Consider the following 53826-nt stretch of genomic DNA (forward strand, 5'->3'; position numbering starts at 1 on the left):
TTCGGTATTCAAGATAGGTAATGTGGCTAGCACTACGTTTCAGCCGTCTATTATTACCAAAGGATTGTAAATCCCAAGTAGGTACTCATTTTAAGGCTGAGTCGACCTAGGTACCCAAACTATTTTTATTTTATTAAAAATAGTCGACTGATGAAATGCCGGCTGTGGGATGTTGTTTATACTTTCCTGTTTATACTTTTTTCAAATTTCCATACTGTTTTAGAGAAAATTAAGAAAAACATGAAAATATTGAATTTTTTCTTCCTAAAAATCAAAACGCGTTTTTATGGTAATATAATTTCATTTTCATAGAATTTTATACAAATACAAATACAAATAGTTTATTGGTGCTAAATATTAAATACAATACAATACAATACAATACAAATACAATTTTAATTAATGTCATGTTTTTTGTTGTTTTAAAATGTTAAAGAAGCACAAAATTTATTTAGTCAATGCTACGGAAAGGGTGACGATAGCTATCGGAAAATGTAATACCTTAACAACAGCAAAGAATATGACGTTAATCAATGAAATCAAATTGATATTACTAGACAGTATGTCCTCGGATTGTCTTTACAAGAGGAAAAACTTCTATTGACATTTTGAGAAAAATGCATTCTTCATAAAAATGTTTGTTCTAAAATGCTTAATCCCGTTTATACTTTCCCTAATTTCTGTATCGTTTTAGAGATAATTAAAAAAAAAACATGAAAATATAGTTGAATTTTTTCCTAAGTCCTAAAAATCAAAACGGGTTTCTATGATAATATAATTTCGTTTTTATTCATTGATAGATTTTTATTGATATACATTACATACGTCATATTTTTTGCTGTTTTAAAATTTTAAAGAAGCACAACATTTTTTTACTTATGCTATGGAAAGGGTAATAGAGTTCGGAAAATGTGAAACTTTAACAACAGCAAAAGATATGAAAATTAATAATAACCATCTATCAAAGAATGAAATCGAAATTATATTACCATAGAAACGCTTTTTGATTTTTAAGACTTTGAGAAAAAATTCAACTATTATTTCATTAACTATATACATATCAATCTCTTTTGACACATGTACCATACCATTGAGAAAAAAAGACATTAAAGATGGCTAGGAAATGACAATCGATGATAATTTTGGTGAGATCAAGTTCTAGACTTCATTAAGCTACACACACACTGGTGCGATCACGGCCGCGATCACGATCTCCACGCGGCCGCGGCCAAAAGTTACTGAAGAATACATATGCGCCGTTTCACATTGGCGCGATTGAGTTTTGGAGACCAAGCGGCCTGGCGGCGTTCTATTCTGCGGTGGCGATCAGATTCAAATGCTTGAGCGTGTTCAGCGGAGGGTCACTATGATTCCTTTGGAGATGAGGAATTTGCCATACGAGGATCGACTGCAAAGGCTTGGTCTAACAACTCTTCGTGAACGGAGAATTCGTGGCGATCCCATCGAGACATTCAAGATTACAAGTGGCTACTATGGATGCGTCATGAACATCTTCCATATCAGTGAAACGCACAACCTTAGGAGACATAACAAAAAATTGGATAAAGAACGCTGTAAAAAGCTCTTAAGGCGGAACTTTATTACAAATAGAGTAGTGTATATCTGGAACAGGCTCCAGTATGATACAGTGAATTCTACAAGTGTCAATACATTTAAGAATAGACTTGATGTGGAAATGAAGAGCTGGAACAACCTTTTTATTCACTACATGTGATCGTAAACTGTGATGTTAATTTTGATTTGTGATTTGTGTTTTTTAATTGAATGTACGCAGTGCATTATTTATTTATTTTTACAACTGTGATAGATAAATGTGATTATGTGATTCAATAGTCTCATCGGGTTTTACCCGCCTACTGTTGATTTTTGTAATAATAATAATAATAATAATAGTGTCATCAACAGGATTGATCCCAAAATCATTACATGATAGTCTGAAAGGCCTTGAACTTGCACCAAAACTTTATATACCCATTCAAAAAACAGTTATCCTCCACACATGTAATATTACACGACAAGTCTTAAATACACAACACACAAGCGTTGACGCATGACTTAAGTCCGCGACTACGTTAAATACCGGAAAGCCCGAGATTCAAGAACATAATAATAACTTGTCGAGTTTGATCGCGTGATCGACCCAACTGATAGGAATTTTCCGTTATTTTATGTGTTTTTTCTTGTTGCAATTTAGAAATGGAGTTAACAGAGCAGCCAATTAAGGCTGTAAAAATACACAAAATTCTATATGATTTATCCGATCCAAGTTACAAAAATAATAGAATTAAAAATAAAAATTTTGAGACAAAATTGGAGTTGCAGTTGGATTGGATAGTACATATGTATACATTTTTATTGTTTAAGTTTAAATATTGTAGGTAAATATTAAAGAATGTTTTTTTTTCGGTATACATAATTCACATTTTTAATTTGTACCCATGTATACCTACAGGATGGCGCACTACATATAGATACGGCGGTGAACGTGAACGCGTTGGTGTGTGCTAGAACGATCGCTCATGTTATCGCTGCCCTGATCGTGATCGTGATCGCAGCCGTGATCGCACCAGTGTGCGTGTAGCTTTATTTGGCCCATACTCTTCTTTATGTTTTAATGGCACTTACTGCAAGTTGGTCTTAAGAGGGTTGTAATTGTAATTTATTCTTATACAGGGTGGCGCACCTCATTCGCCTCGGTTGATTATACGAAAACGGAAAGACGTAGAAACAAAATATTTTATGGGTATATGTGGGAAGGCAATGTGCATAATTTAAAATTATTTTGAGATGTACAGGGTGTGTCAGAACAAAGATCAATACCAAAGTTATATTTTTTCTTATAGAACACCCGGTATTTTATTTCATTTTTGGATTTTTGGACATAAAATAAGGAATTTATTGTAAGAGTTTAATATGTTTAAAAGCTTTGGTTTTTGAAATATTTAAAGATATTTAAATATGCATGCTATAATAAAAAGTTTATTAACACCTTGTTCATTACTTTTCAGAATTAATTCTTGTGCTGCCTTTCAAGCTAGAGAAATAAACTTTACTAAAAAAATTGATTGCTTCCTTAAATGTATACAGGGGTATCAAAAATTGCTGGTCTATTTTAAATATTTATTTTACTTAAAAACTTCGTTATTTCAAATGCAGCACTATGTATTTTTTTAAATAAGTCGAAGCAGATTTAAATGCTCTTTCAAACTAAAATTAAAATTTAGTTCGTAAAAGTGCAATTTAAAAAAAAAGACTATGAAAATAGCCAAAAAAAAACGAGAATTAGTCACAAAGATTCAACAACAACACGATATTTAACGATATTATACAAAATAATGACTGACACTAGGATAATTGTCAAATAATAAAGGACAACATTGCTGAACACGGCGCAATGTGACCAACATCATAGCCATAATAAAATTCGGTTTAAACTAATTTTTGCAGCTTTAATCTAAATAAAAAATCTTACAATCATTTGCTCTATAAAGTAAAATGAAGAGCTGCTCGATATCTTAAATTATACAACAAATTTAAACATTTTTGCCAAAATTTAATTTAGTCAGATTTATGGACTTTAATGTCAATGTCGATATGATTGATGACGTGCTTCGGAAAATGTTTTGCGATTACAATATGTACTATACTATAGGGAAATTAAAATAACCTTTGGTTGCACATTATAATACGACCACCAGCAAACTCCATAAGACGACGCATGGTATCATTGATGACGTGCAACGAAAGTTGTTCCAATTTCCCTATAGGTGTGTGAAAAAGAAATGCTGCTGTTAAAAAATTATCATAAAAATATCAAAAAATCTGACTTAAGACTTAAATCTTTTTGACGGCTTAAGTCTTCTATAAAAAGACTTAAATTTTTTAATAACTTAAGTCTTTTCTAAAAAGACTTAATCTTTTTCTATTTCGGAATAAAGATTTAAGTCACAAATCATTTGGAAAAAGACTTAAATCTTAAGTCTTAAGTCAGATCTCGAAACATGACTTAAAATCAAATGACAAGTCATTATAATGATTTAAATCAAAGAGGACTTAATTTTTCTGTGATCTTGCAGCTCTGAGTATAATCAAGTCTTTTTGACAAGTTTTATGTCAATTTTTAGGATTCCGTACCCAATGTGTAAAAACGGGAACCCTATTATTATTATATCTGTCACAAAGATCTATCTTATGAACCGTTATAGCTAGACAGTTGAAATTTTCACAGATAATGTATCTATATTGCCGCTGTAAGAACAAATACTAAAAACAGAATTAAATAAATGTTTATAAATAAAAAAGTACCTTCACTAAACATTATCTTTTTAGTATAATGAGTAAATATTTTGACATATGTATGTATGTATCATAGATTTAGGAAGAACAGATATCACATTTTGCATTTTAACCCGATCAAACAATCGGAGGTTGACTACGTACTGTAAAAACCAACTGAGATAGAGAAGGCGACATTGCCACATCTCAAATTTGCGCCTATCTACTTAGTTTGATTTGCAGTGCGGATATCAATAAATCTCAATTTCTTAATTAAATTAATAGTTTACTTTTAAAGAAGCATGCGTAATAATATGTTATTAATCAGAGGATATTGGCGTTACTATTGAAGGACATGTTTACTGTTTAATGTGCTGAAACGTCTAGAACTATTGGCAACATCGCTGCTAGTCTTGCAGAATGAAATGAGCCGTCCGTCCCACCACCCCTCGCGACGGCCCATAGTCCGTTATAGCGTACTACGTTTAGCTTACGGTGTGTTTGAAGTCGGAATCAAGTCCGAAGTGAACTTTTCAGTGTTTTTCAGTAGTTTTTGCCTTTTTTAACGTACTATTGAATCTGCGAATTTTCAATATGGTACGACAGTGTCAAATGTGTGGAAAAATAAGCTCAAATTACCCGAATTTGTCTTTTCACAGGTAGGTATTGTTTCCGCCGCGCCGTAATCGCCATACATAGGCGTCCCACAAGGCAGCCTCTCACAATTAAAATAATTTCTAATTATATTTGTTGAATTTTGAGATATTAAAACAAGAACGTAGTAGCCGGTAATTGAATTATAATTCGTCTCAATTACTACTTAACTGTTGTAGATCATAACAAATTTGAATATAAACGTTGCATTTGAAACTTTAATATAAGCCAGAAAGTGACATTTTTTTTCTTAAAATTGCGTCATATTTTGGTCATTATATACGATATTCTAAAGGAATTTTGCTCAACAAATAAACAAAGGTGTTTACCCGCCCTTTTTTACATTTTGTTACATTATTATATCTGCCCCTTCGGCCTGGTTTAAACAATTTTTTACCACCGTACAAATACCTCTTCCTAGAGTTATTTGTACGGTGTGTTTACCTTTTTTTTTAGAATGGGACGAACTGTAAATAATTCTTAGGCTACTAGTTTTATACATACCTATATACAGAGTGACCCAGGCCTCCAAAAAAGCTTTTTACCTATTACGGTTTTGGTTTGTAATTTTTATTTCAATTTTTTACATAAGATGGGGGCCATTGTAACGCACATTTTCAAAATATTTTGTCAACATACAGGGTGATTCTCGGGGTGATTCAAACCGCAATACATATGCTTAATACAGTTCATGAAGATTGGGACATTTAACTAAAATTTGATTGTCTGATGAAGCTACCTTTAAAAGTAATGGATTTGTAAATAAACGTAATATTATTATGCGACAGAAATCCCATACTGTAGCACACAGATTTGATACTTTTAATGATACATGCCTTCTATTGAGAGACTAAAAGGTAATTGCCTCGTATCAGAGCCATCATAATACAAGAAGAAGACCGAAAGCCAAATCTTGTCTTATATTTTCAAAAAAACACAATTTTCTCATTAAATATTGATTTTAGGTATAGGAAGTTATTAATAATACAAGATTAAACAACTATTACACAGTACTTTACAGGAAGCTATCGATTGCGAACTAACTAAATCGTTACTAATTACTAATTTTAAAAAGTTCTTTTTAAGATCAAAAAAGGTAAAACTAAAACCTAAATTATCATTTGAGATTAAACGGGAAGTTCTAAATAATGTTGCCTATTCTAAACAGGAAAAATTTATTTTTAAGTTTTATAACATCTCTAATTAAATTTGGACGAAAATAATATTTCTGTTTGCTGTAGGTAATTTTCTCAGTGAAAATACGTAAATAAAAATGAATTTTTAAGTCAAAAAAAGTCAAAAGGACAAGTTAGTCCAAAAAAGGACAGGTGGCAACCCTAGGTATTTCTGGAATGGAAATTTAATGGCAAATCTACAACTTTAGTTTGAAAATATGTTCCGGCCACCTATGTTTACAAAAATGTCTAAAATGTGCTTTACCATTGCCTCCATATTCTGAAAAAAAAATTGAAAGAAAAGTCACCAAACACAAACCTAATATAGAACTGTTTCGGTAGCCTGAGTCACCCTGTAAATATTCAAAAGTAACTGAAAATTTATATAGAATTAACTGAAAGTTTAAATTGAAAATCGACGTTGGAGCGATTTTCGAAAACTACCTACTAATGTTTCAACATAAGTATATGTGGGATATTAATTATATTATTATATTATACCTTATAACAAAACTCATCTGACGAAAAAGTGTTAATGTAGTATATTAATATGGAGTAAACATTTTACTAATTACTTTACTTTTACTTTACTAATTAAATTCGTTCCAAAAAACGATACGCCACTGGCCATTAGAACAATCCAAATGCGCCTAGTTGCCGGGGTCGGAAATTTTAGACTTCTCTGTCTCTTCTGTCCTTGTTTGACACATTGGAATGTTTGATACACTACCAACGAGTATTTATGAATGAGAGGTTCGGTCTATATTTATGTCTTTGGTATGTATGTATGTATCTTTTAAGTAAGAATTTAATCGTTTTGTTTTTAAATTTTTACATATGTTTACATATTTATTTTTACTTTTTACATATTTATTATTGATTAATACAATTTTTAGTAATGTGTTTCTTCATTTTTTTTAATTACTTATACGCGCATTCAAAATTTCAGCTAAATCGGAAAAAAGTTTATAATAATATAGTGTCTAATGTTGTATAGATAATGAATAGTACGGAACCCTTCGTGTGCGAATCCGACTCGCACTTGACCAATTTTTAGTAAATGATGTCTAGAGATTAATTCTCGTCAAAATTACCATCGATTCTCATTCCCTGGCCATCATTTATAGAGGTTTTTTTCAATCATATGGTACATTCACTAGGCAAACAGTTCAATTACATTTGTCATGTGTAATTAAACATGTTTTACGGGCTTCTATTATTAACTCTTCTATGTAGAAAACATGAAAAAATAAGTTTATTAGGTACCTACTATAGATTTACACGCATCCGTGATGTGTCCGTCGTCATTTTTGCGTAATTTTATTGGTTTATGACAGATCATGGATAAATATAAACTCAACTTTAGAGGTTGAAAAATATATCGTCAGTGAAACGTGATAACCTGCTAACTCCATTTTTTACGTTAATAAGTTTTTTATACCATTAGAAAGAGAAAAAAATACTCTATAAATAGGGAAAGCAAATACATTTTTTCCCATTAAAGAAAATTTGCTATTTTAACTCAATAAAATCTGCTAACTCCCAATGATCGGAAATAGCCACCGAAATGCTGCTATCTCCGTAATTTCCGTTACGATCATGCTAAAGCAAACACACGGTTTCTTATTCGTATGTTTCTTTTATTCAGTACGTCGATCCAGGATCGAACTAGGCCAAAGGGTCCCGGGTGGCAATGTAACGAGATTTTTTTTTGAAAATTTGGATTTTTTTTAATTTTTAGTTCAAAAACATGTTTTGTTTGTAATATGGCAACATAGGTAGTAGATTAAATTTACAAGAAAGAAAATCCAATGATTCTCAAAATTATAGCAAAAAATTGGAAATTTTAAAAGTGAAATAACTCGGTTGTTTTGGATTTATTTGAAAAAACGGTAAAGAGAAAATACCATGTTTCTTTTATCGAGATTTACCAGCCTTGAAAATATTTGCACTTATTTAAGACTCACCCTGTATAGAAATCAGGGAACTACCCTAATGCAAGGTAAACCAATGCAACGCAAATGCCATAATGCAATGCAAAAGCAAATATTGTCAAGAATAAATAATGAACTATAAAGGGGGCCCGCGAAGGCTGGGCCCCCCCTAATAGTTATATACAGGTTGTTTCAAAACAAATGCGAAAAACTTCAGGAGGTGATTCCTTGTTCAAAATAAAGGGTAGTTTGCTTCATAAACGTTGGGTCAAAAGTCAACCATTAGGGAGATATCGCGGTACAAAGATGGCGGAAAAATAATCATCTATCATTCTTGTTAACGAAATTTAAAGAAAAATCTTATCAAACACATGCAAAAAACTTTTTTATCTCTTGTGTTTTTTTGATAAAACTTAACGATTTGAAATTAAAAAATAAAATGTAAAGCATTACATGTCAGGACAAAAAACATTTTTAGATAAAGAATCTAGTGGGCTGCTGTCAAACAGTTTTATTTCGTAATAATATCGTTACATTTTCTTCTGAACGATAACCTCTTAAAAATTGTTTACCAAGACAATTTTTAATTCTGTATTTTAATTCATGAAAGTACAAAATAATATCGTTAAAAAAATAATGTTTAAACATTGCAACTCAAATAAAAACACAACGTCTTTTGCAGGAGCAATTCAATTTTTTACAACAAGTGTTGAAAATGTCCACCTTGTGATGTAATACATGCATTTATCCTACGCAATATTGAGCCCCTAATACGCTGAAATATACCAGGATTATTTCTTATTATATCGCATGATGCAATTATGCGATTTCGTAGGTCTTCGATATCCTGTACTGGTGTAGCGTAAACTAATTCTTTTAAATATCCCCAAATACAAAAATCCAAAGGATTCAAATCTGAAGATCGAGGCGGCCAGAAATGAGGCCCACCTCTTCCTATCCAGCGGTTTTCATAATTAAGATTTAAATACCTTCGTACATCTATGCTGAAATGTGCTGGAGCACCATCATGCATGTAATACATCTCTCGTCTAATCTGCAGGGGTAAATGTTCTAGTAGAGGAGGCAATTCTTCTTGTAGGAAATAAAAATACGACTCACCAGTTAATCTTAAAGGTAGAAAATGGGGCCCAATTAAATGTTCATCAACAATTCCTATCCAAACGTTAACGGAAAACTGATATTGATGTCTAGATTCTATAACTGAATGAGGATGTTCTTCAGCCCATACATGCCTATTATGGAAGTTTTGAATTGCATCTCTTGAGAAACTAGCTTCGTCCGAAATAAGAATTTTTGAACAGGGTTTTCCATATTCATTTGATGAAACCATTGGGAAAATGTCATTCTCGGCTCGAAATCTCTTGGTAGAAGAGCTTGAACTCTCTGTATATGGTAAGGATATAACTGCTGTTCTTTTAATATCCTCCATACAGTTGATGCACAAGTATTTAATTCCGCTGCAATTTTCCTGGTACTTGTCTCAGGTTGCGCTTCAATAATATTTAAGACAGCAACTTCTAATTCGGGTGTTCGAATTTGGCGGTGTCGGCCGGTATCCAAACTTCTTTTTTCGAGAGTTCCAGATTCATGCAGCCTTTGATGAAGCCTAGTGAACGTGCTGTGGTGGGAGGTCTACGATTCGGATACATTTCTGTATAAAGACGACAAGCTTCCAAGGAATTTCCATTTGCACGCCCATACATAAAATGCATATCTGCCATTTCAGCATTAGTGAAATTAACCATTATTGTTTTACTGATTATGTAATACGTAATTAAAACTCCTTTTTTACGCAATTAAATAGATCATAAAAAGGCTTGGGAATAATTAACTGATCGTAAGATAATAACGTATTGCAGTAATGTCAAATAAAATAATATTAGAAACCTAAAAAGTGACAGCGGCCGACTAGATTTTTTCCTAAAAAATTACAGCAGCCCCCTAGGTTCTTCATCTAAAAAGCTTTTTTTCCTGACATGTAATGCTTTACATTTTATTTTTTAATTGCAAATCGGCGAGTTTTATCAAAAAAACACAAGAGATAAAAAAGTTTCTAAACAAACTAAGCTATCCAAATTAATTTTTTTGCATGTGTTTGATAAGATTTTTCTTTAAATTTCGTTAACAAGAATGATAGGGGTAGTTTATTTCAACCCCTTCCACTCATTTTAAAAAAGTGAAAAAATTACCAAAAAGTGTGTTTTCATAATAGTAATGCTTCCATAAAATTTCATTAGTCTATCGCTTTTCGTTTTCAAGATAAAAAATAAAAACATTATTTTTCCGCCATCTTTGTACCGCGATATCTCCCTAAAGGTTGACTTTTGACCCAACGTTTATTAAGCAACTACCCTTTATTTTGAATAAGGAATCACCCCCTGAAGTTTTTCGCATTTGTTTTGAAACACCCTGTATATATATATATATATATAATATATATATATATATATATATATATATATATATATATATATATATATATATATATATATATATATATATATATATATGTATATATAATATGGCCAGTCCGACCCTGCATCGATCCGTTCTGTAAATACCGTATGGTATCCGTAAAGGGTAAAGGGAAAAACGAAATTCTCTATATACGAGCAATTCATCGGCGTGCTATAAATAGTTTAACATTACTTAGTTGTACAAGAATTTCCATAATAACTAATCCGTTTTATTTTTTTTTCAACGTTTTTCCACGTAAATGATCATAATTTTTATAAAAATTAAAAAAATAAGGAGAACAGTAATAAAAATTTAATAAAATCACTCACTGTTTTTCAAGCTCGGTCTACTACCGTTATATAAAAATTAGGATAAGCATGGAAGGATTCTACCATATATTCTAAGAATTATAAGTTTAATTTTTAAATTATTTTCATATTCATTAAGTCCAAAATGCTGCTACTTCAGTCCTTTAAAAATTTATCCGTTTTTGGACTTGTATGTTTTGCTTCTAGACCGACGATGTTCTAAATATATGGTTATGAATATCATATTTTTTAAATTTAATTCATTATTTCTAAATCTGTTTGGGTAATATTCAATTCCATTTTCAAAATTTCAAACAATAAAGGTTGCTATCTCCAGAAGTATAATTTTATTTCTTATTTCTGCAAGACGAATATCTGCTATCTCCCTATTGTGTCTGAAAAAAATTATGTAACACGAAATATTGAGTTTTATTGTTCCCCAGCAAATAAAATTCTCATCTCTTTATCATATTAACGCATGAAAATACTTCCTACATGTGTATATATTTTTTGTACCGTTTTTTTGCTCTCCTGTAAAATTAGAAATAATGGAGTTTAGCAGTTTATCACATTTCAGCGACGATATGAAAAAAATCATATAGTGAATTTGGTTTACACTATACAGTATGTCCCCGGATTGTCTTTACAACTTTTTTATTATTAACATTTTGAGAAAAATGCATTCTTCATAAAAATTTTGCTTGTTCTAAAATGGTTAATCCCGTTTATACTTTTCCAAATTTCCATACCGCTTTAGAGAAAATTACAAAAAACATGAAAATATCCTGAAAATAAAAGTTCTAAAAATCAAAATGCGTTTCTATGGTAATACAATTCGGATTTCATTCATTTATAGATGTTATTATTTATTTTGGTTTACATCATATTTTTTGCTGTACCTAGTTAAAGTATCACATTTTCTGATAACTATTATCACTCTTTTCGTGCATTGAACTAAATAAATTTTGTGCTTGTTTAACGTTTTTAAACAGCAACAAATATGACATTAATTAAAATTCTGCCAATAACAATCTATCAAAGAATGAAATCGAAATTGTGTTACCATAGAAACGCCTTTTGATTTTTATGACTTAGAAAAAATTCAAGCTTATTATGATGTTTTTTATAATTTCCTCTAAAAAGGTATGGAAATTTGGAAAAGTATAAAGAGGATTAACCATTTTACAACAAGCAAAAACTTTTATGAAGAATGCGTTGTTAGGTTAGGTTAGGTTACTGGAGCTTGGGATCATGTTTGATCCCTCACTCGGAGGCCTTTTCTCAAAATGTTAATAATAGAAAAGTTTTTCCTCTTGTAAAGACAATCCGGGAACATAGTGTATAAACAACTTTGTAGAAAAATGTTAATAATCTTTCAGGCATCTTGGAGAAAACAACTGTGTACATGTGATGAATGCTTGAAAATGTACGAAGCTGAAGATGTTGCATTTCTTCTTGATCACGAGGATCCAGTCCACTTATACGAGGAAAAAAGCAAAGCCAAGGCAAAGGCTATGGTCGAAAATGAAGATAAGAAATTTATAAACTCACTTGATCGAGTCCAACTAATTGAAGCAATCGCAGGATATAACGATCTTAAGGAAAATTTGGGCCAGTATTTGAAAAAATTTGCGGAAAATAAGAAAGTCGTACGCGAGGAAGATATTAAGGAATTCTTTGAGGGCATGAAGGCACGTAAGAAAGCTAGAGTTGAAATTCCATATAATTGTCGCTAATAATTTACTGCATTTTATTTTTTTTTCTGTCGAAGCATTTTTTATACGTAGTGTTGTTTTAAGTATATCATAATTTCATAAATCTTGATTTCACTGAAAGTACTTAAATATATAATGTATGTAGCTACAGGAATTAAATATTTTTTTTCAGTCGTCAATTTTAATTGTTTCATTACCTTAACAACTAAGACAGGCTACTTGATGTTTCGATTTGTTTCAATAATAAGGGAAATGGTTATAAACTAAATTTTAGAGTAATTAAAATTAAACAAATGACATAGGGTAAAGAAAATTATTTTATTAGTGGGTCTTTTGTTGCTACAGCCCTTGTTTATATATTCTTAAAGTTGTTCAACCGACTAGACAAAATGTGCTGCCAACTGGAGGACAAATCGTGAACCTTTCGGGGCGGAGTCAAAAATATCGATTATTTTCGGTATTTTCCTCAGAGTAATGTAATAATATAGCCCGGGTTTCTGCGAACTTTAATAATGATCAGCTGATTAAGAAATTTAAACGAAACTTTTATTTTATTGTAAATTGTGGATTATTTTTGCCTGTTATTTTAAGAATTCTAAACCGTATTAACAAAGAAATTATTATTTCGATATGTTGGTACATTATTTATAATTTATGATAATGCTAATTGTGCTGTAATTAATATTTAAAAAAAAAGTTCCATACTTATTTTAATTTGATTTAATGCAAGTTTATAAAAGAATCATTTCATTCTTAGATTATTTTATTCTAAATTGAGTTCTTTACGAATTTTACGATATTTTTTTTTGAAAACATAAAACTTTTTACATTTTTGGTGCCAACTAATTGGCATGGTATTATTGGTATGGGAATTAGCCAAGAAAGAAAAGAATTGGCTTTAACTTGTAATTTTTCGAAAAAAAAACATATTATACCTATATCGCTGAAAAGCTTAAAGAATGGCGCTTTTTATGAAGTCATGGCCAACTAGGATTTCCATTAAAAAAACATAATGTTTGTGTCATATGTCAAAAATGACAGGCTTTAGAAAAAAAACAGAAAACACAAACTCATTAGGTATGTGATTATCTACAACTTTTATCTGAAAATTTCACACCTCTACTTTTCAACCAATAACATGCTTTAATGTTGACTAGTTACCATGGCAACTGAAAAAATTTCCGGAAATTTTTTCGAGGCGCCACGAAACTTTAGTGGAAATTTTTTGACAGTTGAAAAGGTTGAACTTAACAAATTGAAATTATTTTAAAATGTCATGTTGGATTAATATTTTTTTTTTTCAAATTTAGGTGTGAAATTTTCTTACCGAATACCACGCAAGCTTAAATTATTCCTGGAAATTTTCTTTCGGGCACGAATATTTTAGGAAAATTATCCCTCGTCTTCGACCCGGGATAATTTTCAAAATATTCGTGCCCTCAAAAAAATTTCCGAAAATAATTTAAACTCTTGTGATATTATAAGTGAAAATTTTTTGTCTAAAATACCATATGATCGAATAAAAACGGCGTCAGCGATGGCTATGAAATGATGATCGATGATATTTCCCATATAATTTTACATATAAAATGACAACGATCTTCATTTCATAGCCATCGTTGACGCCGTTTTTATTCGATTATACGGTAGATTATAATGGAATTAGAGACAAGTTTTAAAATAGCCAAAATTTGTTTTTTTTTAAACATCTAGTAAGCCTTGAACTTCTCCGAAAAATCCGAAAGGCCCATATTTATGACCCCACAAAACTGCAATTCTTTCCCCATTTAACCGACTCTCTATCTTCAGTAGTTTCCGAGATACCCATAGAAAACATCGTAGGAAACTCACCCTGTATAGTATTTAGAAACTAACTATTATTATTATTTGACTAGATTAATTTGATTAATAAGACTCGATTAATTTAATTTAAAATAAATTTGATCAGATTTTTTTTCGTATATTCTACTACCAGAAAACCAAAATTATATGATAACGCACTTTTCAACGAAGTTGATGGAAAATATAGTGTATCTATCACAATACATAATATACTTACTACAATTAGAAGAAAAAGAAAAAGAAAAAATACCCGAATACCTTCACCTACTACTCATCTACAAAATAAACGAATATAATCTCTTATAAAAACACTACACAACTACTTCTTGTATTCTACACTGAAAAAATTATCAAACTTACTAATTAATCAAACAAAAAGAAAAAATAATCAAAGTATCCCTTCACCTACTACTTAACTACAAAATAATAAACTATAAAAACACTACTAAACTATTTCTGGTATTCTAAACTAAACATTATAATTAAACTTAATAAAATTAATCTAATTTTACATTACAACCACTACAACTACAAAGTAGTAAGAACATTTTTTAAAACTAGAAGAAACAGAACTTAGATACGTGCGACCAGTATAGTAGATCAAGCGGACAAAGAATATAAAATACTTTAAAAATGTGCATTCAGAAAGAAAAAATATCTCGAAAATTATCTAAAGAAACATTTTTTTTTCTTATCAGTGAAAAGCATCGGCCTCGTCGGCCTTGACGAATTTGTCGGGTATTTACAATGGTCGAATTGTATAATTACCAGCTTTTATAGCATATCTAATAGATAAAAAGTATCTGGTCGATTAGTAACCAATTGGTACGGTCCGAAAATTATCGATTTTTATTTTCTCTGTTTTTATTGGTTGCTTCAAAATTCAGAGTAACAAAAAATATTTTTCTGTAGTAAAAGACTGTGAAATACGCCCCGCCATCTGGTGCTTTACATCCATAAACGTCTTAGGTTGAGCTACTTTAAAAATTCATATACAAGGCTACAGCTAATCTGAACATCTTAGCGGTGTTCATACAACACCATTGTTTAATTTATTATACTACATGATTGAAAAAAATTAGTCAAGTGCGAGTCGGACTCGCGCACGAAAGGTTCCATACCATTCATTATCTATACAACATTAGATACTCTATTAATATACCCTTTTTTTGCGGTTTAGCTGAAATTTTGAATGCGCGAATAAATAATTAAAAAAAAATTAAGAAACACATTACTAAAAATTGTATTAATCATATATTATCACGAGACCTATAAATTTAATCGATTAAACTATTCAAATATATTTTGCGCGTGATTTTGCTTGGAAAATAGTTGAATGGCACAATAATTTAACAAAACCCGAGACCGCGAAGCGGTCGAATCACCGTTTTATTCTAAAATTATTGTGCATGAAACTATTTTCTAAAAAAGCAAAATCATGCAAAAAAAATTATTTGGGTAGTTTAATCAATTAAATTTATAGGTTGAGTGATATATGGCTAGATTATTTCCTGAATGAATTCATTGAAACCGTGAATTCATTTTCACAACAGCGGTAAATAAAATTTAAATACGTTTCAAAATGATGTCTCGTAAGTAATGTTTGTAAAGTGTTTGTGCTTCTGCTACCTTGGTTACGCACCAACAATGCATCGAGGACCGTTTCGCATGTCAACATATCAAATTCTAACGTATTTTTCTCCACTTATTTGTTCAAAATAATATCGAATAAGGGTTTTCACCCATTAAAATCGTTATTAAGTCATACATATGAGTTGTAAATCAATGTTTTTAAATGAACTGTTGCCAAAATCTCTCAGAATTAGTGATAAACGACAAAAAGAAAACCCAAAAGGAAGCCGAAAAATAATCGCGGTTAAACTGGTCTTGGGATTTAATCACTTATCTAAACAAAATTTATTCGAAAAATTAGATTAGCTGATTGGTCCATTTCACGATGAGGGAAATAATCAATAATAAATATGTAAAAAGTAAAAATAAATATGTAAAAATTAAAAAAAAACGATTAAAAAAAGAGTCGCCTTGACTAGGATTCGAACCTGCCTTACTACGACTCCAACGTCATAGCAGCGTAAAGTCCTAACGCTTTAACCACGCGGCCACCGAGGACTTGAAAGATTCTATGATTCTATGTAAAATTCTTACTTAAAAGATAATGTTTAGTGAAAGAACTTTTTATTTATAAACATTTATTTAATTCTGTTTTTTAGTATTTGTTCTTACATAGCGGCAATATACTCGTAGATACATTATCTGTAAAAATTTCAACTGTCTAGCTATAACGGTTCATAAGATAGACCTTTGTGGCAGACGGACGGACGGACGGACGGACAGCAAAGTCTTAACATAGGGTTCCCTTTGGGTACGGAACCCTAAAAACGGTCGTAAAAACGGTTGGGGAATGATAATCAATAATTTTTGGGAGGTCAAGGCCTAGAAGTAATTTACTTGGCACGTTCTTTATTTTTTAATGACGTTTACTGCCAGTAGGCCTTAAAAAGGTGTAATTTATTTTTATGTTGAAAAAAAAGTGATTTTTAAATGGTAGGTATATTTTAAAAATTCGCGAAAAAAATATTTTTTTGGAAAGAGGTTCGTGTCCGGAAGTGTTTTATACTTTTTAATCTTTCCATAACTAGTGTTAAATTTTGACAAATTTTATGTCAATTTTTAGTAAATGACATCTAGAGATTCACCTGGCCAAAATTATCATCGATTATCATTCCCCAGTCGTCTTTGACGCCGTTTTTATTTTCGACATTACAGGTGAGACAAAAAGTAATTTTTACGAAGTTGCTGTTTTTTTCAAACGTTCACAAATAATTTTTAAACAATTTTAAACGTTCCAAATAATATAAAAAGATTTAAAAGTATACCTTGTTAGTAATTATATCAAAGATTATTTCCTCATCGTGAAATGGACTAATCAGCTAATCTAATTTTTCGAATAAATTTTGTTTAGATAAGTGATTAAATCCCAAGACCCTTTTAATCGCGATAATTTTTCCGGCTTCCTTTGGGTTTTCTTTTGTCGTTTATCACTAATTCTGAGAGATTTTGGCAACAGTTCATTTGAAAACATTGATTTACAACTCATATGTATGACTTAATAACGATTTTAATCGGTGAAAACTCCTTTTCGATATTATTTTGAACAAATAAGTGGAGAAAAATTCGTCAGAATTTGATATGTTGACATGCGAAACGGTCCTCGATGCATTGTTGGGATGCGTAACCAAGGTAGCAGAAGCACAAACATTACTTACGAGACGTCGTTTTGAAAATGTTGTCCGAAAATATTAAATTTTATAGTTAATACAATTCTTATAGTTATTTGCTTCATCCTAAGTCATTCGCTTCATTCTAAGTCATTCAGGAAATAATCTAGCCGTATATCACTCAACCTATAAATTTAATTGCTTAAACTATCCAAATAATTTTTTGCATGATTTTGCTTTTGAGAAAATAGTTTCATGCACAATAATTTTAGAATAAAAACCCTCGACCGCTTCGCTGTCTCGGGATTAAATTAAATTGTTGTGCATTCAACTATTTTCCAAGCAAAATCACGCGCAAAATATATTTGAATAGTTTAATCGATTAAATGTATAGGTCTCGTGATATAATATATGATTATATTTTATCGTGAAACTTTGGTTACGATCGTTGATTTTGACACTTTATGCCAGTTTAATAATATATTTTCATAGTTTTGTGCTTAAGCTTTATTCAGAACCATAGATAAAGGAAATAAACTTAGACTGGAATGCCCGTCAAAACACTAATTGTTTTGGGCGCTGCTAAAGCGGTTGGCTAAGATCAACCGCCAAACAAGAACAGAAATAATTTTCTCTTGCCAAAGTCAGAATCTTCATAAATTTTACAATATGTCAAAATTTAAACCGCTCTCATTGAAAAAATACCGAAAAGTGTTTAAATCGTCCATTTTCAAAATAATTATCGCTACCTTGTGAGTTTAATTTAAATTTTATTTACTCAACCCCGTGATAATTGTGAAAAAGTGACATTAAAAACTTAAAAACCTGTGTGTACTGTGATCTTCAAAAACCATCGTACCATAACAACGTCGGTTTCCAATGTTCCACACATGTGCTTATATAAAATAAAAGTTCTTATATTCAACACACTGTATTTTATTTTTAAATTAAAAGAAAATAATAATAAATTTGAATAAACAATATTTGGCCACATAATTCCAGAAAAAGCCGAACCGCTCCGAAATTATTGAAAGCTTTGTGTCGCGACCGCTGCAAGAATAGCGCCAAATTTACATTGTCCTTATGGGCACTTTCCAATCTAAACTTATTTTATTTATCTATGATTCAGAACCTCGCAATTAGTGGAATAAATTAGTGATTTCAATTACACTTTATAGTTTTTAGTTTACGATCATTCACAATGTTTAAAAAACATAAGTAATTGAAATTAATAGAATATCCTCGCAACAGCTTGCGTTAGTCAGTTGTATCTATAGAAAAAGCCTAATATTTAGCTTATAAAACAAAGAAAACGATCAACTTTTGATTTCTAACCACAATTTCTCTTGACGGAAGATAATCAAAGGCAGTGGCGGCTCGTCAGAATAGACAAGGTAGGCGGGCGCCTACCCTAAGATTTTGGCAGGATTTAAGCGGTTTATTACATTACATTATTTACTATTAATGTTGCCAGTACATAAAAATACTGTTAATACACGAAAGTGTGTTTTAATAATCAATATTATTTTAATATTTGTGGTCTTGTATATTAAAATATTCACTACCGCTGGCGTACGCTGACTGTGTCGCTGCGTTAGAAAACAAAATAATTTTGACCGTTGGAGTGCGTTTGTTCGGCAATTTCTACATCGCCTACTATCAGAGTCGATGTACGACGTACGGCAGTCTTCTGTCTCTGTCTAACTCATCGTGCGGTAGCGACGCGACGGCGACGTAAGTCGGAGTTGTATCGTATTAAGGCGGGGCTTGGGCGAAATCTCCGGTCGCCTTCGCATGAAGTCGTGGAGGCTCGGTAGGCTTAAGGGGATATTCCCGATATTTCATAAGGGGATATATCACATGTCGTTAAGGGGATATTTCATATGATTCATTATACGTAGCATTTAAAACTTTTATATGAAAATTCAAAAACGTTTAAAGCAAATTGGAAACATTTTTCGGCTTTGTCCGAGATTATTAAAAATGATATAACCGGTTGTATTTCAGAACACGCCACAGAAATAAAAGAATTCGAAATAAAAAAGCGCGTTATTTTATTCGGTGCAAGAAGACGATACAACAGATATTACAGAAAAGTCTCAATGTGCTATTTCAATTCGATATATTAATAAAAGCGGCTAACTCAAATATCTTTGCGAATTTTATTTTATGAAATATTAGATAACATTGTTATACATTTAGAACTAAGGTTTGCAGATAGGTACTCGCATGTCTCAATTATTTTTATTTATCTCTTGCGGATCCGAAATTTAAAGAATCCTATAAAAAATTTCCAACGCATTTAACATCTCGTTTAACAAACTTGTTATATTGATACATTTCCAACGCATTTAATAGTGATTTAAAAGTAGATAGACGCAACTAAAATGTTATCGCCTACCCAGTCACACGGGTCACGAGCCGCCACTGATCAAAGGCCAAAATTACATTTCTCGCTAATTTTGAAGTATAATTAGTGGAAAAGTTTGATAACTTTTTCTACTAATTGAAAATGTCTAATTTTGACATTATGAATGCTTACATTGAAATTAAAGGAACAAACTTCTATGCTAATTGAAACCACTAATTTATTCCACTAATTGCGAGTTTCCGAATGAAGCTTTAGGCGCAAAAGTACTTTATTTTTATGCCTACGCGTTAAAATGACTTTTTACATTGTCAATCAAGTCGCAAAATTTAATACTTTTGTGAAAAAAAATTTCAAAACTTTGATTAAAATTCATAATTATTAATTATAAATTAAACACAATATGACTTTGTCCATTATTTTATTCCACATTTATTTTACTAATACAGTACAATCACAAATAAATACGTTTTATATAATTTTTCTATAATTTATAAATTTAAGTGATACATTTTAAAAATCTTAGGTATACTATTTCCGTATTAAATAAATGGACTTATCATAAAAGGGATGTCAATACATCTTTTACCATGTCCAATATAAACATAACCATATTTGGGCGTTTTCATATAGTGATAAAAGACGAAACCTGGCCAATACAAGGACTGAAGAATGACAATACTATTCCCAGAGGTCAACTGTAAACTCCAGCAACCTTCTGGTATGTCAATGTCCAGTGGGTCTAAAAAAATATACCAGATGAATTAGCTAGTTTGCTAGTTTTTTTTTACAATTTATACTGTCAGGTCTAAATCATGACTATACTAGAGGTGGGAATTCTAGTTCCTTGGGAGGAACTAGTTCCTTAGTTCTAGTTCCTCCAGAGGAATAGTTCCTTAAACTAGGTCTTTAGTTCACAATAGTTCCCGACTAACATGGACATCCCCCTTGCTTGCTAATGCGTTTCGTTGTCAGTCAGAACTATTCACAGTATGATCTGTATAATTTTTATAATGTACGGAGATATAACGAGACGTGTAATTGTGTATGTTAAAAACATATAAGTAAGTTTTATTGCAGATAAAAAATAAAAAAAAACTCAAATCAAAATTTAAAAAACTGTAACAAATATTACAAAAATTTTACGAAAAATTGCATTTTTCCTCACTTCAAGCTTTTTGTTTTTGTCTAAAAATTCAGAATATCTACTTCGTTTTATAAGATATTTCTTAATTTTAGGGACCTAAATTGAAACATTCCCATAAAATATTTAAAAAACAAACTAAAAATCAAAACCGTATCCACGACAATTTTCTGTGGTATTTACGCCGCGCCGGCTGTGGCAATAGACAAGGCCGAATCCATCGTCGTCGCCTTCCTTCGTTCGATTCCCGTGAACTAGTCTTTTAATAGTTCCTCTATGTCCGGATCCGATCAAGAACGGTAAACTAATAGGATTGCTCATCTTCATAAGACGTACGTTCGCCTCTTCCCGCGCTTCAGCTGACAGTTGTGACGTCATTGTAGCCCTTGTCAAAGCCTTCGTGGCCTTGTCATGATAGTGTGTATTATTAGTTGCCTATGGTAAACTTATAAAAATAACAGCTGAGAAATTTTGAGTTAATTATTTAGTCAATTTTAAATGCGAAAAAGATGTTTTAAAGTCTTTAGAGCTATAGAGTGTATAAATACGTTCATTTTGTGTTGTGGATTGTGACAAAGTGCTTACTAAGTGCCTACGATATTGTTTATTAATTATTTTAAAGCAAAATATGGAAGTACTCTAAAAAGAATGCCTGCAAAAGGTGATGCTGGGAAGTATTTAATACGATTTATACAGTTAATTTTCTATACTGCATACATATAAGGTGTTTAAATAAATAAACTAAATAATGAACGTTTTGCATTCGGCAACCAATAATGCACGTGTGTGTATTATTGGTTGCCGGATAAGGACTAATAACCATGACAAGGCCTACAATGACGTCATAAAGCGAGTAGTTTTCGCATGCACCTGGCGGAGACTTTTGGCTGAATGAGCAGTCCTATTAGGTTAACTGTTCTTGGGATCCGATAACATACGGCTGAACGGCTGGCACTCCCCACGCCTGCCTAGCATCAATCGCGCTGGCTGATCCATACGTAAACTAGTCTTTTATTTAGTTCCTCTAGTTCCTTTAGGTCCGGGTCCGATAACATACGGCATACAGCTGACACTCCCCACTACTGCCTACCATTGGGCTAGCTGCCTATTTGGCACGCGCGCTAGCCGATCCGTCGCGGTCGCATATTATTCTATATCGGTCACAGTCTCGATCCCGGAATAGGTCCTGAGGAAGTAGTTCTTTGAGAAACCAGGAACTAGTTCCTTTCATTCCGGGGTCGGAATAGTTCATTGGAACTAGTTCGTTCACGAACTACACACCTCTAGACTATACACGGTGAATCTTAAATAAGTGCAAATATTTAAAAAATTTAAAAAAAATGATTTTTTGCTCGTATTTTGAGAACTACTGGATTTTTCTGGGTTTTCTTTTCTATAAACTTAATCTACTACCTATGTTGCCATAATATCAAGATACATATTATCCTAACTAAAAATTAAAAAAAAATCCAAATTTTTTTTTCGAAAAACACAAAATTTCAAATAAAAGTTTCCCGAAACTTTATAGACTTGTTTCTGGGGTCGAAATATACCACTCCTAAAAATATTTGCACTTATTTATGACTCACCCTGTATTAAAATTTTTGTTAAATTTTCTAAATTTCGCCACCGAAAAATGTGAAAAGTTACAGGGAAGCTAAATGATATCTGGAGTTTCTGTTAGTGTATAAGTCGGAAATTGCCACATTACGCCAGTAAATGTTCAATAGCTAGTTCAATAACTAATTTGAAACATATAGTCTAAGAACTAGCAACGTTTTCGAGAAAGTATTTTAAGACGTCTGGCTCTTTGATATATCTTTTACTATGCTCTCTAGAACAGCATGCGGCCCGTAAGGCTGCCGATACCCTTTGCGTTCACTACTGCGCATCGGAAGAAGATCCTACATATTTTTTTTAATTTAGTCCTATAAATTCGTGTACTGAATATAAATCGAACATGTCTCCATGGCGCAGTGCGTAGAGTTTCCGACTACGAACCGAGGATTCAGAGTTCGAATCCGGGTCATGGTACCTATTCTTGACATCGTTCGCAGCTTTGCGTATACGCATCACGTGTATTGTTTATGGATTTTTCAGAGATGCGAGCGATATTTGAAGATGCGAGTGGTCAAGAATAGGTAGCCAGGGCAAAGACTTTTTTATTTTATTTTCGTTTATATTCTGATAGTAAAGTATTAAATAATTATAAAAAAATATTTAATACTTTGGATTAGGATTCGAACTCCGATTTCGACTCCTCGCTTGATGGGCAGAACCATAAAATAATTAACTAGAAAGAAGTGTCAACTCTGTGTTAAATCGTGGAAACACGATACGCCACCGAAAGCCTTCGTTGTCGTCTGGAGAACCAATTTTCCAATTGACAGGTTGACATGATGGCTTAATTTTCATTTCCGTTTCCGGTTATTCAATGGCGGGCCCTCTTTCAGTTCAAATGTATTTCGTATTTTTTCTTTTCATAAATAAAACTAAAAAATAATTTATTCACATATATTTATTTGAAATATGGAACAATGTGACTAAATAAATATAAAAATATAGAGGATTATGTTGTTTCAATACCAATTAGTTAATTATAGGCACTTTTAACGTAAATTAGTTAAGATATAAGCATGACTTACAGTAATTTGTAAATAAACACACGTATTCGCAGACTCCAAGGACAGAAAACGGACACAGGAACATGAAAACGGGAGCCTTATACAAAAACCTGAAAATAGAAAAACAAATTTTTTTATACTAAAATTAACAATGTAAAAATATCAATAGGTATAAAATATAAATATACTGTTTAAAAAAAGCGTCCATTATTCCCAAAGAGACCGGCTTATAAATCAAAAAGAAGCAAAAAGAGACTTTTAGTCGGATAACATAATCAGATTATCAGTCCGATTTATTGCATTATTGACAATATATCGCACATACTGGAGATAACTAATGTTGGCTATAGTTAAAAATGATCTTACCTTGCTGTAAATTGTTTCCATTTTCAAAAAAATCGCCGATCAAAGAGATTATAACACCATTTTCTTGCATCTAAAAAATGTAAAAACAGTGTTTATTTACTACCTATTTTTCATATACATGGGACATACCTACTACTGCAGAAACGTCATTTTCTCCAGGATTCTTCATGTAATATATATTTTATATACTTTATTACCTTTATATTCATAAATTTCAGCCGAAATATTAAATTGAACTTCCAAAACGAAACTAAAGGGAATGAATTTAAAATGGCGTCGAATATTTTCTAATTTGTTCTAGAACAAATCTGAAGTTGTCTCTGAAACTGAAATCTGTCAATTCTAAACTGTGAAGTTAGACAAAAACAATGCTGTCCTTGTCTAGGCGGCCATACTTGTCGTGGGGAGAATGACAGGAATGAATGACACTAATGACTGTTTCCAATTTTCCTATTTCACTGTCACCCCCCTGGACAGAACCTCTACGCGCTGAGCTATGGAGACTCGGTCGGTTTATATTCAATACTAGAATTTAAAGGACTAATAAAAATATAGGATCTTCTTTCAATGCACAGTGGGGAACGCAACGTTTACCGGCAGCCAGACGGGCTGCATGCTGTTCTAGAGAGCAGAGTAAAAGATACAGGGTGACAATTTGAAAACGAACAGTATTTAATATTACCTCTATCGATGATAGTATGAAAATTTGGCGAAATAGGTTAATTTGAATATCAAGGGGGATAATTTTTGAGGCATTTGTTGTCATGTTACTTTCAACCCTTTGACCCCCAGGGCACCTACCCCTAAAATTTTAAATTGCAACACCTATTTCTTTTACCATTTTTGTGTTCCTTATAAAATTCTCAAAAAAATAATGCAGTTTATGTAGAATTCTATAAGAAACACAAAAATTGTAAAAGAAATAGGGGTTGCTATTTAAAATTTTAGGGGTAGGTGCCCTGGAGGTCAAGGGGTTGAAAGTAACACGACAACAAATGCCTCAAAAATTTCCCCCCTTGATGTGTAAATTGACGTGTTTCGCCAAATTTTCATACTATCATCGGTAGAGGCAATATTAAATACTGTTCGTTTTCAAATTGTCACCCTGTATATCAAAGAGCCAGATATCTTAAAATACTTTTTTTTCCGACGTTGCTAGCTGTCGTACTAAAACTGCTACTATAGACTTTTACTAGTGAACGAAATCATTAAAATTTTCTTTGCTTTTTGACTAGAATCTAGCAACAGCCGGTAACTTAATATCCGGAAATTACGATAAGAACCTATTGATTCAACAGCGGGCTGAAAATCTGACATGGCTGAAAATTATTCCATTTTAATATCAAGACATTGGAAACAATCAAATTGGCATTAAAAAAAATAAAAAATCTCAAAAATGGTTGAAATCAGAATAATCAAAATTTATTTGTGCCACAGACTGTGTTTGTGCATATTCGTATCAATTTATAATCAGTTACCCGGTAGCGGCTTTGTGCTTTTTGAGTTTAAGTATGAAAGCAAATATTTTGATTTTGGTGCTTCTTTTTTATTATCGTTTTATCGTAATTTTTAGATGAGTCAAAATATTGTCAAAAGTGTTATTTGTCCCAACGCTTTCCTTACTGAACAATAGAATGACTTTCAGTGATATGTTTTAGTAAATTTACTGGTCCAATTAGCATTTTCTAGTGATTGTCAACAATGATTGGATTTACAACTTTCACTCTAACATACAGGGTGGTCGGAATTGTTAATCGGGAAACTTCCGCAACATATTCTGCAGGTAAAAATAAGTAAAAAAGTTATATCATAGTATAAAATCATGTCCTAAAATGCTCCGTTTTGGAGATACAGGGTGAACAAGTTTCGTTTTTTTTTCTAATTAATTTCTGAACTAACCTCAGAATTTGAATAAAAATATCGGGGGGTGATTTTTGACGAGAAAAATTCGGTTTTCGAGTATGACTCCTACTTGTAGGGGGCGCCACCTACATATTTTAACTGCTTTGAAGAGTAATAACTATTCGTCCTTCAGTCCTGACCTGTATTACACTACAGTAAAGAAATACACATTCTTGTCGGTTTTTTTTCGTATAAAAGGGTTTGTTGCTAAAAATCGCTACGAGTAATGGTTCTCCAGATATTTGGAATCAAAATAATATACCGGGTGTTTCTCAAAAGTGGCTCACCTCTTTAACTTTTTTATTTTCATTAAATAAAAAAACGAGAATTGGTACGTTAGTATATGACATAAATTAGAATTGATTGACATGTTCAATAATTGTTTTCGGTCAGTCCCTAGCTGTTTCACCGGAAATCACAACAACTTTTGATTTTTAAATGACGCCATCGGTATTTTTTACTTTAATCGACAGAAAACGGCACTCTGAATAGAATGACATATTATATGTCAACTTTTGAAATTATAACATGCGGCTCATAACGACAATTTGACTCGAAATTCCAAGTGTGTGGTACCAAAGTATTCGTAAAAAATGCTTTTTCCAAATATGCTAATGAACCACCCACGTTCTATTTGAAAATATTGAGATATGATTAAAAATACAATTTGGGCATCTTTTAAGCGCCCAGGACAAGGCACAAAAAACATGAAACAATCAAATCTATCCTTCCAAGAGATCTTTTTTTCGTTAAAAAACGGTAGAAATTGATATTTTTTCAGTCAGTAGTTTTATACAGGTAGGAAAGAAAAATTATTACTCTCAAAAACACTTATAAAATATGTAGGTGGCACCCCTACAAGTACAGGAATCATATTGACATCGAAATAACATTTCTCATGTCAAAAAACACCCAGGCATCCATTTTTTCGGATAAAAAGCATCAGAAATGATTTGGAAATTATCGAAATAAAAATGAGACTTCTACATTGTATCTTCGAAACGAAGCATCTTTAAGACATAAGTTTATTCGAACTTTTTTCCTTATTTTTATCTACAGAATATGGGCATTACAATTAATTTAATATTTCAATTCGGACACACCACCCAGTACAGGGTGTCCCATTTTGGTTGAAGTTTCCCATGAAGCTAGAAGGGTGCGGTTTGCACAAACCTGTCCCATTTTTTTGTCAAATGGAAGATGCCGTAAACAAAATTTTCATAGCCCTCTTCGTTTCTGAGCTACAGATGTTTTTTTGAAAATTTTGCAATTTGGGACCCCTCCCCTGTATCTCTGTTATTGTTAAAGATATCGAGAAGGTAAAAACTGATTGTTGTAGAACTTTTTAAGTAGAATACAGTGGCGTAGTCTGTTATTCTACGAAAAAGAGTATTTTTAAAGATATGAACTAAAGTTATGTTTTTTCAAATGTAACACTTTGTATATTCATAAATTATATGATCTGGCTTGCCATAAGATTCTCAGAAATATATATATATATATTTATGTTCACTATTTACTGCATGCAATATTTAAAAGTTTTTATTAAAAGATCATATTTATTAGTAGGCCATGATTGATAATAAAAGAAACTGAAGAATTATTAAATATATACTGATATCTATGTCCTGTTTCATTTTGGAAGCTACTAATAAATTCTTTATATATTAAGGAAACTTAACTCTATACCGCTATTTGTAAATCTTGGAAGCTATCGTACCGGAACTTTTAGATATTCCTTTAGCTAATTTACGTGAAATATACTTTCAGCAAGATGGGATTCGCCCTCACAACTTTGAAAATATTAGAATTTTGTTAAATTATTATTTATCAAATCAATGAATTGGAATTAATGGACCCATATGATGGCTTTTGAAATATGAAATATATCGTGGCAACTACAACAATGCCGAACACCTGGAAAATGCTTTAATAATACAAGCTTTTAGATATTTGCAAACCCGTTATAATAATTTCCGTTATAAAAAAACAAAAATATATTCAGAGATTCAGTCGTAACAGTTCGAAAGTAAAATATATCAATCCCAAATAAATTTTTAATATGTGTATAACTATTTTAGTAAATACCTACTAAATCTATGGTAAATACCATTTTAATTTTTTTGTTATTTATCACGACGCGACGGCCTACTAATAACCCATACAGTCACGGTACGTACCTGGCTCGTAATGTTGGGACGAACGTCAGGTCCCTGGTACGTACAAGTACGTACAGGTATGTACTATGTACGTACTAGAGACGTACATTTTCCAACGCTTTGGACGTCCCCGGTAAGTCCCTAAGATGTGGTAAAGTACGTACATTCCAGGTACGTACATTTTATGTTTTGTTCCGGACCAAAACTGGATATAAAATGATCGTACAATGTACGTACATTTTTCAACGACGTATACGACCTAGGAATTTAATTAGAAATAATTCAATGGAAGTCAGCTTAAAATATTTATTAATATAAAAACTCAGGTACAGGGTCATCCCTTATGTCTTGATACACCCGTGAGTCCGGCGTCGGTCCGGCAACTACATCCTTAGCGCACTCTGTCTTTTATTGGATGTTGATAGATATTTCGTTTTTTTTTATTCTCGAACTGCTTCTAACTAAAAAAATGAAAAGAAAACTAAGTATTCAAATATCTAATTCTTGCCTCTGTTTTGAAAAAATTGAATGAGCCGATTCTCAATCATTCGAGGTTGTAACTGTGCTAGGTGAAATAATCACATTAGATGTGGCAGTGTCATGTAATTCATCTGATGATTCCCCACTTTGAGATACACAACATAAGTTATCTCGAGGGTTATCTGTTTCAGTTTCGCTAATGTTAAGATGTGGCAGAGAATCTTCAGACTGTAAATCAAGAACTGAAACATCTAATGTGCTATGTTGATCATTACAAGATTGAAGGAAAGATGCCTGATTAAATGAAACGAGCTGTCTATCTTGATGAGGGTACGGAGCCTCTTGAAGAGCTCTTTCAAACCGCTTAATTTGATCATTTGCCCTTTTGTAATATTGCTAGAAGTATCTTTGCGCCATATTATATATTAATAAACTTTAACTTACCTTGAAACAACGAGCAACAAAGGCAACGACAAAAGAAAACAAGCCGGAAGCCGAACAACCGCACAACCTACGGCCACCATGACACCCACTCACAACACAATCGAAAACTGCGATCGGAATAGGTGCGCACCATAGATTTAGTAAGAACAGATATCACATTAGACATTTTAACCCGATCAAACAATCGGACGTTGACTACGTACCAAGAACGGTAAACTAATAGGATTGCTCATTCTCATAAGACGTAATACGTTCATAAGACGTTGTACGTTCGCCTCTTCCCGCGCTTCAGCTGACAGTTGTGACGTCATTGTAGCCCTTGTCAAAGCCTTCGTGGCCTTGTCATGATAGTGTGTATTATTAGTTGCCTATGGTAAACTTATAAAAATAACAGCTAAGAAATTTTGAGTTAATTATTTTGTCAATTTTAAATGTGAAAAAGGTGTCTTGAAAGTTTTTAGAGCTATAGAGTGTATAAATACGTTCATTTTGTGTTGTGGATTGTGACAAAGTGCATACTAAGTGTTCACGACTTTGTTTATTAATTATTTTAAAGCAGAATATGGAAGTACTCTAAAAAGAATGCTTGCAAAAGGTGATGCTGGGAACTGCTGTTCATAAAAATGCATTATCCGAGTATTTAATACGATTTATACAGTTAATTTTCTATACTGCATACATATAAGGTGTTTAAATAAATAAACTAAATAATGAACGTTTTGCATTCGGTAACCAATAATGCACGTGTGTGTATTATTGGTTGCCGGATAAGGACTAATAACCATGACAAGGGCTACAATGACGTCACAAAGCGAGTAGTTTTCGCATGCACCTGGCGGACACTTTTGGCTGAATGAGCAGTCCTATTAGGTTAACTGTTCTTGACTACGTACTGTAAAAACCAACTGAGATATAGAAGGCGACATTACCACATCTCAAATTTGCGCCTATCGACTCAGTTTGATTTGAAGAAAAGGTGACTTTAAAACCTTTACCGGATATCAATAAATCTCAATTTCTTAATTAAATGAATAGTTTATTTTTAAAGAAGCATGCGTAATAATTATGTTATTAACCAAAGGATATATCCGTTACTATTAAAGGACATGTTTACTGTTTAATGTGCTGAAACGTCTAGAACTATTGGCAACGTCGCTGCTAGTCTTCCAGAATGAAATGAGCCGTCCGTCCCACCACCCCTCACGACGGCCCTTGGTCCGTTATAGCGTACTACGTTTAGCTTGCGGTGTGTTTGAAGTCGGAATCAAGACGAAAGTAAACTTTTCAGTGTTTTTCGGTGGTTTTTGTTTTCGTTTAACGTACTTTTGAATCTGCGAATTCAGTATGGTACGACAGTGTCAAGTGTGTGGAAAAATAAGCTCAAATTACCCGAATTTGTCTTTTCACAGGTGGGTATTCTTTTGACATTTTATATTTCCGTCGTCATTGTACATAGGCGTCCCACAAGGGAGCCTCTCACAATCAAAATAATTTCTAATTATATTTGTAATTAATCTATTAAAACAAGAACGTAGTAGCCGGTAATTGAATTATAATTCGTCTCAATTACTACCTAACTGTTGTAGATCATAACAAATTTGAATATAAACGTTGCATTTGAAATTTAATTATAAACCAGAAAGTGACATTTTTTTCTTAAAATTGCGTCATTTTTGGTTATTATAATATACGATATTCTAAAGGAATTTTGCTCAACAAATAAACAAAGGTGTTACCCGACCCTTCGGTCTTGTTTAGACAATTTTTTACCACTGTACAAATATCTCTTCCTAGAGTTATTTGTACGGTGTGTTTACTTTTTTTTTAGAATGGGACAAACTGTAAATAATTCTTAGGCTACTAGTTTTATACATACTATGACTCAGGCCTCCAAAAAAGCTTTTTACCTATTACTACTAGCTGCTCTCGCCATCTAGCACTCGCCATAGTAGTACGTTTTGTACTCAAATGCTATTTTCTGCTTTTCGTTTGTCGGATTGAGGGTTACAGCAAAGTCGGCCTGACGATGGAGATAAATCTCCGAAACCGGTCGTCGAATGGCTGTTCCCTTCAGTCTGATGAACTTAATGCAGAGAATAAGCATATATGTAGGGGTTAGGCCTTAATAATTTTTTGCTTCTTGTATTTTGTTTATTTATACAAACCCTACCAAGCCTTGAGCTCCATCTACGGTAACGTAGATGCGAATTAAGCGACAGAAATCCCATACTGTAGCATACAGATTTGATACTTTTAATGATAAATGCCTTCTATTGAGAGACTAAAAGGTAATTGCCTCGTATCAGAGTCATCATAATACAAGAAGAAGACCGAAAATTAAATCTTGTCTTATATTTTCAAAAAAAAAATTCTCATTAAATATTGATTTTAGGTATAGGAAGTTATTAATAATACAAGATTAAACAACTATTACACAGTACTTCACAGGAAGCATCGATTGCGAACTAACTAAATCGTTACTAATTACTAATTTTGAAGTTCTTTTTAAGATCAAAAAAGGTAAAACTAAAACCTAAACTATCATTTCAGATTAAACGGGAAGTTCTAAGTAATGTTGCCTATTCTAAACAAGAAACAATTATTTATAAGTTTTATAACATCTCTAATTAAATTTGGACGAAAAGAATATATCTGTTTGCTGTAGGTAACTTTATCAGGGAAAATACGAAAATAAAAATGACTTTTTAAGTCAAAAAAAATTCAAAAGGACAAGTTATTCCAAAAAAGGACTGTCCTTTTCAAAAAAGGACAGGTGGCAACCCTAGGTCTTTCTGGAATGGAAATTTAATGGCAAATCTACAACTTTAGTTTGAAAATATGTTCCGGCCACCTATGTTTACAAAAATGTCTAAAATGTGTTTTACCATTGCCTCCGTATTCTGAAAAAAAATTGAAAGAAAAGTAACCAACCACAAACCTAATATAGAACTGTTTCAGAAGCCTGAGTCACCCTGTAGATATTCAAAAATAACTGAAAGTTTATATAGAAGTAACTGAAAGGTTAAATTGAAAATCGACGTTGTAGCGATTTTCGAAAACCACCTACTAACGTTTCAACATAGGTATATGTGGGATATTAATTATATTATTATATTAGACCTTATAACAAAACTCATCTGACGAAAAAGTGTTAATGTAGTATATTAATATGGAGTATAAATTTTACTAATTAATTTACTTTTACTTTACTAATTAAATGCGTTCCAAAAAACGATACGCCACTGGCCATTAGAACAATCGAAATGCGCCTAGTTGCCGGGGTTGGAAATTTTAGACTTCTCTGTCTCTTCTGTCCTTGTTTGACACATTGGAATGTTTGATACACTACCAACGAGTATTTATGAATGAGATGTTCGGTCTATCTTTATAATGTCTTTGGTGCGCACTCAGTGTATTGTTGTTTTTAATTTTTAACGTTGATTAATAAAAGATGGAAATACACTGAGTGCGCACGTGTGCACTAACTCTGCCAATCAAAAACGCCATTAGAAAACGCCCGACTTCCGATTCCGACAAGACTCGAATGTGAACGAATAACTTAGCGGGAAATTTAAACATAGGACTGCATAATTTTCCTGTTAGGCTTGATTGCATAATATATTGCATTTTTAACCCATCAGATTTCTTCAAAGGCTGTCATGCATTATGGTCATTGGATAATTTAGGAAATCATTTTTTATAGCGGTCGGGTTAGATTTATTAATAAAAGAAGTAGAGGTAGGTTAGGGTGACTTGAATTAACGTTAGCCTACAAAAGATCTACTGATCCAGTCCATTCATTATTATTAGGTATATCCAGGGTATATCTGACCAAAATAATCCAGTCATGATATTAAAATTAAATAACATTTTGTAATGCGTTGTCAAAAATGTTCAAGATACGTACGTAGTACGTACTCGCATGTACGTCCGTAGTGAAGTCCTACAATGTACGTAAATAGTACATACATGGGGTACGTACTACGTACGTACATAGTACGTCCCTAATTGGTCCCGGGACGTACCGACGTAAAATGGATATAAAATGTACGTCCCTGGGACGAAGTGTGCTGTATGGGAAGAAAATGATATATTTAAATATTGGAGTAAATAGTAAAATAAATATAGAGTATATATTTTTGAGAAGTTCATAGCAATACGGATCATATGATTTATAAATATACAGGGTGTTCCATTTGAAAAAACACAACTTTAGTTCATATTTTCTAAAATATTTTTTTCGTATAAAACAGTAGTGATGAGTGAAATATCGGTAACTGTGACTTTGTCACTGATATTCTATAATCACAGTCACAGCTTGTGACTGATTTGAAAATAAACGGTGACTTGCTAAAGCGTGACGATTACAGTTAATTGTGATTTCTCTGGTAACGAGAAAATACTTCACAGAGCGGGACGTCGCTCTTCGCGAACGCAGCTGCCGATGGCGCCGGTTGCCACAAGGTCGCCACTCAGTCACGAGTCACGACGTACGTCTCATAGGATAGATATCTGACAAAGTGATCTAAAGACAGTGACTGTTAGATGTGATTTAATTTTTTATGTATTTTATATTTTATTACTATTTTTTATCACTACGAATCGGTTTGGTTCCTTTTTAGTCTAGCAGGTTTTTTTAAAGCCAAACATAAAATTTTACCTTTATACTGTTTATTTTTTTTAGAAACTTCATTTTTTTATATATTTCGTTTATTTTAATACAAAGGAAAATATTTGTTGTTTAATGTATTACTTATCTCGTGTTGTTAAGTTTCGTTCGTTATGGTTATGAGCATATTGCATATTTTATTCTTTTTCCGTTGGTTTCTTTAAATAAAAAAATTGTTTTATTTTTATTTTTTAATAAACCTTTTACCCACTGTTTAGTGTTTTCTATTTCAGCGGCCTTGGATAAAGGACAAATAAAAATTAGTATAACAACAACAACAGAATCGTATCATTCGTATCGTATCTTATATTTTAGCCGTGATTGTGCTTTCGGATTCATAATCATAAAGTCGCAGTCACAGTTAAGAGTCACAGATAATATAAAGTCGCTGTCACAGGTAAGCCTATGAACAGAAAATCACGGTTTGGCTCATCACTATAAAACAGACTACGCCACTGTATTTTACGTAAAAAGTTCTGCAAGAATCAGTTTTTACCTTCTCGATATTATCCATAATAACGGAGATACGGGGGCTGTCCCAAATTGCAAAAAGTTCGAAAAGACCCTGTAGCTCAGAAACGAAGAGGGCTATGAAAATTTTGTTTACGGCATCTTCCATTTGACAAAAAAGTGGGACAGGTTTGTGCAAACTGCACCCTTCTATCTTCACTAATAACGGAGATACCGTATGATTTTAACGAAAATGGGACACCCTGTATAAACGAGAGATACTCATGTTTAATCAATAATTTACCTAAAAAATCCATAGCATGGTTATAATCATCTCTGGCCAGTAAATTGGTGTTGTACTTTTGTGTAGGTTGCCTATAATGTAAAAATGAGGCTATTTCTCGAGATTCGATAATACTGAGTCCTTCGAATGACAAATTTTCCACTACCACTCCATCAGGTCGCCTAAACAATGCGCCTCGAGGTATGACGGTGGCTTCGTTGGTTAAAATCGTGACCAAAGAAGACAGTCGATCCTCTTCTTTCAATTTTCGAATTTGGGGAGTCCTAAATTTCTCTCCTAAAGATGTCTCGTCCTTTTCTATTAAAACTTCTGTAAGCAGAGCCGGATCTCCTAAGGAAAAAAAAGATATCATCAATTAGTTGTTTAAAAATGCACAGGGTGGGCCAAATTGGACACTTTTAAAGGGAAACGCCCTTTTCTATAGGAGATAGACGAAAACTAACATCTGCGTCTGGAGCTCATCTTTTTATCAAAAACTTAATGAAAAAAATGTGCAAGTGCTTTTCAAAAATGTGCATTGTGCATTTTTAACAAATCGCTTTAACTTTCTTGCTACGGAAAATTTTGTATTTTCATGAAGACCCGCCCTTTTAAATTCGACGCTTTTAAATGGAAACACCCTTTTCTATAGGAGATAGATGAAAACTAATATCGGTGTCTGGAGCTCAATTTTTGTCAAAAACATTATGGTGAAAACTGCTCATCAATATCTGTTACCGTTTCGGAATTACGGAGTGTTTTTCATAAATGTACGTTTTTAACAAATCGCTGTAACTTTTTTGCTATGGAAAATTCTGTATTTCTATGAAAACATTTCCAAAGCACCTTTTTACGTAGAATTTAATGGTTTAAGTATAATTTTTTTTAAATTAATAATTTAAGAGTTATCAACAGAAAAATTGATTTTTTATTTGGGACACCCTCTATATTTTTAATTAACTGAAAAGAAAAAGTAATTACCTTTCCAAAAATATAGCACACTTGATATTTTGTTATAATCCCCTTCGAAATACAGAATTTTTAAAAGTTTGCCACTTTTAACTAGTAAGCTTTGAACCCCTTATTGATGATATGCCTTTAATGGAACTGGAAAACATGTTTTTCCAGCAAGACGACGCACCGCCTAAGAACGCTGAAGTTATCAGCAAATTTTTGCAGCCGATTTCAAGAATAATTGAATAGCTAACCAAGAATCCAGCCGTTGGCCGTCGAGGCCGCCTGACTTAGTGCCCATGGATCTAATCCTATGGATATATTTGCGGAAGAACAACTTTCACCCCTACTAAGTTAATGAATTCCGCGAGAAATGTTTAAAAACTGCCCCGTCTGTCCATAACAGAAGACGGTCGATATGCCGAACACCTGTAGCAAAATCTCATGTCTTGGTTTGCTAATTTATTTTTGTTATTAGATATAGTTTAAATGTGTTGATGTTGGTTAAATATATTTTAAATTGTTATAAAACTCTGCATCTCTCATAGCAAATATTATTTTCGTTTTAATTGATGCTCACAGCTAGAATTTTTTTGCATTAGAGCCGGTGCCGTTCAAAGCCTACTTATTTAAAGCGGGCAAATTTTTATATACTCTATATCTCGAAGAGGAATCGAGCAAAATATCAAGTGTGTTATATTTTTGGAAAGGTAATTTTAAATTCTTTTCAATAAACTAAAAATATACAGTGTGTCCCATATAAAAAATCAAATTTTCTGTTGATAATTCTTAAATTATTAATTTTAAAAAAATGATACTTAAACCATTTAATTTCTACGTAAAAAGTGTTTTGGAAATGTTTTCATAAAAATACAAAATTTTCCATAGCAAAAAAGATACAGCGATTTGTTAAAAATGCATATTTTTGAAAAACACCCCGTAACTTCGAAACGGTAACAGATATCGATATGCGGTTTTCACCATCATGTTTTTGACAAAAATTGAGCTCCAGACACCGATATTAGTTTTTGTCTATCTCCTATAGAAAAGGGTGTTTCCATTTAAAAGCGTCGAATTTGACCCACCCTGTACATTTGTTTACAACTAAAGCTTACTTATTCGAAGTGGGCGAATTTTCGAAAGCTCTATATTTCGAAAAGGAATCGACCAAAATATCAAGTGTGCAATATTTTTGGAAAGATAATTTTAAGTTCTTTTCAATACATTAAAAATATACAGGGTGGCGCACCTCATTCGCCTCGGTTGATTATACGAAAATGGAAAGATGTAGAAATAAAATATTTTATGAGTATATGCTGGGAGACAATGTGCACAATTTAAAATTATTTTGAAATATACAGGGTGTTTCAGAACTAAGATACATACCAAACTTATATTTTTTCTTATGAAACACACGGTATTTTATTTCATTTTTGGATTCTTGGGCCCAAAAAAAGGCATTTATTATAAGGGTTAAATATGTTTAAAATCTATTGTTTTTGAGATATTTAAAGATATTTAAATTTGCATGCTACAATAGAATAGATTATTAACACCCTGTACATTAATTTTCAGGGCCCGAATTCTGTAACTTAGAAAACGCTAAGCGCTTTTATGGCCGTTTGCACCAATTTGCATTTAAACAGCGTTTAAGTAATCACTGATTATATTTTAATCGATGATTATTTTTGTTACATTTGCACCAAGCACAATGAAAGCTTGTTTAGTTAATCAGCGAATATTCTTGGCAACAACGTCAATCTTTGATAGGTAGCGAACTTCATATTCGTATTTGTACCTTTTCCATGGTTTCAAACATTGTTTATCCGTTTTTATGTTAAATGTCAGGTAGTTTCATAGATAAATGCAACAAGTTTAGATTGGAAAGCCCGTAAAAATTTTAGGTCGCGAAATTATTTTGGGTCGCGACCGTTATACGCGATCTGGCGCTGCTATAGCGGTCGCTAAGAACAACGGCAAACAAAAACAGAAATAATTTTCTCTTGTCAATGTCAGAATCTTCAAAAATCATAATAATCTTTCAAAATCTAAACCGCTCTCATTAAAGAAACTCCGAAAAGTGTTTATAGCGTCCATTTTCAAAGTAATAATTGCTATCTTGTGAGTTTAATTCAAGTTTTATTTACTCCAACCGGTGATAATTGTGGAAAAGTGGCATTAAAAACTTAAAAATCTGTGCTGTGAACTGTGAACTGCAAAAACCATCGTGGATCGTGGCATAACGTCGGTTTCCAATGTTTCATAGGTATTTCATACATGCGTCCTTATATAAAATAAAGTTTCTTGTATGCAACACACTGTCTTTTATTTATAAAATTAAACGAAAATAATAATAAATTTGAATAAACAATATTTGGCGATATAATTCCGGAAAAATCCGAACCGCTCCGAAATTTTCAAAAGTTTTGGGTCGCGACCGTTGCAAAAATAGCGCCAAATAGTGTTTACATTGTCCTTATGGGCACTTTCCAATCTAAACTTGTTTCATTTACCTATGGGTAGTTTTTTCCTAGTTTTCAAATTATAAATTCTGTTTTAAAAGGGAAATGATTTTGTAACAGTCTTTGTATGCTTTTAAATTTACAATAAGTTCGGAACATGGATTGCGATGAAATTAAACAGAAAAGAGACCGTTGTGTTAGTTTTAGCCCAGAGGAAAAAACTCCAATTGCAAATATATGTGACAGATATAAGGATATATTACGAAAATAAGAAAACTGACCATTTGTCCGCATCAGAAAAAAAGTGAAGTACCAAAGAATATTATAGTTTTAAGAAATCTCGTGTGGAAGCTTTAGTGATTTGTCACACGGTGGCGCTTTTGAACATAATCGAAGCCTGAAAATGCTAATATTTTAAATTTTGAGGACTACGCGCGGCGATATTTCGTACGGTGTTGCCAAAACATATTTTATTTCTCGATATTTAAAGAAATATGTATTGATTATATATTTCGTATTCGTTAGTACATGAGGCATCCTAAGGCCTAGATTTTTAATTTTTTTGTACCTTCTAATAAAAAATACTTCTATTCCAATAAAAAATTAAGTAGTATGATTATGTGTTATCTGTGCTAGTATTAGGAAACTGGAGTAAATACGGAGAATATTAATTCGTTCTCTAAGATGAGTGCTACTAAGTAATTTTTTAAAATTCGACCCATAAGGGGGTGTAATTAGATAAAGGGGTGTAATTATACAAAAAAAATCTGTACCTACTAGGAGTATGAACTTTGCACAGATGTGGCGCATTTGAACATTGATAAGCGATTTTTGGAAATGTATAGCCTAAGGGTAGTGGTAGTGAAACTGGGGGGTGAAATTTTGTACAAAAAATGTTAGTTCTAGGAGTATGAAATTTTGTACAGAGTTTCCTTAAGTGACGAAAGTGAGTATCCAGAAGCTAATTTTTTGACATTCATCCCCTAGAAATAAGGGATGAAAATTTGTACAAAAGTTTGTTACAATCGGTTTTAGAAGTATGAAGTTGCACAGACGTTCCTTATGTAACGTAATTTAGCACTAAGTAGCACTTTTTTGGAAATTCGCCCTCTCAGGGTGTGAAATGAGGGGTGAACGTTCTGAAACAATTCTGTTGAAGGAATATGCACAGAGGTTCCTTATGTAGCGTAATTGAATAATTACAGTGACTTTTGGAATTCATTCAACAAAAGGGGTAAAACTAGGGGGTGAAAATTTGTATAATTTTTTTATGTAAAATCCGTTCTAGAACTAGGAGTATGAAATTCTGTTCAGAGGTCCCCAAATGATGAAAATGAGTACCTAGAAGCAAATTTTAGGCATGCATCCCCTAAAAAATAAAGGATGAAAATTTGTACAAAAATTTTGTTAAAATCGGTTTAGAAGTATGAATTTTGCAGACGTTCCTTATGTAACGTAATTTAGCACTAAAAGCAATTTTTTGGAAATTCGCCCTCTAAAGGGTGTGAAATGAGGGGTGAACGTTCTGAAACAATTCTGTTGAAGAATATGAAAATTTGCACAGAGGTTCCTTATGTAGCGTATTTGAATAATAGAGTGATTTTTGGAATTCATTCCTTAAGGGGGTAAAACTAGGGGTGAAAATTTGTATAACTTTTTATGTAAAATCCGTTCTAGGACTAGGAGTATGAAATTCTGTTCAGAGGTCCCTTAAATGATGAAAGTGAGTACCTAGACGAGAATTTTAGGCATGCATCCCCTAAAAATAAGGGATGAAAATTTGTACAAAAATTTGTTAAAATCGGTTTTAGAAGTATGAATTTTGCAGGCGTTCCTTATGTAACGTAATTTAGCACTAAGAAGCAATTTTTGGAAATTTGCCCTCTAAGGGTGTGAAATGAGGGGTTGAACGTTCTGGAACAATAAATTCTGTTCAAGGAATATGAGAACTTGCACAGAGGTATATTATGTAGCGTAATTGAATAATTAGAGCGATTTTTGGAATTCATTCCTTAAGGGGATAAAACTAAGGGTAAAAATTTGTATAATTTTTATGTAAAATCCGTTCTAGGACTAGGAGTATGCAATTTTGTACAGAGGTCCCATAAGTGATGAAAGTGAGTACCCAGAAGAAAATTTTGGACATGCACCCCCTAAAAAATAAGCACTCCCTATAAAACAATTAAAATAAAAAAATTTGTCTAAAAAATAAAAAAAAAGTTGGGGTGGACCACTCTTATCACTTAGGGGTATAAAAAATAGATAACCTGGGAATAGGTTGTGACCAAACCAAACCAAACCAGACCTACTGAATATACATAAATTTTTTTTATCAAAATCGGTCTAGCCGTTTCGGGGATGGTAACAAAAAATTTAAAAAAACAACCCCTATTAAAAAATAGGTAGAACGGTGAAAATTTTGGGTTCTTTGTATTTTTTAATGCAAAATAAAAAAATAAAAAAATATGTTTTTTCAAAATATAAAAAAAATGGGAATGGGCTACCCTTATCACTTAAGGGTATAAAAATAGATAACAACGTATTCTCAGACCTACTGAATATACATATAAAATTTCATCAAAATCGGTCAAGCCGTTTCGGAGATGGCAACAAAAAAAAAAAAAAAACAACCCCTATTAAAAATAGGCGATGATGGTAGAACGGTGAAAATTTAGGGTTGTTTGTATTTTTTAATGCCAAATAAAAAAAATTAAAATATTTTTTTTTCAAAAAATAAAAAAATGGGGGTGGGCTACCCTTATTACTTAAGAGTATAAAAAATAGATAACAAACTATTTTCAGACCTACTCAATATACATAATAAAACGTCATCAAAATCGGCCAAGCCGTTTCGGAGATGGTAACAAAAAACAACCCCTATTAGAAAATAGGGGATGATGATGGTAGAACAGTGAAAATTTAGAGTTGTTTGTATTTTTAAGGCCAAATAAAAAAATATCTTTTTTTTTCAAAATAAAAAATGAGGGTGGAGGCTACCCCTCGGCTACCAGGTATAAGAATAGATAACAACCTATTCTGAGACGTACTGAATATACATATAAAATTTTATCAAAATCGGTCAAGCCGTTTCGGAGATGGTAACAAAAAACTTAAAAAACAACCCCTACTAAAAATAGGGGATGATGGTAGAGCGGTGAAAATTTAGAGTTGTTTGTATTTTTTAATGCCAAATAAAAAAAATTTAAATTTTTTTTTCAAAAAATAAAAAAAAAATGGGGGTGAGCTACCCTTATCACTTAAGGGTATAAAAAATATATAACAAACTATTTTCAGACCTACCGTAAAATGGGGTTACTTGGGACAAATTCACTATAATTTTTTTAGTCATGTGGTAATTTATAAATGTTTTTATGAAGACAAAGCAACAATTTATGTGTAGAAATTTTCCTTCATATGTATTTAACCTATAAAGCATCATAAATGGCTCCTAATGTAAGAATATTTATAAAAAAAAAACTAACATATTTACTGTCCCAAGTTTCCCCGCATTGGGGTTAAATGGGACTGTAACGGTTTTATACCGAAAATGCATGTTAAACTACTCACGGGTTACTTGGGACAGCAGAAAAAATAAAAAAATACACTAACACACATCATGAGTTGAAATTTTTTTTCTCAGATAATTATTTAGAGGAAAGAAAAACTCGATTTAGCGTAAACTTATTAGAAATATTTATTTATTCATTAGAAAATGTAAAATTTCTTCAATAAACATAATAAGAACAAAGTCACGATTTGAATCGTAAGGACAAAAAGGAACTAAAAAAAACATTTTGTAAACACAAGAAAAATAGATCGGTTGCATTCTCTTTATTGTAGCCAACCAGTATTTTTTAATCCATTAAATGTATGGCGGCCTCTAGTAATGCGCACGTCCTCTGCTTTTAACATTCTCACAATTTTATCCTCTGTGATATCATACTCATGAGCTAAATCTGGGAACACAAAATGTTTGTTGTTTTTCGTAGATTTTCTCATAAAACTGCCTCTGATAAGTTCGTCTTCTTCCTCTTTTTTCAAAACTGTAGGTCTTCCTTATCTTTCTAAATTCTGATTCTTACACTGCTCTGTAAGTTGATTTGGTTGCCTTCCATTTGTCTGCCACTGTTCTATAGGACATTACAGATTGTATGTCTTCTATGGCACTTTCCATATTTTTTTTCTTCAAAGTCGTGAAATTTTTAGAGCCTACTTTGCGAATATATTTTCTTGGCATGTGGAGCACTGAAAACAAAATCGATTAAATAACATGGGGTAACTTGGGCCAACGGCTAACTTGGGACAATTGTTCACCCAAGTTACCCCAAACCATGACTTTTTTTAAAAAATATATTTTACAATCTAAAAAATTATCTAGACGCGAGCAATGACATTGGTATTATTTATGAAACATAAAAAACTAACTAAGAAATGTAACTGGACTTACCTGTTTACTTTTTGACTGCCTCTTACAGATAAAGTTTTCGACCACTTATTTTTAGCTTGCTTCCCGCCACCCATTTATTTTTTTTATATAAGTAAAATACTATCACTTTATATAGAATTCGTTTAATTAAATCATATCAACACATTGTTCTTTAACGAACCAAAACATTAAATTAAGGTTTTGTTTATATTTGCGTTGTTCCCGCCAGTTAAATTAGAAAAACCGAAGTTGCGTCCCAAGTAACCCCGACGTCCCAAGTAACCCCATTTTACGGTACTCAATATACATAAAACGTCATCAAAATCGGCTAAGCCGTTTCGGAAATGGTAACAAGAAAACAACCCCTATTAGAAAATAGGGGATGATGGTAGAACGGTGAAAATTTAGAGTTGTTTGTATTTTTTAAGGCCAAATAAAAAAATATTTTTTTTTCCAAAAATAAAAAAATGAGGGTGGGCTACACTCTCGGCTACCCTTATCACTTAAGGGTATAAGAATATATAACAACTTATTCTTAGACGTACTGAATATACATATAAAATTTTATCAAAATCGGTTAAGCCGTTTCGGAGATGGTAACAAAAAACTTAAAAAAACAACCCCTATTAAAAAATAGGGGATGGTGGTAGAACGGTGAAAATTTAGTGTTGATTGTATTTTTTAATGCCAAATAAAAAAAATATTTTTTTTTCTTTTTTCGCAAAATAAAAAAAATGGGGTGGACTACCCTTATCACTTAAGGGTATAAGAAATATATAACTACCTATTCTCAGACCTACTGAATATACATATAAAATTTCATCAAAATCGGTTAAGCCGTTTCGGAGGAGTACGGTAACCAAAACCACCCAAAACTGTAACACGGGAATTATACCTATAGATAATATTATATGAAAACTGCGGAGAGCGGAGAGCGGAGAGCGGAAAGACTGATTATAGCAATAGATGAAATTTAAAACTATAATTTAAAACTATTCAAGAAAGTACACACAAAACAAGGCAACGCCGCGCGTCTATTCGTTCAATTCCGAGCAAAATAGCGAGGCCCCACGAAGTTGGGGCCTCGCTCGCCAAAGCGAGGCCCCATCGACAGGTCAGATTTTGATGCGAGACGAGACTTCTAGGGTATTAAGATATTCTTTGGAAGTACTTAAATTTAGATCCGTCCATTTCGTCAAAATAGTTATAGTTATAGTCCTCAAATAAATTTTTCAAGGAAATCCATAATCCATAATTTCGAGATATCCAAATCATCTTTCAAAATGTAATTTTCATCAAAATCCATCTTATATTTTTTAAATAAGAATTAAGTATAAAAAGTACTGAAAGCACAACCGCCAAGAAAATGACAACATAACACAGAATAATGAAGTTAGATAATCTACGCTTAAAATTTAAACGTCGAAATATGACAGTTTAGTTTAAACATCGATTAGATAAGTATAAACAACGTTTATGGAATGGTGCAAATAAAATATTATAGTTAATCACTGTTTAGCCTTTAAACAAGGTTTATACAAACGGTGCAAGTGGGCATTAGACGCTCAGCGTATATGACGTTAATTTTTGCTGAGCGCGCACTTAACTAACGATTTGGGTATTCTCGTCTGACGCGCTTAGCGTCTTTACTGATTGCGCTAAGCGCTTTGAAAACGGTTGCCTTAAAGGATCGTTTTGCTTGTCGAACTGTCAGTGAAAATCGAAAAAATTGTGATTTCGTGCGTTATCTTGCTCTTTAGTGAAAAACTACTACCTACTTGTTCTATAAATTCCTAAATAAGTAATCGACAAATTACAAGTTGGTAGCTATAAATATTGTTCAAAACATCGAAAATGCTGAGAAGCGTCTTGAACATTTCCCTCGTATAATAAGAATAATGACATATCCATAGAAAAATAGGTTGACATAACTCAACAATAGGTTATAAAATTCACGTAACATTGACATTTTTCATTGTTTTAGTCACATTTGACTATTAGATACCTGCGAAATTACGATGCTGTCAATATGTGCTCAACGCGTATCAAGAAAACGATTCGCACAGCAACGAGAATACCAAAATCGACTGCTGGACGTTCCGCTTATCGCATACTTTCGCTCACCGCTTTGAAAGCGTAACGTTTTTATGTCAAAGTTACAGAATTCGGGCCCAGAATTAATTTTTGTGCTGAGTTTGGTTTGGAAAAAAGGTAGAGAAAAATATTATTGCTTTCTTAAGTTTATACAGGGGTATTAAAAATTGCTAATCTATGTTAAGAATTTATTTTACATAAAATCTTTGTTATTTCAAATACAACACCCTGTATTTTTTTTAAATAAATCGAAGCAGATTCAAATGCTCTTTCCAACTATATTAGGGTTTTCTATACCGATCTAGCTCAGATTTTGAATAAAGAGCAATTTTCAATAAAATAGCAACCAAGAGGGATAGTGTCATCATGGCAAGTTTCTAGTGACAGTTAGTGGCTATTTTCAAAATCGAATTTAGTTTATGGACTTATTTAAATTTATACCAGTTTACTTTTATTTAATTTACCTACAATACTTTAATGAATAATATTTATCAAATATGTATTTATTATTCTATCCAGAAAAACGAAGAGGTAGTTCTTTGATTTATCTTACGATGACTCGTAGAAATATGGATTTTCTATAAAAGAGCCAATTACGGCAAATTCATTTGCTTCACTTTCAACGACAGGTTTCTGCCTAATAGCTTTTTTTATAAACCACACTACCGGCTCTGTGAAATAGGACAAGTACTTTTTCAAGGGAACGCTTATCAGGAAGATTTCTATTTGGATATCTTTGAGCATAAGCCCTTGAGGCCAAGAAGCAATTTTCCTCACAAAATAAACTAGTAAAAAAATCACTAGTAACATATCTATTCGTTGCGCCAGCAGATACTGATTTATTTTTCTTGATAAAATAATGAATACTTACTTATAAACTATTGTAGGTAAATTTAAGCAAACTTTTATAAATTATAAATAATAATGTCCATAAACTAATGTCGACTTTGAAAATAGTTACTGTCACTAGAAAATTGCCATCGCGACACCAGCCATCTTGATTGCAATTTTATTTAAAAATTGCTTTTTATTCAAAATCTGAGGTAGATAGGCATAGGAAACCCTAATATAGTGTGAAAGAGCATTTGACTCTGCTTCGATTTATTTTAAAAAATACAGGGTGTGTTTTTATATAAAATACATCCTTAAAATAGATCGCCAACTTTTGATAGCCCTGTATAAATTTAAGTAAGCAATACCATTTTTCAGTAAAGTTTATTTCTCTACCTTTAAACTCAGCATAAGAATTAATTCTGAAAAGTAATGTACAGGGTGTCTCATTTTGGTTGAAATCATACGGTATCTCCGTTATTCGTGAAGATAGAAGGGTGCGGTTTGCACACTGTGCCACTTTTTTGTCAAATGGAAGATGCTGTAAACAAAATTTTCATTGCCCTCTTCATTTCTGACACCCCCCGTATCTCTGTTATTGTTAAAGATATTGAGACGGTGAAAACTGTTTATTGTAGAACTTTTTACGTAGAATACAGTGGTGTAGTGTGTTATTCTACTAAAATAATATTTTTAAAAATATGAACTAAAGTTATGTTTTATTAAATGGCACACCCTGTATATTTATGAATTATATGATCTGGCTTGTTATAAGCTTCTCAAAAATATATAACACTCTATATTTGTTTTCATTATTTAAGGCAATATTTAAAAAAAAACATATTAAAAGATAATTTTTTTAGTAGGCCATGATTGATAATAAAAGAAACTAAAGAATTATTAAGAGTAATACTGCTATCTGTCTCTTGTTTTATTTTGAGAGCCACTAATTAATTCTTTGTATATTAGGGAAACTTAAATCTGTACCGCTATTTGTAAATCTTGGAAGCTATCGTATCGGAACTTTTAAATATTCCTTTAGCTAATTTACGTGAAATATACTTTCAGCAAGATGGGGCTCCCCCTCACAACTTAACTTACAACGAAAATATTAGAATTTTTTTAAATTATTATTTCTCAAATCAATGAATTGGAACCAATGTAGAGTAAACGCCACGAATGTTTGGGAGTGATTCATCGCTTGATGAAGTTAGAATCGACACGCGCGCTATCATTTTTACATTAAAAACATAAATTTTTACCGCAGACGTAGGTTTTTGAAGGCCCGGTCTAATCATCTGCCTGCGCTCCTCCTACATATTCTAAAATGTTACCGTAAAAAGGTGCTTTGGAAATGTTTTCATAAAAATACAAAATTTCTCATAGCATAAAAGTTGCAGCGATTTGTTAAAAATGTACATTTTTACAAAATATTGATGTGCGATTTTTACCATCATGTTTTCGATAAAAAAATGAGCTCCACACACCGATATGATTTTTCGTCCTTCTCACATAAAAAAGGGTGTTTCCCTTTAAAAGTGTCCAATTTGGCCCACCCTGTAAAGTACAATGCCTTCATTTTAATTTGTCCTATTTTTAACACATGCGACTGGAAGCAGTAATGACTTTGGCGGTTGACATTTGTTTAATTTAACAGAAACAAATAGTTTTTGACGCGTAAAAAATAGTTTTTTTACAATTTTTTTTTGCGTTAAAAAAGTTTTTTTACCAGAAACAATAAGTTTTTTACACGTAAATTTTTTTTTTTTGCGTAATAAAGGTTTTTTAACAATAAGTTTTTAACGCGTAAAAAATAGTTTTTTACGCATAACAAATAGTTTTTTACACGTAAAAAATATTTTTTTTGCGCAAAAAAATCTTTTTGCCAAAAACAATAAGTTTTTGACGCGTAAAAATTAGTTTTTTACGTGTAACAAATAGTTTTTTATTTTTTTTTTTTCGTTTTTTTTTATCAGAAACAATAAGTTTTTGACGCGTAAAAAATAGTTTTTTGCGTGTAACAAATAGTATTTTACGTGTAACAAATAGTTTCTTACGTGTAACAAATGGTTTTTTTTCACGTAATAATTTGATTCACTTTTACAAAATTTGTATTAAAATATCAATTTGGACTGCTTGTGGACTGCTCACAGACACACGTCTCGTCACTACGTATTTCTAAGCCGTCAACACGTTTCGTTACAACTAGCTCGTGTAGGCTCATCAGGGCCATCTCGCAGCTCGTATGTCACGGCCTTGAATTTTTACTACCAGCGCGCGTAAAGAAGTTTCATTTCAAAAAGTTTCACAAATCATGTCCTAAAATTGCGTTAGCAACTAATAATATTTACTATTCTATTATATAATTATAATTGTTTATTATATAATATTATTATGTTATATTATTATAATATAATTATAAGAAGTAACTACAAAACTCCAACATAAAAAACTATACACAAATAAACTAAAATTCGTAAAATAAATGGCAAATAATCATTATTATTTTTACACACACCACTGGCACTAGCAGTACAGTTCGTCTGCTGGATCTGTGTCTATGAAAGGAATGCGGACAAAAAACATTTAAATAAACAGCAATATATTTTATACGTCGACTTGACGAGTACGTCACCGCAAATCGCTCCGCCCACTCATTTTATTGGCTACTTGCAAATTTGTCGAATTTTTATTGATGGGATGCGTCGTCTAATTTTTTACGAAAAACATCGAGAGAATATCGTTTCCCCTCTCACGGATACCCCGTAGCCTCAGAACGGACAGACGCAGACGTACTGTAGATTGAGTTTGTCGCTGAATATAGGTATGCGCCTACCCGTCCACGATTCAATCCTAGCATATATTTTATCTTCGTCTCTTCAACGCTAACCGCGCCGATCTCGCCTATCTCTTTCTCACAGGATTCATTGTTGAACGGACCGGGAACCGTATTTCCATAATATACCATGTAGAGAACATAGGGTCTCTAAGTCCCGCCTCCATGCATTGAAGATGTCTCTAACGCGGTATAGAATGGAATAGGATATTGCGCCAAATGCAGTATACTATGGAGTCGGCTTCTCAGCGTTACAATGTGATATAAGCCACGTGAGCATTCATTATCACTTCTTGCATTTTTGCATTGAATTAACCAGTTTGTGACTGTTGCGAATTCTAAACAAGCATCAGGATGACAGAGCAATGTACGTTAGAGATTATGTTAAAAAATATAAAACCTGAAATAAAATTCGCGATGAGAATAGTGACTCAGCTTCACAAGAGTCAACAGCTGGATATTCATCAAAAAACAGTGCTGTAAGTAACACTATATCTATATTTGTCAGGCCTCTAGAGTTTAAGGAATCTCATGCTTTATTAAAAACAAATATGGAAAAAGGCTAGGTTTAATACAAAAACAGAAAAGTAATCAGATGTTTAGAAATATTAAAACGGTATAATAATGTCACATCATATTGACACAGAGCAGCAGTTAAAAACATTTCTCACAAATACTACAATAAACTGTAAAAAAAAACAAGTATATTAAAGTAAAACCAAGAGCTTTATCCAGAAGAACTTATGGTTCGCAAAAAAGAAGGCAATCAGGAAGGCCATCAGAAGAGACCAGACTAAAAAAGAAAAAATGGTGCTTGAGGAAATATATTACCGAAAATACCCCAAAATACCAAAGGACATGCTAAATATTGCAGTCTAACAGGAAATAGCAATGTTTATTTTTTTTAAGTATCTGATATTTTAAAGAAATTAATATAATATACATTATTTAATAAAGAAATGTTTTTTTCATTTTTTTGTAGCCATGTTTTTAAAGTAATGATAAAGAATAGATACATACTAGGTTTACATAAATGAATATTACTGTTTATTCCATCAAAAGTTACGTTATCAATAATGCGACTACGAACTATACCCGATTTTGGCGCATTTCCCAATTCCATTCTATACCGCGTTAGAGACATCTTCACTGCTGAACTAAGCTTGAGGGCGGGGCTTAGAGACGTTATGCTCTCTACATGGTATATTTTAGAAATACGCGACCGGGAACCCACGAGCTTGCAACGTTACTAATTGACATTTTGAGAGAAACTGCAGACCGGCCGCTTCTTTTGGGTGTTTTTAATGGACACAAATCGAAAATAAAACGCTTCCAACGGTAAAATCGCAAAAAGCGCTTGACAGGCAAAAAAACGCTTTCTGTGTTGCCGTGGGCTAAAATCAGAGAATGCCTAAACGTTTAGGAAATACAACTTGACAATTATAAAATTAGGTTGACAACTTAAGGTAAATTTCTTTTATATAGTTTTTTTTATTTTAAAAAATTTCAATTTATCTTAAATTAGTGAAAACCGGCTTGTTCAAAATTGATTGAATTTGGCATGTATACCATACGCAGACACAGACTTCTTTAACAAATCTTTACTGTAAAATCAACAGGAAAGTCAATATTTGGACAGTTTAAAAATTGCATGCTTTATTATCTTCCAATCGACGATATATTGGAATAAAATGTCTTGATATAAATTCTGCGAAATATTAAAGAAGATTAAATATTAGCTCACCTTGAAATTTGGAAGTGCACAAAGGTGTCAGTAACAAACCATCCTTTGTAGGTCGTGGTAATAATCCCCAATTAACACAGTTCCTACTGTAGTAGTATATTCGGCCTACCAACGCGTCTTTCACGTATCCATAAGCAACGTAATAGTCTTTCTCTGCGCCCAATATTTTACCCCAAAAGAAAACATTTCGAAAATGATTTTCGTTCTGTAGTATCAGAAGGCTGTTGTGTAAAATTAGCTGTTCTTCGGTGGATATTACGTGACCAGTATGGCTTATCGAATTCAAGCATTCCACTATTGAATCCAAATTCATTATTTATATTATTGGCGTTTTTATGTCACCGAAATACATGACAAATTGGAGTTCAACTGAATGACTGATATAATAATTCTTACCTGGGGCTGGCGATATACCGGCAGTGGCGTAGGTATCATAGGGCAATTCGATGTAAAGCACCGGAGCTCCAGGAACTTGGAGCCCCGAACAGCCCTTACTTTATTTATGATTTATGATAAATATTTTATTAAATTAATATTAATTATTTATTTTTAGTTTTTTAATCAGGGGCTCCAAAAAATATCTTGCACTGGGGCCGCCAGCTTAGCTCTACCAGAGGTCCGGATTAATCCGGACATGCCCGGATATTTACTAAATCAGGCTGAGTCCGGGCGGATTTTCATAAGCGTCCAGATTTTAATGTTTCATTAAGAAATGTCACAATAATGCAAAATAATATATTAATTTTGATAAATTTAGTTACTTAAAAAATCGTCGATAAATTGATTGTTTTACTTCGTAAGTTTTAAGTTTTAAAAGTTATAAATGTATTTTTTTTTTCAAACGTCACAAAAGTATTCATTTTTGTGACGTGATTGATAACATGAAAAAGTAAAAAAAAACACACGGGAAATTAAGCTAACTTTCGTTGCACATCATAATACGACCGCCAGCAAACTCCATAAGCCCACGGCCACACAGAAAGCGTTTTTAGCGTTTGGCGTTTTGCGTTTTTTGCGTCTCAAGCGCTTTTTGCGATTTTACCGTTTTAAGCGCATTTTTCGATTTGTGTCCATTAAAAACACGCAAAAGACTTAGTAACGTCGCAAGCTCGTGGATTCCCGGCCCGTCCAACAATCAAACCTGTGAGAAAGAGATAGGTGTGATCGGCGCCGTTAGCGTTGAAGAGACGAAGATAAAAAATGCTGGGATTGAATTGTGGACGGGCCGAGGCATATATTCGGAGACAAACAGAATCTACTGCTAGTGCCAGTGGTGGGTGAAAAATAATAATATTATTTACCATTTATTTTACAAATTTTAGTTTATGTGTGTATAGTTTTTTTATGTTGTAGTGTTGTGGTTAGTACTTGTTTATAATTATAATATTATATAATAAATAATTATAATTATATAATAGAATAGTAAATAACTCTAGTTGCTAATGCAATTTTAGGACATGATTTATGAAACATTTAGGAGTGAAAAGCCGCGCCGCACGGTGGAAAGACCCAATATAAAATGTTGGACATAAGGTACCCATACACCAGCGTTCTTTCCTGCAGGAATGTCTAATCCAGCTGGAAAGAACGCCAGTTAGTGGGTATATGCACGACACATGCACCTTCCGTCCTTCTTGTCAGGTGTACTGGCGTTCCAGCCGACAAGATAAAAACGTGTTAAAAAAATTTGTATTAGTGGTTTGGGGTCATTTCATTTGAGAGGTGATATCCGTGTGTTGTTTCCTGTTAGGAAAGTCCTGTTGTTATAAAACGCCAGGTAGTTTGTTTAAGTCTTAATATTTTATTAGGCTAGTTAGTGTTTTACGAATTAATTACGATGAATTTGGATAGAGGAAGAAATCGACACCCAAATGCAGTCTTTTGTCGATATAGAAGATGAAAAAGTGAAAAAAGTGAAAAAAAAAAAAAAAAAAAAGATTTTTTAAAAAAAAAAAAAAAAAAAAAAAACCAAAAATTTTTTTTTCCAATAAAAAAAAAAATCAGAATTTTACATTTAGTTTAGTTTTATGTTGGAACTTTTTAAAAATAAAGAGTTGTACACCAACAGAAGTTTAAAGAATCGGGGATATTTGGAGTTGGTTAAAATGTGAAGAAGTTTCACCTGAAGCAAACAGAAAATTGGTTAAATCTAAATTCAATCTTTGAGGGGGTCTTTTCGAAAGGAAAATGTGATAAAAAGGTAAATTAATGATATTAAAAAAAAATAATAAAGTAAATTTTTTTTTTTTTTTTTTTTATTTTATTAAATCTATATATTTTTTAGGTCGAAAAGTCAAAGCGATCTGGAACGGGTGTTGATGAAATATATAAAGCACACTAGGTATTTTAAGTACATGACTGTTTTTAACTGATCATGAATTGCCCTCGGAAAGTATTGACAATATTGATGACCCTTCTCCGTCAACCAGTATTATAAACAGTACTCAACAAATTTCTGAAACAGTGGAGGACATAAGCGATAGTGAATCTGTTAAGCACAGTGTTGAGGTAAACTTTATAATGATACCTATAAAGGGAAAAATTAATCAATAATGTATTTACTTTAAAATTTTATTTAGTACAAACTAAAAATATTATTTTAATTAAGTTAAATGTTTAATTAATATTGTAAGCGGAATTATGCTTTGCCCTTCTCAATCATGTTTTCTTGCCAAGTCACACTACCATTTCCATTAAAAAAATCCAGGTATTCTTGTCGAGTTTGTTTTGCCTCCACCAAAACATTAGTTTATTATTACGCCATTATTACGCCATTCCCCATCTATTTTTATATCATGTGTGATTTTGTTTTCACTGTCTACTGTTTTTCTGTTAAAATATGATTTACTTTTACGACATAAAAAATTATGCAAAACGCCATATTGCTATTATATATCTTTGGCGTTTTCAGGCTGTACAGTAATAGCAGTGTGCAATATTCTAAATCTTGCGGTAATTAATCCAAAACTATTTTCAACGACATTTCTAGCCCTCGATAAAGCGTGTTAAAATTCTTTTTTATATGTAAGTTCAGATTGACTAAACGGTCTGAGTATATGTTTTTGCAGAGCAAATGCCTCGTCCCCCAAAAATACATAATTCATTGTTTTCTATGGTTTCTTCCTTGAGAGGTAAATGCAGTTGATTATTTCTGAGGTATTGGTAGAATTTGGTATACTCTAAAATAGCCCCATCAGAGTTTCTTCCGTTTTTGCCCACATCTACATATAAAAATTCATAAAAAAAAAAAAAAAAAAAAAAAAAAAAAAAAAAAAAAAAAACAACTTTTTTATAATTGTTAATAAATGCGGCCTGTTTTAGTTGGCATGTTATTCTTATTGTGTTATTTCCATCGATAGTCCACCGCAGTTAGGGAACTGCCAACGAGAGTTAAATCTTTCTCCAATATCCATCCATTCTTGGACAGTCTTGGGAAACTAAACAAAAAAAACCGCGGTATAATATTTAGTGCTTCGGAGGGTACCTATGTAAAAACGGCGGTATAGACTTTGACTTTTGGGCTTGTTATAGGGTACAAATAAAATTTAATATAGGAAAACATAATATATTAAAAATTCGAACCAATTTAAATCTCACAATTATACCTGTACCTACCTACACTGTAATGCCAAAATTTTTAATTCTATTATTAAAAAAAACTTTATTTGTAAAGGATAATTATTTTAGGGCTGTTATTCATAGCGACGCAGGTGTGTAAGTGCCTGATTTGGATGTCCCCAAGTGGCGTCGTAGTCAAGAGTAGAATAGAGCTGCTTTCAATGGAAAAACCTTGCACTTCATCTAATAATCCATATTAGATATAGAAAATCTCGACATAAGAAAGACAAAAAAATAATGATGGGTTCTGGGCTAAATGATTGCCTTCTAAATATGTTTTGCACAATTGCATGCTGAAGCTGATTATCTGGTTAATCACAGGTCTCTTCTC

The 53826-nt window shown here is 32.3% G+C and overlaps 2 protein-coding genes across 2 annotated transcripts in view; one reads left to right on the forward strand and one right to left on the reverse strand.

Moving 5' to 3' along the window:
- LOC115890602 (putative E3 ubiquitin-protein ligase UBR7) overlaps positions 1-12739 on the forward strand; it is a 14114-nt gene extending 1375 nt beyond the window's left edge. The window contains exon 4 of the mRNA XM_030910881.1: positions 12225-12739. Within this exon, the coding sequence (XP_030766741.1) occupies positions 12225-12581 (357 nt within the window). The 3' untranslated portion in view covers positions 12582-12739. The remainder of the gene's footprint in view (positions 1-12224) is intronic.
- A 7697-nt stretch (positions 12740-20436) lies between these two features.
- LOC115890604 (radial spoke head protein 9 homolog) lies at positions 20437-50246 on the reverse strand. Its single transcript, XM_030910883.1, has 3 exons — positions 49878-50246; positions 34552-34881; positions 20437-20751 (listed from the first exon to the last, which is right to left on the reverse strand). The coding sequence occupies exons 1-3, from the start codon at positions 50188-50190 to the stop codon at positions 20552-20554; spliced, it is 843 nt and encodes a 280-aa protein (XP_030766743.1). The 5' UTR covers positions 50191-50246; the 3' UTR covers positions 20437-20551.
- Positions 50247-53826: the final 3580 nt, after the last annotated feature.

Source organism: Sitophilus oryzae, unplaced genomic scaffold (assembly GCF_002938485.1).
Source record: "Sitophilus oryzae breed Bouriz unplaced genomic scaffold, Soryzae_2.0 scaffold_888_pilon_pilon, whole genome shotgun sequence".
In the NCBI taxonomy this organism is placed as follows: domain Eukaryota; kingdom Metazoa; phylum Arthropoda; class Insecta; order Coleoptera; family Curculionidae; genus Sitophilus; species Sitophilus oryzae.

Bases quoted from the DNA above. Each gene is read 5' to 3' on its own strand.
- LOC115890604 (XM_030910883.1), bottom strand. From the start codon at position 50,190: ATGAATTTGGATTCAATAGTGGAATGCTTGAATTCGATAAGCCATACT. The intron at 34,882-49,877 runs GTGAGCTAATAT...TTTTTTCCTTAG, and splicing joins GTGCACTTCCAAATTTCAAG to GAGATCCGGCTCTGCTTACA. The intron at 20,752-34,551 runs GTAAATTATTGA...ATATTTTTTTAG, and splicing joins CCATGCTATGGATTTTTTAG to ACCCACTGGACATTGACATA.